The sequence below is a fragment of the Macadamia integrifolia genome, chromosome 12 (assembly GCF_013358625.1).
Source record: "Macadamia integrifolia cultivar HAES 741 chromosome 12, SCU_Mint_v3, whole genome shotgun sequence".
NCBI lineage: Eukaryota > Viridiplantae > Streptophyta > Magnoliopsida > Proteales > Proteaceae > Macadamia > Macadamia integrifolia.
This window is the reverse complement of record NC_056568.1, coordinates 28076570-28148658: the sequence shown is the minus strand read 5'-3', so window position 1 is coordinate 28148658 and position 72089 is coordinate 28076570. Positions and strand designations below refer to the sequence as shown.

Genomic DNA, 72089 nt, shown 5'->3' with positions numbered 1-72089 from the left:
CCAACACTCTTGCCCATATCATCTAAGTGGGTGAAAATCATTTTCATTCTTTAGGACAGTTGGATTCATTTTCTCCACGTGTAGCCCATCCAAGCCTCTATGGGCACTCTATGGGGGATGCACTCTATGGAGAGGATCCCAATCCGCGAAATAATTGATCCACCCTACCCTCTATTAAATGAAAAATGACATATTTGTGAAGGTTTCTTTGGGTGCTTTCATGACTAAAATAGTTTGGTTACCTTGATATATTTGTTCTTGGTAGGAAGTTATATTTTTGTTTTTTTGTTTTTTTTTTTTGTTAAAAGTTATATTGATAATTTGATACTAAGGCTCTCTTTGGTTTGATTTTTATTTGTATTTATGTGACTTATTTTTATTTTTACAAATGTTTTTTATAGCACTTATTTCTATTTATAATAAATTAGAATAAATCACAAATCACAAAGAGCAAATCACAAATTACTCTCAAGCTATTTGTGATTTGTGGCAACAAATCATTTATGTTGATTTTTGCTACCTTAACTGAGCACGTGTGCTAAACTACTCAAAATCAATAATAAATAAGTAACTTCAGTATGTTTTACACTTTTCTAATAAAAAAACCCCAAATCCTATTAACTCTCTCGCTCAAAACTCCAATCTGATGGTGAAAACTTAAACTTATTTTCTCATTGTATAATCTATTTTATAAATAGTAACCAAACGAATACTATTTGTGATCCATAATTTATTATCACAAATAATTTCTAATAGATAGCTAATAAATACAAATAGAAATCATACCAAAGAGAGCCTAACTTAGTTAGGTGAGTATGTATTTTTTTTTTTTTTTCTCTAGCTATGTTTGGAAGGCAAAGAAATAAAAGAAAAGAAAAAATTCAAAATTTGTGAGTGAGTTTGAATAGAGAAAAATCTGCTCCTCCACACCCCTCCCACCCCCTCCCACAAAAAAAAATAAAAATAAAAATCTAGGGGTTTGAACAAGAAGACAACACGATCATACTGTGCATCAGTTACAAAGTAATCTCTTTAATCACCTGCTCAAGAAGAAAAGAAAAAAAGAAAAAAAAAAAAAAACCAAATTGGGGGGAAAAAATCGGCTGAAACATATTTTAATTAAATGAAATAAAAAGACATGCAAAATTGAAGAATTAATGGACTTTCAGTAATCTCATTCCTCTCTTTAAATCGCAGCTAACCTACAGAGATGATCCCATTTCAATCTTTAAATTAGAAAACCCATAGACCCAAAAATCCATCAAATACATACAAATCTATACAAAAGCACACACCTTGGAGAGCATCTGAGGAGAAGGGGATGGATAGGGGATCACGATCGGAACCTGTCGATATTCATGGGTAGACACAACACCTCTCCATTCTCCTCCATCCAAACCCATTACTACGAAATCCAAGAGAAAAACAAACTGTAATCACTGCCAAAAAGGTAACACAAAACGCTCAGAACTTCTTATATAGTACAACATAAGATGACGACACATGGACTAAGAAATGGATCCTACGGTTGAGTGGGAATGAATACATAGAAAGATACAACACCAGACACCCAGAGAGCTGGGATTTGAAGCAAAATTATGGATCTTTTTTTGTAATAAATGGCAAAATGGTGGCGGAAATCGTCAAACTTTTTACCTAAAACCGGTTGCAACTGTTTTCTCTTTCCCATCTGTACCTCTTATCCGCACCCTGCCCTGCCATCTCCCCTCCACCATGAACACGGCAGCCCCCTTCCCCTTTTCTCTCCCTATCCCTGCTTCATCAATCGAGTCTTCCCTAGTGCCACCGTTTATTATTGGATCTACCTTAATAATCTGCATCTTCTTGTCACAGGTTTCATCACTACAGTTAGATTTCTATTTTCTATTACTGTGTTCATGCAAAGGGCTGTGATTTCTAAGTGAGAACTCTAATAAGCTCTTTGATCAATGTTTGGGCGGTTAGAACAGATGGAATATGTAGTACTAGAAAATTATGATTGGATTTTATCTTTTATTTTTTCTGAAATCTAATTTCATGAGATTCTTACTGGATTCAAGGCATAATCTCTGTGATTTTGGTAGTTTGGTCATGTTTGCAATATTTTCGAAGAACATTAATGTAGAACCCAGATGCCACTTTCTTCATCCCAACAACTTTCGGCAATGTAGAAGGTTTTTCCGTAAAGTGGTGTGAGTTGGGGAGAACCTACATGGTTCTGTGACTACTGGCTTTTCCGCCTTCGGAAGAAGCGAGCTTCATCAGCGACTCCATTGATGACATTCTCGTGCCTTGGGGTGTTGGAGAAACAGAGCGGGGAATGGGGGTGTTGTGGGTTTGCAGCGGAGAGGATATAAGACAGGAGTCGTGTGCAAGACTCAAGACGGAATGGAGAGCAAGAGAGAAGGTGGAGAGGGAGGGAAGAATCATAGCAGCAAAGGGACCATGAACTTCTCACTACAAAAGCCAAGAACCAGTAATTATTACAAATTAATTGATGGCTCAAATTAACTTTATGCTAAATGTACAGTTAATATAGAAGGGTTTGTATAGTTGTAACCTAGGTAGGTCACAAAAGGCTTCTAACCCACTTTTAGTTTCCTAAAAAGTCTTATACTGTGAAAGAAATGATTGATTGAAGAAGATTCAATAAATAATTTCATGTGTTTATATTCCCAATAAAAACTTAAAAGTTGCTGCACCATTTTTTATAACAAAGTGTTTAAAAATGGTAGAAATGTAATTTTATCCTCAAATAGACCCATCACTACGTTTGGAATCTCAAATCTCAATTCCTTGTCTCTCTAAAGTCCAACATGGGATTGACAAAAAAAAAAAAAAAAAAATTATACTAACCGTTGGGTGATTGGGTCTATTGCTTTGAGTAAGGGTGTCCATTTTCAGTTCAAGCGAGTTGGACTAATCAAGAGAAACGTGAAACGGACCTTTATGGATTTGAGTTTTTATCCAATTGGTAAAAAATTGAATTGGACCAGATCAAGAGAATCAAAACCATAAAAGACCTTATAACAACTTTAAAAAATTACTAAAAGAGAACATATTACCTACAAGAGGCCATTAAGTCAACTTAATAAAAACCGAATCGGTCTAAATTGAAATTGAACTTTGATTTCAATTTGGCCTAATACTAGATAAAATCTAGATCAAAGTGACCAAAATGGAAATGGATCAAATCAATCACAAAAGCCTTATAATCAGTCATTCTGAAACAACTTGGATAGGTATTACTATGGTCAATTTGGATCGAAATTGGTTTATTCAACCAATGATTTTAAACTCGAAATTGAGTATCAAAACAATCCCTCTAGTGATTCCAATTCTAAATTGACCATTCTAGAACTTATGGAGTTGGATAGTTCATGACCAATTCTAATCCAGATTGGCTAATACCAGAATTTTAACTCAAAATCAAAGAATAAATTGGTCCCTAATGATTCTAGTCTGGATCATATCCGAATCAATCACAAAAATGCTAGAATTGACACTAAATTCTAAAAACCAAAGCCTAATCCCAAAAATCCTAGATATGTCATTCTATAATGATCAGAATTGGGATTGATCCGAACTAGCCAAATCAACTAGGGATTTTAAACTTGGAATTGGAGATCGAACTGATCATGGTTTCAAGTATCGGTCTGGGATCGATCATATCGGTTGAGACCGATCCTCAATCCGGATCGATTATCCGGATCGTTTAAGGGGAAAATAGGTAAAAAGTAGTACCTTTTATAAAAATCAAGGGTAAAATAGACCGATACCCACCGATCCCATCCGATCTGGATCGGTATAGAATCGGCATCGACAGAGACCGATACTAATACTGTCCCCTACATCCTTGGAACTGATTCCTATAAATTTTGATCCAATTGAATCAAAATTAGATAAAAAAAAACCCTAGAATCACCCTGAAATCTTAATACCCACGATCTAGTCCTATAAACCTTATAATCGATTTTAAACACAGAATCAAAGATCAAATTAGTAGCTACCAATATCAATCCAAATCCAAATCAAATTGAAATTGACCAGAATCAATCCCAAAACCCTTAGAATCAACCTATAAAATATATTATAATTATAAAATTTCAAATGTCATCATTATAGTAGTACCAAGCCTACGATATTACTTTACGAAAAGAAGAAAAAAAGCATACAATATTGCCATTTGTCATCTTGTTGGATTTTAACTTTCTTAAAATCACTAGCATATTTAATACAATTGATTTCCTTGAAGAGAGAAAAAAAAAAAGACATGATTATAACTATCTTACCCACCTCATCTCTAATGCACAACAATAGAAATTATTGCAATATAATTGATACAGGAATTTCTAGGAAGAGGTTTTGTTTTCTAAATTTCAAAAAACAAAAATGAAGTCCATCAAAAGTTTTAAACCCTAAAACCCATAAAAGCATTGGACATGCCAAGAAAAAAGAGAGCCTTTACCTGACTCATTGGAGATGATCTTGCCAAACTTTATGTCATAAAAATCAAGAAAGGTAACAAAAAGACTCGCGAGGAGGAAGACGATCAATTGGGGCGAGAGGTTGTTTGGGTTGTTTGGGAAGAATATATTTATTTTCAAAATACCCCTCGTTTTGCCGTTTAAATCAAGGTAACAATTCAAAAAGTTGAGGTTGAATTTACTTTTTTGACCTTAAAAGCAATCACAAAATGACAAAATGAATGGGACACTGTAATTTACATTTTTAACTTTAAAAGCAATCACAAAATGACAAAATAATGGGAATACAATAATTTACTCTTTTGACCTTAAAAACAATCACAAAATGACAAAATAATGGGGACACAATAATTTAGGTTACAAGGTTTTTGTAACCGGGTAGGTTTACATTTAGACATACCCAATATAGAAAACATAGGAAAATAAGTTTGCATGACGTCAGCTCCGCTACCACCCACCCAATTATCTTAACTAGTTAATGTAAAATCAGGTTTTTTCAACGATTTTATCCTTACTATCGAGGCTGCACCAGTACTCTCTAGTAGGGGTGTCAATCGGTCGGTCTGGCTCGGTTTCGGTCTGGGTTGAGTCGGTTCGGTGTGGGAAAGTTGAAACCGAAACCGAACCAATAAGGAAATTCCTGTTTCGGTGTGGTTTGGTTTCGGTTTGTCTTCGATTTCTTAAATCGATTTGTAACCGAGTTGGTTTTGGTTTTTGGTCTAGTTTGGATTCGACTTTCCATACAAATGTATACAAAACTATGCAAATTTTGATTTTTTTTTAATGAATTTTGGAGTGTTTCGGTTTCTTACCGGTTTGGTTTCGGTTTCAATCCGGGTTTTGAGCCGGTTTCGATTTGGTTTTGGGTTCATCTGGTTTCCGGTGTGGTTCGGTTTGGTTTTGGGGTTGCAATACTCGAAACCGAACCGAACCAATAAGGCTTTGGTTTGGTTCGGTCCGTGTTGTTATCAGTTCGGTCCGGCCGATTTTACCGGTTCGGTTTAGGAATTGACACCCCTACTCTCTAGGTTAAATTGTGACGGAATATAAGACATCGTACACCAACACATGCATCCCGACACTTCCATTGCTGTACCCCTTCTTGAACGCAAGAAAAATCATCTCAGAACTGCTTTCTGGTTCAAGCTGTCTCTGATTCTAACGGTGCTGTTAGCAATCACTTACTCTGTGTTCTGCGTTCTCGTTCTCTTTAGAAGCATCGAATCGTCATGGAAGACATCGGAAGGTGTTTTTCTGGTAATCCAAGCCGCGACGCATCTAACTATTGCGATTCTAATCGCTCAGAAGAAATTCCTGGCTACTTCTCATCTAATGACCCTTCGTGTTTACTGGTTCGCGAGCTTCACCATTGTTGGATTATTCTCTGTTTCAGCTATCATTCGACTAAGCTCTGGCCAATGGAAACAGGAAAACGAGTTAAGAACGGACGATGTGTTCTTCATTGTCAATGTTCCTGTATCCGTTTTTCTTCTTCTCGTCGCCATTAGAGGATCTACAGGGATTATAATGACGGGAGAAACAGATACTGAGTTGGGAGAAGCGGATTCTGAGTTTGAGACGGATGTGAATTTGGGGGATCCTTCATTGAACGATCCAAATGTTACACTCTACGCTTCAGCTTCTAAGCTGTCCAGAGCGACATGGTTTTGGATGAATCCCTTTTTGAGTAAAGGTTACATATCCCCTCTGAAGATCGAGGATGTGCCATTGCTAGCCCCTCAACAAAGGGCGCAGAGAATGTCAGAGCTCTTCGAATCGAATTGGCCCAAACCAGAAGAACGATCTAAACACCCAGTTCGAACTGCATTACTCCGCTTCTTCTGGCCGGATCTCCTCTCCACTGGTTCCCTGGCTATCGTTCGTCTCTCCGTCATGTACGTCGGTCCAACTCTGATCCAAAAGTTCGTCGATTACACTTCAGGCGATCGAAGCTCCCTTTACGAGGGATACTATCTGATAACGATCCTTCTCCTCGCGAAATTCGTTGAAGTGCTTCCCTCTCACCATTTCAATTTCAATTCTCAGAAGACTGGAATGCTTATTCGATCCTCATTGATCACCTCTGTATACAAAAAGGGTTTGAGGCTGTCTTGCTCGGCCAGGCAAGAGCATGGAGTCGGACAGATCTGAATCACATGGCCGTCGACGCTCAGCAGCTCTCCGATATGGTGACGCAGCTCCACAATCTATGGCTGATGCCGATTCAAGTCCTCGCCGCCTTCGCCCTTCTCTTCGGTTACATGGGCGTATCTGTAGTTTTATTTGTAGGTTTCGTTCCGGTTGTGGTGTTCATCTTGTTTACAGCCAAACGGAACAACCGTTACTAGTTTAGTGTGATGATGAATCGTGACTCCAGGCTGAAAGCCACGAACGAGATGCTGAATTACATGAGAGTGATCAAATTCCAAGCTTGGGAGGAGCATTTCTATAAGAGGATCCAAGCTTTTCGTGAAGCAGAGTTTGGGTCGCTGACCAAGTTCATGTACTCCATGTATGGAAACTTGGTGGTATTGACGAGCACTCCCGCGGTGATAACGTCGCTCACGTTCGGAGCTTTGATCGCTTCGAGGGTTCAACTCGATGCAGGGAAGGTGTTCACGCTGGTCACGTTTATCAGGATCCTGCAAGAACCGATCCAAACGTTCCCTCAGTCTCTAATGAATCTATCACAGGCGACGATCTCGCTTGGAAGGTTAAGACTCTTTCATGACGAGTAAGGAACTAGTGGACGGAGAGGTGGACAGTGTGGAAAGTTGCAGCGGCGACGTCGCTATCGAGATGAAGGATGGGGCATTCGTGTGGGACGATGAGAGCAACGAAGCGTTGATACGAGATTTGAATTTGGTGATCAAGAAGGGTGAACTTGCCGCCATTGTTGGGACCGTTGGATCGGGGAAGTCTTTCCTAATCGCCGCGATTATCGGCGAGATGCGCAAAATATCGGGAACGGTACGTGCTTTTATCTTTGATTGATTTTCTGATCCGTGATCCTGCACTGGACCGGTCTGGAATCTGGATTGGTCCTGGACTAACCCAGCCAGAAATTTAGCTTGGCCAATCTGCACATCGTAGCACCATCCTGTGGTATATTGGTATTAGGGTTATTACAAGAGGGCCTGCACTAGTCGGAAATCGGAATTGACCTGTTAAAGCTAGAAATTGGACCAAACGATTGGTAAATGGTCTGGTGCCAGGCCTAGACTGATTATTATTCAGACATTCACAGAGCTTGGTTGTAGCCCGTTGTCCGGGCCAGCTTACGTGCATCTCAACTGATTCTTGGGAAGACTAGTGTAACAACCCACCGTCATGATTTCTACTTAAATCACAGATGCACAGATGGGGAATCGAACCTAAGATTATATACCTATTCACACAATTCCTAATTTACCTTAACCATCGGAGCAACCTACAAATGGATAATTGACATTAGTTATCGATTTAGGACTAACCATTTATTATCCATTTACAGTTTGACCAACTAATTTATGACTCCTACCACTCAAAGTACCTTTAGTCACATTCCCATGTGTTGGGTCTGTGCCAGAGTGCTCCACGGTTGTGGATGTGCGTTACCATTGCTATTGCACCATAAATGAGTTGGATCTGATTTACAATCTTTTTGTAACCTAATTAGCCTGTCTAAAGACTAATTATAATCCGATTGTTGAGAAATAATAATCAATCAAATATAAATTTATCCATGCCTAACATACAACAACCAATTAACTTTACGATCGAGTGCTTAGTTGGGACGAATAACTGGTATGGTACATGAGGCTCAGTAGACAGCTGGAATTTCTCGACACTAAAGTGTGATTGTCTTACTCTGAGGTTCTTAGCATTGTCTACACTCCTTGGAAAAGACACCAATAAATAATTGCATCAGCATGAATATTTTTTGTTATGATACAGTGATTGACTTCTGATTTTAAATTTTATTTTAATTTTTTTGGTAATATCATTTCTTTTCATTTATTGACAACAAAACATAAGTCAATTGACTATGTGACTTTAGAATATTTTTGAATATAAAGAAAAGACTTAAGATTTTACTAGTGGGCCCATATAGTACTTGGAATCAGGGGAGAATTCAGATATCGTCTACACTGAGGTTGTGAGCTGATAAGGTGTAGACAATTTACACTCGACATCCAATGGTTATGAGATTCGGACACTCATTGTAACAAACGTTTTTGTTTTTTATTTTTTTAAATCCAAATATTATTTGGACCCAACGAAGTTCTTAAAAATTTAAATATCATAATATACATGAACGCACTCGAAGGTCCTCTCAACCATTCACTGAAGATTAGGCATCCCAATGGGATCCTCGGAACTGTGGTTCATTTACATGCAACTCTTTGGTAGATTCCCATGTCCTATCATCATCACTCATGAGAGACTCTACTCACGCCAATGTGGGATTAAAAGGAAAATACATGGTTAGGATATGAGAGGCCTGACACAGTTTCCCCACCCTGGCCATGTACTATTGTAAACATACTCTCATCCTTAATAGAGATTTCGGATCGCAATTTCCTCTTACATGAGTTGTCATGGGGAAGTAGTTTTCTTCGGGAGCGTGATGTAGATTCTTTCCGACATTGGCAATCTTATGAACCCTCCCTCCCTATTATCATATTATGGAGACAGGTTTTTCACGACACCCAATGGGATGAATTTCTCACGCTATACTAATGACGGGATGCGAAATTATATAATCCACATGTTTTAAAATTTTTTGTGTGAAAAAATAATAGAAAAAAATCATCTGAGAAGAGAACCTACTTGGGCTTGGGTGAGTCTGACTCTGACCCATCCAAAGCCTTACCTTTGTACACCCACCCCTTCCGCAATATAGAGAATATTTTGGGCTTTACTTGCTAATACTCCCAATAATGTACTCTTGCTTCAACAGGTGAGAGTTTGTGGAACCACAGCTTATGCAGCACAGACATCCTGGATCCAGAATGGAACAATTCAAGACAATATCCTTTTTGGTTTACCAATGAACTCAGAAAGATATAGGGAAACAATCAGGATTTGTTCCTGAAAGACTTGGAAATGATGGAGTTTGGTGATCAGACTGAGATTAGAGAGCGTGGTATTAACCTTAGTGGTGGGCAGAAGCAGCGTATTCAGCTTGCCAGAGCTGTTTATCAGGATTGTGATATGTACCTTCTTGATGATGTCTTCAGTGCAGTTGATGCCCAGACTGGCTCAGAAATTTTGAAGGTGATTGACATTTTTACTTCTTCACTTGGTTGTAGTATTTATTTCTGTTTGTGTTTACTTTTGTTCATAACCTATGTTGGCACAATCTTTTACTTTTAGTTTGCTACAACTCTCTAATGATATGAATTACTGTTATTTTTTCAAAAGCATTAGATTTATGTTAGCAATGTTACCATGTTCATATGTTTATTTCTCAGACAATATCACGCGAATCCTTACGTTTGACAACTAAAATTTGGAAGTAATAGACATCATTACAGAGGCTACTGTTAGACTAGTTTCAGCTGAAAGGTTTAATTTGGAGTTTTTTTACGCAACACTTATCAACCTACCCAAGCAAACATTGTTTTAGGTACAGTAGGCATAATTCAATTTTTTCATTTATTTTTTGTTGGCTTACAGTTTACTGTGAATTGAGTAGCAACCGAAGACAACCCAATTACCATACCTAGCATCGACGCTCAAGCTACAAATGTTTAGTCCTCTTCAAAAACTTGCTGAACTCTCTCTTTAAATTCTTAATTATGGTCATAATGTTTTATTTTGCAGGAATGTGTGAGAGGAATCCTTAAAGATAAGACCATTTTGCTCGTAACCCACCAAGTTGACTTCTTGCACAATGCTAATCTAATTCTGGTAAGTTTGATATGGTCTTGTCTTGATGCTCAGTTGTCACTAGCAGTGTGATAGGTTCCCTTTTTGTTTGCCGCAGCTTCAGAGTTTACATGGTCTTTAAGAGAATGGACGTGATTCTTTCATCACCATTATATAAATAAGTCATAGAAATGATGTACATACATCAACTGACATCATTTATAATTTCTATTTGGCAAATCAGTATGATTCAAGATGGACCCTTTTGAAGGTTTCACCTTATGCATACTGATGTTTGGGAATTAAAAGTAAATTAATTTATAACAAGTGCCGATCAAGCAAGGCCATAATTATAGTACACCATCTTAGATGCTTCTCAAGGTACTGTTGGAGTACCCATTGCATGTATTTTGTGGAGTGAGTTCCAATTTGGTAATCCCCATGGGTTTGTTGTTAATAAAGTTACTCTTGTGGTTATGCTGCCAACTGCTAATGTTTTTAAACACTAATGTTAAGAAGTCTTGGTGCATTGTCGAGTCCTGCATTGCCTAATTCTACAATTATATTTCCAACAAAATTTTGGTCATTTCTTTTAATGGTGTGATCAGTCATCCTCTTATCTTATGACTTTGTCAAAGCTCAAAATTTCTGAGGAAGTTAGCTGAAATCTTTATTCATTTTTATATATTCTGATTGCAATATATGTGTTACCAACCAGGTCATGCGAGTTGGAAAGATTGTACAATCTGGGAGGTACAATGAGATTCTGGAATCTGGTACACATTTTGAAGCCCTTGTCACTGCCCATGAAACATCCATGGAACTTGTAGAAATGAGTGCAAATGGAACTGGTGAAAAATCTCAACAAACTCCGAAATCTCCTCAGGATTCTCCAAACCATGGAGAACTCAATGGTGTCAATGGTTCTGTTGAGCAGCCCAAGTCTGAGAAGGGTAGCTCCAAGCTCATTAAAGATGAGGAGAGAGAAACTGGCTTTCGGGTGTATAAGCTTTATTTCACTGAGGCGTTTGGGTGGTGGGGAGGCGCTGCTGTACTACTAATGTCCGTGGTATGGCAGGCATCTCTAATGTCAAGTGACTATTGGCTGGCATTTGAGACTTCAGAAGACAATGCAGCTTCTTTCAAACCCTCTTTGTTTCTTGAAGTCTACGTAGTGATAGCAGCAATTTCAATTGTTTTGGTGGTGATAAGATCCTACTTTGTCGCATATGTGGGGCTCAAGACAGCTCAAATTTTCTTCAAGCAGATGCTTCATAGTCTCTTACTTTCTCCAATGTCATTCTTTGATACCACTCCTTCAGGAAGAATTCTGAGTCGGGTGAGATTGTTTACCTCCAAACTTTCTGTATAAGGGTCCTCATTGTTTTTCCCACAGTTACCGCTCACTTCAGTTCCTGCGCATTTATTCTCTTATCATATGGCCTTAGCCATTGCCATTTCAACTGACATAAGTTCTCTGTTTTAACTCCTTGTGCAGGCATCAGCAGATCAGACCGATGTTGATCTTTTCCTCCCCTTCCTTTTAGGCATGACAATTGGCATGTACATTACAATGTTCGGCATCATTTTTGTTATATGCCAGTATGCTTGGCCAACTATATTCCTCATTATACCATTGGGTTGGCTGAATATCTGGTACAGGGTATGAACATCTTTGCCTCTAGTCTTGGTATCATATGACTTATCCATCATTGGTTTATCAAAGAAAGTATGGTTACCTTGGCTCTCCAAGGTGTGCATTCTATTGGCATCTTCATCGCAGATCGATGCTGCTGTGGTGTTGTCCAGCCTCTGACATGGTGACAGCTTCAGCATTGATGTGCAGAAGATGCCTTTGGCACATCATACACTTCATTATTGGAAAAATGCAATCACCACCTAGGTTTTGGCACTTTTTCCCTAAAAAATCTGTCCCATTACACTTTTAACTCATGTATGGGATTGCATTTTTCCCAATCAGTCAGGAATACTTTTGACACATTATGAGTTGAGAGGTTTATATTTATACTCTCTGCCCCATTTTGGTGCATATTGCACTCACATGCATGGGATGAGGAACACATTGGATGGATCCAGCTAGTGTACTCTTCCCCTTTTGAGGTGTTCCTGACTGATTGGCCCAAGCCCTTGAATGCTTCTAAATGGTAAGGCATTCAATCAGTTCATTCTTTCTGAGGACAACTCCTGTGTTGGATTTGCCTAGGGGGATAGTTGCCCCAAGAAGCATTGAATAAAGAAACGCCACTTTGAGCATCTTACAGCCTACTTGGCAGACTAAGTTGTAAATGAGTAGCCAATTCAGGTTCACTTTTATTTAATCCTTTATTGTTTAAGTCGCAGGGTTACTTCCTTGCAACATCTCATGAGTTGACCTGCCTTGATTCAATCACCAAAGCACCTGTTATTCATCATTTCTCAGAAACCATTGCCGGGGTTATGACAGTACGTTGCTTCAGAAAGCAGGGGAGATTTATTCAGGAGAATATTGATAAGAGTGAATAAAAATTTGCGTATGAACTTCCACAATAACGGATCAAATGAATGGTCGGGCTTCCACTTAGAATTGATTGGCAGTATCATCCTGTGCATTTCTGCCATATTTATGATCTTTTTGCCTAGCAGTATTATCAATCCAGGTAGCTGCTATCCAACATATCTTCATATTGCCATTTCCATGTGCAATCTATAGTTATCTAACTGTCTTTTGCTCACTAGAAAGGGGTTTACATGTTCTAGTATGTTTTCTTATCTAGTATCCTGTCTTCAGCATCTATTTATTATTTTTCACTGTGCTGATTGTGCATGTCATATTACTTAAAATATTCTCTCTTAGCTGATAAGATAAATTATTTGTGAACGTACCTGTTACTCGGGCATATTACTGTTTAAATTTTTTCCGATTCAACTGCAGCTGAAGTGGAAAATCTCACCATTATGGGGATTATTGTTTGTCTAGAATTATGGAACTACAAATAGCTGTTAACACAAACTGAATGATACGAGACAAAATGATTATGCTACTGTATGTACTTTTATATTGGAATTGATTATTGCAGTAAGTTTACACTGAGCGTAATTTTCTGTTTTTTGTGTTCTCACTCTGAACCACATTGCCATGTTCTTGTTGGAAATCGGGGTAACATGGTATAGTAGTAAATTAAGATACTGAAAAGTGGATGCATTAGAACTGGTTTGTGCTAAATAGTCAATGATAATAAATTACAAAAGAAGTAATTAACTAAATGTGGAATAGGCTGATGGCACTTGATCCCCAGCATTCAGCAGCTTGACCTATAGAAAGAGTGTACTGCCAAGTATTGTAGTATATAGCAAATCACTTGACCCAGGAGTAAAACAGACAAGGGCGGATTGAACAAAAATTATGTTTCTTCTGAAGAGACAAAACCTTGGGGAAAAAGCAGATGCTTTTTTTTCTTTTCACTTTCTCAAAAGACCTATCCTTAGACAAAGCCCCAACCGCAAAGGTGTATTCTCAAGAACACACCCTTACACAAATTATGGAATATCACATCATTTTTTAAAACAATTAAAAATCCAATATGTCTTCATATATGAGTGTGTCTCTGTGTTCATAATGAGGAAGTATAAGAATTCTGTGTAAACTAGGTATTTTTACAAGTATATGGTATGAATTGTTTTCCTTGCCCTTAATTATTGATCTTTTGTCATTCTGATATTGACTGCTTGTTTTTGTTTTGTAGCTTATGTGGGGTTAACTCTTTCCTATGGTATGTCTCTCAATGGTGTTCTGGTTTTGTGCCATATATATGAGTTGCTTTGTGGAAAACCGAATGGTTTCTGTCGAGAGAATAAAACAGTTCACAAACATTCCATCTGAAGCGGCATGGAAGATTGAAGATTGTCTGCCTTATCCAAACTGGCCTACCCAGGGCAATGTTGATCTCAAGGACTTGCAGGTACCTAATGTTCTCTCATGTATCTTGGTATTGCAAAATATATGGTCTAATTTTCTAGAGGTCCAGGATGTAATTCAACAAGCTGGAGTAAATTATGTGCTCATTAAAAGAAATAATCTTGATTGTTTTCCAAATGAAAGGGTTGGTCTCATCCTAATCTAAGAACTTCTCTGGTTACTGTTATGATAATAAAGTTATCAAGTATGGTATTCTCCCTTCAATGTCACTTCTCCAATCACCTGACTGTTACATAGATATATCAGGAGCCAACGTGGGATTGTAGATATCCTTGAGGCTAGATAGTTGACTAAATTTGGTTATACAGCTCAACTCACTTAAGCCTTATCCCAACTACTTGGAGAATGGGTTCCCAAATCCTGTTTTCCATACCAAGTTAAATCACAAGCACTTGGGTCTCTTCTTACTGCTTCAGATGAACTAACTTTTGGCTTCCCTTGTCATTTGAGAACCTTCAAATTGTTCATATCTTTCCTAATTGTTTTAGTTCTTGTTTATTTTTTCTATATGACCGAACCAAATCAATTGACTCCCCTCCAGCTTGTAGCTGTTAGTGTAGTGCATTTATTTCAAATCCTGTCCTTTTCTGGCCATTCCATTAGTCTGTCTTAACATTCTCATCTCAGCTGTCCCATAAACTTTCTAAGAATGTGATGGATTGGATGGCTAGGTGCCACTGTTAGGTACCCTTGTGTCATCTCAAGCAGTTTTGAGTTGTACGTCTCTGTTCTTTATTCCATCATGCATGAACTAGGGATTCTATTGCTTCATGGCTTATGTGTTAAGAGTGGAAGTAAGGAATAAGAAAATATCTCTTATATGGTCTCTTCATCTCTGTTCTTTATTCCATCATGCATGAACTATGGATTCTATTGCTTCATGGCTTATGTGTTAAGAGGGGAAGTAAGGAATAGAAAAATGTCTCTTATATGGTCTCTACCTGTCCACACCCTTGCCTCACCCCAGACCCCTTTTTAGTGGACACACAAGGTATGGAATTTGTTGGAGATACAACAGTAAACCTAAGCTGAACCTCTGTTTTTCCTTGGTGCATGTTGGATGCTCTTTGATGATATAAGTTGCATGGATATGTTGATCAACAGGTTAGATATCGACCAAACACTCCTCTGGTTCTGAAAGGCATCACTATCAGCATACAAGGAGGAGAGAAGATTGGTGTTGTTGGTCGAACTGGGAGTGGCAAGTCAACTTTGATCCAAGCTTTCTTTAGGTAGGTGGAGCCTTCAGGAGGAAAAATAATTATTGATGGGGTCGACATTTGCACACTTGGTCTTCATGATATCAGATCCCGTTTCGGAATAATTCCCCAAGAACCAGCCCTTTTTGAATGAACTGTCCGAAGCAATGTTGACCCCATTGGAAGTATTTAGATGAACAAATATGGAAGGTATATTCTAATTCTTGAATCCTGACTTATAGTTATCATGATAATTGCAACTTAAGATTGGTCAGTTCTCAAAGAAAATGAACCCAAAACATGCCAAGAAAATTGTGGGAAATTTTTTTTGCAGCAAAGATTCAAAACTAATGGTATATCAACCTGTTTGTACGGCCTGTATATTTTCATGACTTCACAATTTTGATCTTTGTCAGGGTATGTAGTATCATTTAAGATTGTGGGCTGTTTGTTTGGGATCTTTAAATTTTTGCAGAGCCTTGAGCGCTGCCAACTTAAGGAAGTTGTGGCTGCAAAACCTGAGAAACTTGATTCTCCAGGTCTCTCTCTCTCTCTCTCTCTCTCTCTCTCTCTCTCTCTCTCTCTCTCTCTCTCTCTCTCTCTCTCTCTCTCAAAATAAATATGTAAAATATTTTTAGCCTCCTTGTTGAGTCTGATTGGATCATTGTATATCTTCAATGTCTCTGGTTACTTATGTTTGATGAACTGTTTATAGTGGTCGATAATGGGGACAATTGGAGCGTGGGACAAAGGCAGCTTCTTTGTTTGGGGCGGGTAATTCTTAAGCGCAGCAAGCTTTTGTTTTTGGATGAAGCAACTGCTTCTGTTGATTCACAAACTGATGCTGTGATACAAAAGATTATCCGAGAGGATTTTGCAGCCTGCACAATTATAAGCATTGCTCACAGAATATCCAGAGTCATGGACTGTGATAGAGTGCTGGTTGTAGATGCTGGTATGTTTCTTTGCAATCTGGATTATCCATAACTTACCCTGCAAACTTTAATACATTGTGAATGTTTCCTATTTGTAGTTACTAGTTGAATTTCACAGAGAGAGTGAATGTCAAAAAATTATGACTTTTCTGGTTATAATCTAGAACCATGGTTTACTAATTATTCTAGAGAAGTTATGTGCAATAGGAAGTCAACTCAGTCGAAACAAATTACTTTTGACTAACTGATCTGCCAATAACTGATGCCATTGTCCTGAAATTGCATAGTTATGCATCAACTTGAGGGTTAACTATAGAAACGCAACCCTAAAAGCAATGTAGAAGGTAATGGGAAAACAAGAACAAACAATACACACAGATTTATGAGGTTTGGCAAGATTGAATACGTCCTTGGTGAGATGAGATTCTGCTTAACTATCAGTGGAGAATAGGGTTACATCGCTCGTTCTCACACCTCTCAGAATATTGTGTCGGGGGGTCTGCACCAGTACTCCTTAGATTAAACTACGACCAAATACAAGATATCGTACACTACCATTAACATCTGATGTTTGTTTGTTTGTTTTGGGCAGGACTAGCAAAAGAGTTTGACAAACCATATTACTTGCTTGAGAGGCCCTCCTTGTTTGGGGCATTGGTTCAAGAGTATGTAAATCATTCATCTGGTTTATAGACGATTACTGCGTTGAAATTCTTTTGAATGAAATACCAGAGGACCATTTCATGGACATCTGCTGCTCACGAGGACTTGCTTATTTACATAGAAGGGAAGGCAAGTGGCACTTGAGTCTGGTTAATATCAACTGGAGGCTCAAAAGCAAGAATCATACTCCACTCCAAAGCACACTAGCATGGGCCAGATCTTAGTAATGTGTGTATCAGTAGTATTAGCATATTTACATGAGAAGACTAGTACCTCATGTACTTTCTAATATCGGATACAGATGTGGATTGTATTCAGATTATTGATCATTCGTTTACTTTTTGATCTCTGTAATTCGAACCTTCCTATCTCAGTGAATACAATTTGTCTTAATCCATCTTTCTAAGTTGCCTAAGCTCTTTTCCTCATTCTTTAGAATCTGCCTAAACTTCAAGAACCTTTGTTAGATCAAACACCAAGAAATAAGAAAATAAATAGACAAAGATCCGCACGACATAGATTTAACGAGGTTCACACACCAGGGTGGTGTGCTACATCCTCGGGCGAAGAAGAAGAATTTTCATTGTGCAAAAGAGAGATTACACCCAAGCAGCAGCGAGAAAGCTAGCTCTGAAACCTTAGCTCCAAAACCCCCCAAAATACAATGACTTTTTCAACAAGACAACAGTACATTATACTCTAAGTCGCGGGTCGACCCATTGGGTCACAGTTGATCCGATCGAACCATACCTCGGGGGCATATGAGATCAGTGATGGGCTCCGGGCTTGGGCCTATCAGCCCAACCCCTCTGCTTCCATCACAGATCTCAGAAAACTTCTCGTTCGGGTCACCACCAAAATATGTCGAAGCAGGTCAATCTTCAAAACGGGTCAAGAATTCGAGGCAAACTTAACAACCCTCCAAATCAATAATTAATTACCTAATCAGATCGAATGATTATTTTCTAGGTAATTCCGATTTGAATCCAAATACGGATATCTCTAAATGCATACAGATGTGAATTCGAGTTCGGATTTTGGTTATCCATTTACATTCCTAATCAAAACATAGGAGGTAGATATCCAATGTTTCCTAGTTATGGATTTAGGTACCGGTATTGTATTGGTAGTCTTGTATTGATCCTATCAGTATCAATATCAATAGATGGAAAAATCTCATTTAAAAAAAAAAAAAATAGAGGGTAAAATGATCTAAAATATCATTTATGTTTTCCTGTTAAAACCTTCTGAAGGGTTATAATCCCAAGAAGTTACTGAGGTCAATAAAAATAATTAGAAAAACATGTAACTAGGAATGGCTGATTTATGAGACAAAGGTTGTTGGATTCGATGGAAATTTCATAAGTAGAAAGTTAATATTTTACCATAAACAAAGCAAATCGAAAAAAAAAATTATAAAAATAGAAATGAAAAAATATCATTTTATCCGTTCAATTTATGAATTTTTTGTACAATGAGGTTGGATCATACTTCTAATATTTAGGTTTTTTTTTTTTTTTTTTGGTGGGTCAACTTATCTAACTGCCTATTGGGATTTTAACTACAGCTATAAGAGAAAGGGATAAATGTAGGTCTTATGATACAAGGTGAAGACAGCCTACAAGATTTTAAGGCATGATCGTATACATACTTAGTTATGCATAAAAACTGTATCTTTTTTTAATTAAGAAAAGTTTTTTCTACATTTTAATGAAAATAATATAATCGTTGGAGTATAATTATTAAACTGTGCATTAAGAGATTCTTTTTTCACCATGGATGAAAGGAAACTCAATCCTTTCTTCTTCTTTTTCCACTCTTTCTTTAGCCAAACAAGCATAGCCTAAGGAGTTGATGCATATATAGATCTCAACCACCAGATCATTGAGAACTCATTCATGTGTAATCATGGGTTTTTTTTCAAAGAAAAAAAGTGTAATCACGGGTCCCACTGATTTAATGGTTCGGATCCTTTTGTTTTCCCTGATAAGAACAAAAAGAGTCGATGAATTTAGTGTCTAGTGTCATTTGATGAGCTTATCCGAGTGGTCGACCAATTTTTTTTTTTTTTTAACGTAGAGAGGTGAGTGGCAACTTGAGGAGGTCAAATCCTCTCCCGGACCATGAGTTCCTACAAAAAAATCATATTATTCAAGGGGTGTGCGTGTTAACATTCAATAAATGGTATGGAATTGTCGTAGGAGCTCTAGAAGAGAATCCGGTTTTCAACTTGGGTAATGAATGATCAACAGTTTATTAGGGAAAGAATGCTACTTGATCTTGTGGTCCTTGCACATAGACATAGAAGGGCAAAATGATAATCCTACCCTTGTGTAACATTGAAAACCCAACCTCATGCCCAAAAACAGAAGAATATACTAATTATATATTTTAGAACCAAAATTAATTAGTTTTTTCTAAAGTGACAGACAAATCTCTGAAATTTTATGAAATTTGGTATGGAATAATTGACATATGTGGAATTGGTGGTGGAAAACATGCAAATATATACATCTGAAAGGTGTGAAGATGGTCCCCAATCTTGAATGCATGGGAGAAGAGTGGTGAGTGATTGAAACTTATCGAGACTCAAAAATGCCTTCCAAAAAGAGTTGTGTATGCAATTATAGAGCATAAAGGTATAGTCATACATCGGTTATTTGCGACCTTCGATGTGTCTTAATATACTATTAGACTATATTTACCTAATGTCTTCAGATTTTAGGTTTAATCCACCAAGTAGTATTTCGTGAGATATCTCATTTTATTTGGTATGATATTAAAATAAGATTCATTTATGTCTTTCCATGTGTACTATTATCTGGGACCTAGGGGTGTCGATTTTCATGTAGAGCTGATCAGACCTACTTATTCAGCCCAAACTAAACCCTTAACAATTTGGTTTCAATTTGATCGATTGAATGGACCAACCAAAATCGAAAACTGAATAAAATCCAAAAAAAAAAAGATTAAATAATAAAAAAAAAAAATTGTTTCATTATTTTATAATGTATATGGGACAGGGTTTCCTCCAACACCCGAATACTATAGAGGGTTTTGTGTATGTGTGTGTGACAGAGAGACCTAACCCCTCCTCCCCCTCCCCCTCCCCCTCCCCCTCCCCCTCATTTTTGTCTCTTGATATCCAGAAGAATCTATACAAGAACAGCGTGTGGATGTTTTGCCCAATGTATATATATATATATATATATATATATAAAACTGAAACCAAAATAAACTAATAAAACCCAATAACGACACAATTAAATTGAATTAAACTAAAATCAAACTTCAGCTTAACGGTTTGAGTTCAATTTAATCTATAATCAATTCATCTCGAAATAAATGGATTATGTCGAACTGATTAATGCCTTAAGATTTTAGGTTGGATATTTCCACATATATGGCCAAATGAATATGCATCAATTATAAAATGAGTGGAGAAGAAGGTAAGGTGGGGTTTGGGTAGGGGACCTATTAGGTTGTCACTACAACCTAAAGCCAAATTAATCAATCCATTTTCCTTTTGTCTTTTGGCTCATTATAGAGGAATTTAGTAGCTCCACTCATTAGTCATTTAACTTATACCCTATCAAGAGTCCTTTGGCACTTGCTGTGTATTCTTCTCATTCCCTTTTAGTAGTTTAAAAGGGCTCTTTCATTCTTATTTTCATGTCTTATGCTCTCTTTTATTCTATGCTCAATTATTTAGGGTTTGGATGCCACTATTGTCATCCATGCCGTCATCTTTGTTGTTCATTCCTAAGAAAAAAAGAAAAAAAAAATCTAATCAAATCAAAGGATATGATTTTTCTCTCCCCCGTGAGACTCTTGACTATAATTGATTAGATTCTTAATTATGATGAAGAAAAACTTTGTCCTATATTTGATTAAGAGTATGTGAATGTGTATCACAAGTATTAGTCATATCAGTTGATTTGTATAAGTATCAATTATATCGATTGTGATTGATATCAATATGAGGGAGGTTAAAATGGTCCACAAAATCAAGATATCAGTATTTTAAAGGACAAAATAGTCTAATCTAACCCGATTCGACTTATCTATATTAATATCGACGAGGATCAATACGAGTATTGATACCGATGCCTAAGACTATGATCAAATGTCACTTTTTTCCCAAAATTTTTAGATAATAATATTTGGTAATGATGTGGCAACATGGATGTTTTGCCAAGTATTTTGGCCACACAATCGGTAATGTTATCTTCTAGTTTCTAGCTACTAAACATTTTAAGGTTCAAAGCTAATTTAAAAAAAAAAAATGATCATTAAAAATAGGAGAGAAGTAGGATACATGGTGGGTCATGGTTGATACAAGTTACAAAACAATAAAAATGGACATCCTAAAAAGCAACCTAGCATTATCAAAACTAGTGGAGGTCATGGAAGAAATAAGCTACAAAACTACAAAACTAGACAATTAGGAAATCCAACCCAGAATTATCAAAACTAGCTTCCTAGTAGCAAAAAGTCCATAGTCTATGAAAGTAGTTTTCCTCCTTTATTTATGTAATAGTGTACATAATGAGCTTATGACAAGAAACATTTTGGTGTCGAAAACTACTACTACCTACAATTACAAGACCTTTGTTTGATCTCCCTCTTATTTTCATCCAGAATAAATAATAAATAGATAACATATAGCAATCATTTGTATGGAAACCATGGTTCAAGGTATTGACTGATACATATAAGATATATATCGATATCATGGTACCTGATTTGATACGATAGTAATATGGATTATCAGTATTGATCAAAAAGTGATTTGTTTTTGAATTTATGAATTTACACTCGACATGGCCCCAAATCGATGGTGATTAATACGGGCACTGATACTAATACATAAAACAATGGTGCAAACTATTTGTAGAATGCCAATCTCCAAAATATTATGACCTTATGGTCTAATCACATTTGAGATATAATTTTGCATGTTGTGAGTGTATTTTCTTTTCCTAGTCTGTCTACTCATTAAACATGTGGTTTCCTTTTCTCTCTTTTTTATATTAAATTTAGGACAAAGTTTTCCTTCACTAGTGGCCAAACGATAGGACGATCCAGAGGGGACCCCTGTCTCCCCACCTCTCTCTCTCCGTATTGTTTGGGGTGATGATGGGCCATGGTAGAACGAATTACCATTCACCATGACCTTAGGAAAACTTAGTCCTTACATTTATAGAAAAATACTGTTATCTAGTTATGCCCCCTACCCAAACATAGGGAGTAGAAAAAAGACCACCTTGCCCTTGGTTGGATGCCTATGAGCCTCCTTGGTTGATCCCCGTGTTGTGCTAATGCAGAGGGCATGCGGCCAAGCAGCGACCCCCCTCACATTTTTTTATTTAATGACAAACCAACTAACCAAATATGTATTAGGTTATTTTCAATTTTTTTTTTTTTTCAAAGAGGGGGATGAGGGTTGGGCACACCACCGCTAGCTTTCCGAAGCTAGCAGCATACATTAATGGAGAGCGTGGAATGGGCTATGTAGAGGCATCATTTCATAGGGGGTGAGGAGAGAGATAGACACATTGTTTACTGCTCGAAGGCGTGCCTAGCCATTTCCCAAAAGAGAAAACTCAAATGGTTAAGTCGCAACCATCACTTCAACCCAAAAAAAAAAAAAAAATGTTGCAACCATCACTTTTCCATGCATAAAGTTTCTTTGGGATGAGTCTGACCCAGCTATCAAGGATTGGAGAACCATGGGTCACATCTGTTTCCCTAAAGGGCCATCGACTCCTCCACCATGTCGTGTGTCACTCTTTTAATGAGAGGCTGAGAGCTATTTCATTGCTGCAAGTCTTACGAGATACGTAAGTGGGCTCTTGCATCAACAATTTCAAAATAAAGGGATGTTTCCTCGAGCAAGGTTGACTTGGCTCAATTCAACTAGAGTGGCATACGATTACAGTTTTGGTGCACTTCATGAGTTGATAATGCTCGCAACTGAGATTGCTCTGTTAGGTATGCGTTCTTGGAATAGATTATGGGTCTATAATGCATTCTTAAAATCATTCTTTCTCTATTTTCTCAGTTTATAATGCATTATAGATCCATAATCTATTTCAAAAATACATATCAAATACAGCCTGATCTATGATCAATTCAGTCCGACCCTATATTGCCAGAGGTGCAAGGACAAAAAGTCAAAAGAGTGTCAAAAAAGGAGACTAAAAAAGAACTGGATCAAAATCCTCTGTTTTTTCCATCCATGTTTTTCTTTGTTTTGCTAACTGCAGAACGCGACACGTGAATAATAAGGAGACCAACGGTCAAGATTGGGTGATGATTATTACATCCGGTGCGTTGATCTTAAAGTTGTCTACGTGTTGCGTTCTGCAGGTAGCAAAACAAGGAAAAACAGGGATGAGAAAAACATAGGATTATTTTCCAAAAGAACTTTCAAATACGAAATTAATAGAAAGGTCAGAAAGATCTGTACAGTCCGTTAGTTCGTACAGTCATAAACGCATAGGAATGGGCCCGCCCATATTGGGCTGGTGAGTCGGTGACTGATTCAATTTTGCATCGGGTCGGATCTAGAACCCGCAATGGCTTCAGGGCGGGTACGGGTTTTGAAGAATTCAACCAACGGGTATACCGTATACCATGGCGTCGGAGGGAACCCACTTCCTTGATATTATAAGTTAGTTGATACTTGATATACATACCCTCTCAAATTCTTTTTCCTTTCTAAATATGAAATTTAATAAATGAAATCGAGTTTGGTTTTGGATTCACTCATTCTTATATTGAAAACGATGAAATTAAACTGCACTAATCAATTGAAAAAACCTATATAATTGTACAGACATTAAAACACCGATTTCAAGTCAACTACATACGTGTCTACCATTGAGCTAGAAACTCATACCTAGATGACGAAGGAGATGATATTTATCATCATTTTCACCTAATAATGAATGTGACAATATAGATATGAAAAATATTGATAGCAAAAAGGTTTATGTGAAAGAATGTGGCTCATTTGGTCGTGGGGGAAAAAATAATCGACCTGTCCTTCATGACATAGAAATGACATCTTTATAAATGTTTCCTTGTACGCTCCTATTGACCATCATGTATATACATAAAATGCACTCCTTCACAAGAAACACTTCCTCAAACTGATATATGATTCCTTCCTAAGATATAACCATTCGGAAAATTGGTAACAGTTATGTGGACCATATGTAAGATACAAAAGGTGATGGCAGTGGTGTCGTTTTTTCTAATAAGATAAAAGGACCATCGTCAAATTATCAATGCACGCAAGGACAAGTTAATTTGTTTACTACCCGTTACTGTATCATCAATGCTCACCAACTTTTTTGCCAAAAAAATAATGCACACCAACCTTTTTGCAAACGTAATTTATTCCACCGGCTATTTTTGGACGAAGTTTCCTTTTACTGATGGTTGAATAATAGACCAGTTCATATGTGATTCTTTCACTCTTCACTTCTCCCTCTACTGTATGTGAATGTGATCGCAATGGGCCAGAGTAAAAGGAAATCCATTCACCGTGATTTTAAGAAAATTCATTTTTTTTATGATAAATTTATTTACTTACCACCAAGTGCATAAAAAAGTGATTTGGGTACTAAGCATCCTTATAATTTTTTTACGAAGGGGGCACCCCCCCCCCCCCCCCAATTTCTAGAGCATATTTAAGAGTATGGAGACAATATGATATTGATATGAATCATTACGTATCAGTCCATATTGGACAGTTTTGCCATTGATTTTCCTACTAAAACCTTAACTTTTTTGACAGTTTTACCTCTAGTGTGTATTATTCCATCGACGCAAGATTGGAAAGTGCTACTACTGATTTAGATGTGTCCGGATTCTTTAACGGTTGGGCTCCTAGAGCGACATTTAATGATTAGAAGGATCCGACCGTGTGTCAGGATGCATGCCCAACTCCTCCCAGTCGCTGGATGCCTATCTGGGCAGCCCAGCTGTTGGAGAGGATCTGGAATCCAATATAGATTGCTTGTTGTGGCCAATCTATGTTTGATACCTCAAACCATGCTCTAGAGTCATTTCGCTGGATGTATGTATGTATACACACGTTCGACATATATTTATCATTCAACCTTTTGTAATTTGATTTTTGTTTTTGATAGATTTATTTGATAAACATGGTTTTTGGGATGAGCGAATCAGGTTCATGTACAATAACATTTCCGCATTTTCTTGATCCATGGATTTAAAATCTATTAGATGAAGGGAGATAAAGTGGATAACAAATCCACGAACCAAGAGCGTACAAGAGCATTCTTGTACATGAACCTAGTCCATTCTCGTTTTTGGGTATTAGGTGTTAGTTGGATTGAGATTGGTATTAGTATCGAATCCAATCTGATTAGGAACTGGGATCGACAAATAAATATTGTGTTAGTCATATGACATGATTTTACCCTTAAAGATACCAATTTCTAAGTGTATTTTGTCAAATATATTTTTTTGTACGTATCAGTTTCTTACAATGCATCGATTCGGTATTGATAAGATGTAACCGATCCTTGCCGATATCCTAAAACCATGATTTGTAAATTAAAATAAATAATGAAACTGCCATTCCCTCTATATTTTTTAAAATTTTTTGTATGAAAGAGAGAGAGAGAGACCTGGAGCAACAAGTTTCTCAGGTTTTGCAGCCACAATGGGAACAGCCGAGGTAGGAGAAGGAAGAGGTAGAGCTAGAGGGCAGATTCAGCGGGAAAGGAATAGGAGGTAGGGAGGGGAAGGAAGGGGAAAGAGAGAATGAGTGAAATTACAAAATAAAAATACACTAAAAAGGAGAATGAGGAATAAAATGAAGGGTAAATAAGGAAAGAGAAAAATAGTTACCACCTTTTAGTTACAAATGGATTATCCCTTAATTAAATGTTCCACTCTATAGAAAATTTTACCATTTTATTATTTTAAATCTCTTCTTTCATATTTTTCGAAGTGTCAGCATCTCTTCTTTCATTTTTTTTTTTCTTCAAAGCATCACATCCCCCTAGCATCCCCTTTCCAAACCACCTTTTAAGGGGAGATAACGATCAAAGTTTTGAGGTAGAATTTCATAATTAATTTAGGCCTTGTTTGTTTGACGGATAAAATGGATGAAAAATTTGTGAGGATGCATTTCACATTTTGTGGATTGGATTGACAAGGAAAAGAATAATTCAAAAATAAAACATGTAAATTTTAGTGGGATGAGTTTCTATGGAAAAAATAACAACTAGAGGTGAAATGGAATTCTATGGCCAAGCAAGGAAATAGAAGGAGGAGAGAGATAGATGTAAAACAACTTTTCCATGTGGTAGGACTCCGGAAGTGAGTGGAATGAAAAAAGGTTAAGTGTCATATTAGTAAATAACAATTATTGCAATAAATGACCTTGCTTGTATGGTAAATTTCCCATCACATTTAATCAAACACTCATATTTATAATAATTTGTAAAAAACAAGTATAAATTTTCCACCATTTTTTTTACTTTTTTTTTTTTTTCCATGGAACAAACATGGCATAATGTCAAAGGCATGCTCCACACTTGGGGAAATCTATCATGCAATATTAATCAGCATGTGAGAATAAATTTTATCAATGACGGGGCCACAGTATTAAAGAACGGAGAAAAAAAATACTAACAAAAGAGAGAATGTTAGTTATGTGAGAGGGTGTGGGGAAGTCCCCATTCTATTGGTGTCCCTTAATCTAATCATTATTTATTTTATTTATAATTTTTTTTTCTTTATACACTATGAGTTGAGTTCCTCTGTATGTACATTCACACACGTATATGTTAGGTGTCAACACTTGTTCCACTTCCACCTATTGCCATTCAAAGGGTGCAAATGGGTATTTATGGAAACAAAAGGGACAAGTACATCATCTAATATGTATATGCGTGCAGAAGAATTGAACTCAAACCCTATTAGCATGAAATATGAATCTCCTTATATCATAATGCATGGTCATATCAATAAAATAAGGGCTTCGTTGATTTGAATAATTGGAATTCATACTTTGTTGATTGAGAAACGCGTGGTTATTTAATCGACCATTTATCACCTAAGAATATAAAATGTTATTCTTCTTTTCAACATCGGAAAAAACATAGACTTTATAACTCAAATTTTCTTTCAAGCCATTTTGAAGGAGGACCAATAGACATCATTGAGCTTGGATAAGTGTTACGTAATATTTCGAATCTTCAATGTACAAGGGAATAATGGTGACCTTAAATTTGCGTGTGAATTTTACTATAGGTGAAGAAAAACTTCCTCCTAAACTTATGATAGTATTTAAAGGACGGTTCTATCAGTGTATTTAAAATTTGACACTTGCATCTAATTTTCTCTTATTTTTTTCATAAAAGTATTTGATGTTTTTTTTCTAATGTGAACAAATTATATCATTTCACGTGAGAACCGCAGTAAATGTTGCATTGTTTGATTTTCAACTTTTTTTAAAACCCCTCGTCTAACCATGCATTAAATAACTTTTGGAAATAAAATAATGAGGAAAGAAAGTAAGGTTATAAATATATTCACACTTTAGGGGGTGACAAACTATCAATAGAAAAATCCCTAAACTTCATCTTCATTTAGTGTATATATATCTCATGCTAACATTAGAGTTTATTTGAAGGAAGATCCTTTTAAGCATCACTATGTTTTGTATAGTGTAATGTTTCATTATTTGTCACTTGGTAATACATAAGCAAGTCCACATGATCGTGGAGACCGTGGCGGTGGATTGCTACGCCTCAAGGATTAGTCGAGATACACTTAAGCTTACACGGACACATTTAGTCCACATGATATAGGACCCTACAATCCTACATACATCAAATGCTTGAATTTTAGTATAAAATTGAGAACAAAATTTACTCGTACTCTTATTCAAAGTTTTAATCAAATTAATAAAAAATCATACACTTTATATAAATGTATAACCTAGATAAAAGAATATGATCCCTCCACCCCCCAATGAAATATGAAAATATCAATCCCAATCGGGATTTCATGAACAATTACGCTCCCATTGGCCTCGTGGCGATGATGCATGACCATGCATCAAAATCATGATTTTAAGTATCGATATTGTATTAGTGGTATCGTCTATATCGTATTAATATAGATTGAAATTGATCTCCAATCCTTGATCAAAATAAAACAATAAAACATATATTTTTTTTGAAATACAAGGTACAAAAGTGATCCATAATCACCTATCCTCAAAGATCCTGTCGATATCGATCCAATCGGTTACGAAACCGAGAACTAAATCCATGTCAGGACAGAGAAGTGAGAGAGAACTCCTCCCAGCAAAAATTAGAATTAAAATATGGAAATTGCAGTCAAAGTCAGATCACAGACACACCTCTGAGTCTCAGACCTCTCAGGCTCACACACCTCCTCACCGCCCTGGTAGGGGTAGGCAGGAGTGGCGGCTGCCTTTCTTCCACGTCTCTGTTGACAGTTCGCCTCTTTCGTCCTCAAGGTCTCGTGTACCAAGAAAAGAAAAACCCGAAAGCCCTCAGAGCTCTACAGGTAACTCACATTTAATAAATTTCTTTTCTCTGCTACAAACTTAAACTTTAGTTCTTAGCTGAAAGACTTCCTTCCTTCCTTCATCCAGTTTTTCTTCTTCTCTTCTGGTTTAGCTCAGGTTAGTGTTCTTTGATGTCTCTCCGGCTTTGATTTTGCCTTCGCTTCATGTTTGGTCATTTGGCTTTTTTATTCAGAAAAAAAAAAAAAAAAAAAAAAAAATCTTCTTCTTTTTCTTCTTCCTCACAGCGATGGCCACATCTTCTAATCCTATTTTTTATTCTGATTCTAATTTAAAGAACCAAATCTGTTATCACTTGTCAATCTTCGTCGTTTTCTATTTATTATAATAACAACAAGAAAGATTTCAATTATTTTTCCCGTGGAGATGAACAGAACTAGTCTCACTAACGTTGGTTTCGTCTTCGATTTCAGCTTATTAGGAGGAAAGGTAGGTGAGGGGAAGTCAACCATAAAGGAGGGATCTTTCCATGGCTGAGATGAAAATGTTGATTGCAGACATGGTGGATGATTCTTGGATTACGTCTCTTAACTGTACAGGCTCTGCTATTCAATCCCCAGCTGAATGGTTAAGATTCATCTTCCTATCTCCATGTCCTCAACGGAAGCTGGTATCCGGGGTCGATCTTCTTTTCTTGCTCGTCCTCTTCGCCTTTGCTGTCCAGAAGCTTTGTTCGAGGGTCCGTTCTCGTGGGCATTCCGATTCTTCCAATGAGATACCCCTTCTTGGACGGAAGAGAAGTAATCTCAGAACTACTTTCTGGTTCAGGCTGTCCCTGATTCTAACGGTGCTGTTAGCAATCGCTTACACTGTGCTTTGCATTATCGCTCTCGTTAGAAGCACCGAATCGTCATGGAAGACACCGGAAGCTGTTTTTCTGGTAATCCAAGCCGCGACACAGCTAACGATTGCGATTTTAGTAGCTCACGAGAAGAAATTTCTGGCCGCTTCTCATCCAATGACCCTTCGAGTTTACTGGGTTGCGAACTTCGCCATTGTCTGCTTGTTCTCTGTTTCAGCTATCATTCGGCTGAGCTCCGGCCTATGGAAACAGGAATCCGAGTTAAGAACGGACGATGTGTTCTTCATTGTCAATATCCCTGTATCCGCTTTTCTTCTAGTTGTCGCCATTAGAGGATCAACAGGGATTACGACGACGGGGGAAACGGATTCTGAGTTGGAGACGGATGAGAAATTGGGAGAACCTTCGTTGAGCGAACCGAATGTTAGCCTCTACGCTTCAGCTTCTTCGCTTTCTAGAGCGACATGGCTTTGGATGAATCCTTTGTTGAGTAAAGGTTACAAATCCCCTTTGAAGATTGACGATGTGCCATCGCTTGCCCCTCAACATAGGGCCCAGAGAATGTCGGAGCTCTTCGAATCGAATTGGCCCAAACCAGCCGACCGATGTAAACACCCAGTTCGAACTGCATTGCTCCGCTGCTTCTGGCCGGATCTCCTCTTCACTGCTTTCCTGGCGGTCGTTCGTCTCTCCGTCATGTATGTTGGTCCAACTCTGATCCAAAAGTTTGTCGATTTCACTTCAGGGAAGCGAAGCTCCCCTTACGAGGGATACTATCTGATAACAACCCTTCTCCTTGCGAAATTCGTCGAAGTGCTTGCCAATCACCAGCATAATTTCAACTCTCAGAGGATTGGAATGCTTATTCGATCCTCACTTATCACGTCTCTGTACAAGAAGGGTCTGAGACTATCTTGCTCGGCCAGGCAAGAGCATGGAGTCGGGCAGATCGTGAATTACATGGCCGTCGACACCCAACAACTCTCCGATATGATGATGCAGCTCCACAGTCTATGGCTCACGCCTATCCAAGTGCTTGCCGCCTTCGCCCTCCTCTTCGGTTACATGGGCGTATCCGTAATTGTAGCATTTGTAGCTCTCCTTTCGGTTCTGGTGTTCACCTTGTTTGGAACCAAACGGAACAACCGTTTCCAGTTCAATGTGATGAAGAATCGTGATTCCAGGTTGAAGGCGACGAACGAAATGCTGAATTTTATGAGAGTGATCAAGTTCCAAGCTTGGGAGGAGCACTTCAATAAGAGGATCCAAGCTTTTCGTGAAGCAGAGTTTGGGTGGCTGACCAAATTCATGTACTCCCTGTATGGAAACTTTGTGGTCATGTGGAGCACCCCCGTGGTGGTCTCGTCGCTTACGTTCGGAGCTGCAATCTTTTTTAGGGTTCCGCTCGACGCAGGGAAGGTGTTCACGCTAACCACATTTATCAGGATCTTGCAGGAACCAATCAGAACGTTCCCTCAGTCTCTAATCAATCTATCCCAGGCGATGATCTCTCTCGGGAGATTAGATTCTTTCATGACGAGTCGGGAACTAGTGGACGGAGCCGTGGACAGGGTAGAAAGTTGCAGCGGCGCCGTCGCCATCGAGTTGAAGAATGGGGCATTCGCGTGGGACGATGAGGGCAACGAAGCGTTGGTACGAGATTTGAATTTGTTGATAAAAAAGGGTGAACTTGCCGCCATTGTTGGGACCGTTGGATCGGGAAAGTCTTCCCTACTTGCCGCAATTCTCGGCGAGATGCGCAAAATCTCGGGAACGGTACGTTTTCATTCTTAATTTTCTGATCACCTGGAGTTTTACCGAATCTTTTCTCTACGCGCATGCACTGGACCTATGAGACAACTATATCAAAATGAAGCTTGGTCCAAACCGTTGCATTGGTGCAGTGAGCATCGGGTGGTTGAGAGTTTCTTGAGACACGTGTTCAGATACTCTCAATCGTCACCGCACCTCACCACACTACTTATTGCAGAGAATGTAGGCTTTGGCCCAACTAACACATTGAACTGTATCAACTTGGCAAGAGGATCTTGAAGATCTGTCTCCAATTACTGGCCCCCAAGGAGTCATCTGATGGTGAGGAAGACCTTGGGTGCATGCTTGGGTCTTTTGTTGGGTGGTCCAGTAGAGAGGAGTTCGATAGCTTCGATCCTCATCAACGATCTTTATAGGCATGTAGCATCATTTATTTATTTATTTAAATATTAGGCCCAAGAAGAGTTCAAATCATGACCTATTAATTTTAATTTTGAGGTGTTGGTTTTTGTCGCCGAGCAACGTTCTCCCGGGAAGTAACATCATCCTTTAGCATACTGATATAGTACAAGGGGAGGTGTCAATGGTAGTTAATTGGCCTCATAAGATAGGCGTGAACACATTTATATTTAGCTACTTGGTTAGAGGTTCATAATCAAGATCAAGTTAATCGGGAAATAATTGGTTTTGAACAAGGTAATTGGGCTAGTTATGCTATAAACAAACCATAAACAACTTGATCAGGCTGTAAATGGTCAGTCCTGGCCGATTATTGGTGCTGGTTGATTCTGATTGGATGTCCATCGGGTTACAATCGAGGTTTAGCTCCGAACTATCTATTTATCGATTAGCCCGGTTTCAAGCTTTAAATGATTGAATCCGGTCAGACCTATCGGTTCTTTTGACACTGATTACTGTACGGCTGGAATTCCTCGACAATCAAGCGTGTGAATGTGTGATCCTCCTTAGAGTACGCTACTGTCGGAGAGAAGAAGGAAATCGCTTCTGGGACCCACTTAAACGTTTAGATTTTAGATTTGAGATTTGAGATTTGAGATTTGAGATTTGAGATTTGAGATGATTTTGTCCAGGGAGAAAAGACCCGTGATCGTACTAGTGGGCCCGTATTCTCCTTGTGGCATATTCACATGTGTTCTCGACAGGGAGAATCTCTCGCGCCTGCGAGGAAGAATCTCTCAGTCGACAAGGGGTTTACATGCTTGAGGAGGAGATAGATGTTAATATGGATTACACATGGTTGGGATCCGAGAGGTGACACACTGCCTTTTGTGGATGAAATCGTTTCTTATAATCTAATTGGTTTGGCATGAGAGATTTCTTCCTCACCATAAAATGGGATGGGACATTTTTCATCCTACATGTGAGCAATCAATATCTATTTCAATTGTTTTATTTTTGTTAATCAAGGGGTCGGTCATGATCCCTATTTCATCCTAACCATCTAGGTAACTCACGGATGAGTCATCTATCCCACTTTTTGTCATTATAAAAGTGAGAAAAAGATATATTTAGAAGTAAAAAGAATAAGTATTGTATATTCACATGTATGACTATGTGATTGTACGAGTAATAGATCCAATGAAAAGGAATCTATGATACCATACCAATGGCGATGCAAGAAATAATATAACACATAAGATTTACATGATCAAAATATGAAAGAAAAATAAAAAAATAATAATCCATGCGAGAGGACGATGATACATTGCCAAGGCTTGTGGGAAATTTTTTTCCTTGCATTTTATGGGAAGCTTCATTCTCATACTCTCATTGAATATTTGTGTTTCTTGTCGCATATATATATATATATATTTATTTAGATATACCATCAGAAAACATGTGAATCTTTCTCCCATATTGTATTTATTGTCAATTGTGCCACAGCCGCAAACATTATAGATTCACAACGACGACACTGAAAATGGCGGCTTAACGCAAGGCAGGGTGCCCATATTTATGGCACGAGCCAAGCGTTGCCCCGCCTTCCTTTGGAGTGGTTGGGTTTACAGTTGGGCACTTGGGTTTCTCTCTTTTATTGACATCTCTTACCTGACAAGATAGCGTGGATCACCCGTGCCATGCTACATGACATGTAATTCTCCCTTTGAATGTTGGGGGAGGACTGGAGGAGGCATTAATTTATTAGGTTTCAATATTAATTACTCGGCAACCAACTTTGTGTTTTATGAAGTATGTATGACCAAGGGATTAATGGAGTAATGCCAAGAGGAAACAGACAGTGGATATAAATAGATTTTGGATGGATGCACTTCCAGTTGTTCCTATGATGTTGAGGGTTAGCCACTCAACTTGGACTTTTCTTTCTACAAGCTTGTGGAGAATTGGATCTCTTTTTGAATCAAATCTCACCAGCACAGCCCTCAATTTATGCTCCTTATCTATTACATTGGATGGCCTGTAGGGTTTGAGGGATGGGATGGTTTGAACCATTCAGTTCCACCAATAAGTGTCGGTGTTTCATGGGGAAGGTGAAAATAATAATTTCACAGTGTGGATAGCCTGACGTAGAGATTTATGGGTACTTAAACATCTTACCACCTAGGCTGTGTTTGGTAGTCATCCGAATAAATGTTTTCAGTGTTTTTTCGTTTTACGGGAACAAAAAAATAGAATCTTCTGTTTGGTGTTTGTTGATGCAGAAATCCGACCATCGACCCCTGAAGAAAAGCCTGCAAAAAAGGAGGCCGGAGGGGTGCTCCGACCAAGACGATTTGTTGCCTAAGTCAGTTTCAGTTAACCAATAATTTATTGGAGTAGTGGAGAGAGAGTGACAAACTGACCTCCTTTCCTCTTTTATAGGGTGCATGAATATAGCATGAAATACCTTATTTACCCTTATAGTTAAGTTCCTTGAGTTGTGAGGAGCCTCTTAGTATGTGGTTGAAGGCCAAGTGTCCTACATTTATTGGTGAGGTTATTATATGGTATATCAGTGTTCATAGTTCATTTTTCCCTTTTTTCGAAACGAGTTAGATAAAAAAAAATACTAGGAACGAAGAAATGTTGCAACATTGATGAGTTTCATCCCAAAACGGAATTTTGACACAAAAATAGAAAATTTTGATTTTAACACAAAAATGTTGTTTCTGGAACAGATTGGCTACCAAATGCAGCCCTAGCTTTTAAAGATAAGTTCTATCCAAATCTCCAACAAATAGTATCAAAGCTAAGATTGTGATAGGGTTAGGATGTGGCAACCCATTCTGCCTTTGAGGATAAGGTCGGGGGTTATAATCTTTCCCCTAATGTCATGGCAATAAGAGTGCAGAAACTAATAGCCTGATTGATAAAGTCTCAGCTTGCTTGGAGCCTTGGGTCATGTTTGGCCCTAAGAGTTAGTTCCAAACTGTAAAATGGGTTGGGCCTGCATGTAACATTTTTATTAGCCTGAACCAAGGTTAATGACCTTGCCCATTATTAGTCTTGGACTGTTGGGCTCATCTTTGTTCTACATGGAAGCCCATCAGTGATTGAGTTGGGCTTGGGTGAGTCTGACCCATTTGAACACTCTCAGCTGGACGGCCTGTTTCTGTGAGCAAAGGCAGTGAGGTTTCTAAAATAAACACATTTTAAGCAGAGATGCCATGAGATACATGGGTTGCATGCTAGGGTGTCAATATAGAGAATACTTTGTGCTTTACTTGCAGATTCTCCCAAATCCCAATAATGTTTCCTTACTGTGTCCTTGCTTCAACAGGTGAGAGTTTGTGGAACCACTGCTTATGTAGCACAGACTTCCTGGATCCAGAATGGAACAATTCAAGACAATATCCTTTTTGGTTTACCAATGAACTTAGAAAGATACAGGGAAACAATCAGGGTTTGTTCCTTGGAGAAAGACTTGGAAATGATGGAGTTTGGTGACCAGACTGAGATTGGAGAGCGTGGTATTAACCTTAGTGGTGGGCAGAAGCAGCGTATTCAACTTGCCAGAGCTGTTTATCAGGACTGTGATATATACCTTCTTGATGATGTCTTCAGTGCAGTTGATGCCCAGACTGGCTCAGAAATTTTCAAGGTGATTGACATTTTTTACTTCTTCACTTGGATTTATTTCAGCAATGTTACAATGTTCATATTTTTATTTCCCAGCCAACACATCATTACAGAGGCTACTGTTAGATTTTTTTTCTGTGAAGTTGGCTTCCAGGTTACTGTGAGTTGAGTAGAAGTAGCAACCGTAGCCAGCCCAATTGCCATACCTAGCTAGCATCCACACTGAAGCTACAGATGTTTAGTCCTCTTCAAAAATTAGTCGAACTCTCTTTTTAATTCTTAATTATCGCGATAATGTTTCATGTTGCAGGAATGTGTGAGAGGAACCCTTAAAGATAAGACCATCTTGCTTGTAACCCACCAAGTTGACTTCTTGCACAATGCTAATCTAATTCTGGTAAGTTTGATATGGTTTCTAGTCTTTATGCTCAATTGAAACTGACAGTGAGATGGGTTTTCTTTTTGGTTGCCGCAGCTTCAGAGTTTAAATGGTCTTCAAGAGAATGGGCCTGATACTTTTATACCATTATATAAATTAGGGGTAGAAATGATTCATTTTGTACAAAGATCAAATGACCTCATTTATACTTTCTGTTTGAAAAATCAGTATGATTCGAGATGGACCACTTTTAACATTATGCATACTGAGATTATGGGGAGTTAAAATTAAATTAATTCATATCAGGTGCTGATCAAGCACGACCATGATTATAGTACCATCTTAGATAACTCTCAAGGTACTGTTGGAGGACCCATAGCATGTATTTTTTGTGGATATGAGTTCCACAATTTAGTAATCCTCATGGGTTTGTTATTAATGAAGTTACTCTTGTGGTTTATGCTGCCAACTGCTGCTGTTTTTAAACACTTATGTTGAGAATTCTTGGTCCATTGTCGAGTCCTGCATTGCCTAATTCGACAATTATATTTTCCAACACAATTTTTCTCTTTTCTTTTAATGGTGTGATTAGTCATCTGCTTATCTAATAACTTTGTCAAAGCTCAAAATTTCTGAGGAAGTTGGCTGAAATCTTTATTCATGTTTATATATTCTGATTGTAATATATGTGTTACCAACCAGGTCATGCGAGATGGAAAGATTGTACAATCTGGGAGGTACAATGAGATTTTGGAATCTGGTACGGATTTTGAAGCCCTTGTCACTGCCCATGAAACATCCATGGAACTTGTAGAAATGAGTGCAAATGGACCTAGTGAAAACTCCCAACAAACTTCGAAATCTCCTCAAGCTTCTCCAAACCATGGAGAATCCAATGGTGTAAATGGTTCTGTTGAGCAGCCCAAGTCTGAGAAGGGAACCTCAAAGCTCATTAAAGACGAGGAGAGAGAAACCGGCCAAGTTAGCTTGCGAGTGTACAAGCTTTATTTCACTGAGGCATTTGGGTGGTGGGGAGCTGCTGCTGTACTATTAATGTCTGTGGTATGGCAGGCATCTCTAATGTCAGGTGACTATTGGCTGGCATTGGAGACTTCAGAAGATAATGCCGCTTCATTCAAACCCTCTCTGTTTCTTGAAGTCTATGCAGCGATAGCAGCAGTTTCAATTGTTTTGGTGGTGATCAGATCCTTCCTTGTCGCATATGTGGGACTCAAGACTGCTCAAATTTTCTTCAAGCAGATTCTTCATAGTCTCTTACATGCTCCAATATCTTTCTTTGATACCACTCCTTCAGGAAGAATTCTGAGTCGGGTGAGATTTTTTACCTCCAATCTTTATGTATAAGGGTCCGCGTTTTTTTACTACTCACTTCAGCGCATTTATTCCCTTATCATACGGCCTTAGCCATTTCCATTTCAACTGACATAAGTTCTCTGTTCTAAATCCTTCTGCAGGCATCAACAGATCAGACCAACGTTGATCTTTTCCTCCCCTTCTTTTTAAGCATGACAATTGCAATGTACATTACAGTTTTCAGCATCATCTTTATTACATGCCAGTTTGCTTGGCCAACAATATTCCTCATCATCCCGTTGGGTTGGCTGAATATCTGGTACAGGGTATGAACATCTTTTCCTCTAGTCTTGGACCTCTTGGTATCACATAACTCTTACCAACCGTTGGTTTATCAAAGAAAATATGGTTACCTTGGCTCTCCAAGGTGAATGCACTACTGGCATATTCACTGCAGATCAATGCTGTTGAAGTATTCTCCAGGTGCTGACATGGTGGCAGCTTCAGCATTGATGTGCAGAAGATGCCTTTGGCACATTATGTACTTCATTTTTTTCAAAAATTGCAACCGCCACCTAATCATCATGGTATGGATAGCTCTCATGCATGGGATTGCAATTTTTCCCAATCAGTGAGGAACACCTTTGGCACATTATATGACTTGAGAGGTTTATGCTTTGTACAATTTGCCCATCACGGTACACATTGCACTCATGCATGGGATGGGAACACATTGGATGGATCCAGCTGGAAGTACTCTTCCACTCTTAGGTGTTCCCGACTGATTTACCAAGCCCTTGAATGTTTCAAAATGGTAGGGCATTCAATCAGTTCAGTCTTTCTGAGGATAACTCCAGTGTTGAATTGCCTAGTGGGAATAGTCATCCCAAGCAGCATTGAATAAAGAAATGGCACTTTGACCATCTTACAGTCTACTTGGCAGACTAAGTTGTAAATGAGTAGCCAATTCAGGTTCACACTTTTATCTACTCCTTCACTGTTTGAGTTGTAGGGTTACTTCCTTGCAACATCTCGTGAGTTGACCCGCCTTGATTCAATCACCAAAGCACCTGTTATTCATCATTTCTCTGAAAGCATTGCTGGGGTTATGACGGTTCGGTGCTTCAGAAAGCAGGGAAGATTTATTCAGGAGAATATTGACAGGGTCAATAGGAATTTGCGTTTGGACTTCCACAATAATGGATCAAATGAATGGTTGGGCTTCCGCTTAGAATTGATTGGCAGTATCATTCTGTGCGTTTCTGCGATATTTATGGTCTTTTTGCCTAGCAGTATTATCAATCCAGGTAGCTGCTACCCAACATATCTTCATATTTGCATTTCCATGTGAAATCTATAGTTTTAAAACTGTACTCACTTGAAAGGGGTTTACATGTTCTAGTATGCTTCTTTACCTAGTATCCTGTCTTCAGCTTCTATTTATTTATTTATTTTTCACTGTGCTGATTGTGCATGTCATATTACTTAAAACATTCTCTCTTAGTTGATTAGATTAAATCATTTGGAACATACCTGCTACTCCGGCATATTCATGTTCAAATTTTTTCGATACAAATGCAGGTGAGGTGGAAAATCTCACCATGATGAGGATTATTGTTTATATAGAATTATGGAACTACAAATAGCTGTTAAAACAAACTGACTGACTGATACGAGACAAAATGCTTATGCTAGTGTACGTAATTTTGAATTGGAATTGATTATTTCAGTAAGTTGACACTTTGTGTATTTTATGTTTTTGTGTTCTCTCTCTAAACCACATTGCCATGATTCTTGTTAGGATTGATGTTTTCCTTCCCTTGAATATATCCTTTGACACTTGATCCCCAGCATTCGGCAGCTTGACCCGTAGAAAGAGTATACTCCAAAGTATTGTTGTTGATAGGAAACCACTTGACCCAGGAGTAGAACAAGGGGGGGGGGGACTACCCTGAATAATTATGTTGCTTCTAGAGACAAATCCTTGGGGGAAAAGCAGAGATGCTTCTTTTTTCTTCTCAAAAGACAATATCCTTAGACCAAGCGCCAACCGTGAAGGTGTATGGCCATTCTCAAGAACACAAATTATGGAATATCACAAATTTTGGAAAACACTTAAAAATCCATTATTGGCTTCAGCTATATGAGTGTGTATCTGTGTTCATAATGAGGGAAGTACAAGAATGATCTGTAAACTAGTTTTTCTTCTTAAGTATATGGTATGAAATGTTTCCTTTGCCCTTAAATATTGATCTTTTGTCATTCTGATACTGACTGCTTGTTTTTTTTTTTTTTGTAGCTTATGTGGGGTTATCTCTTTCCTATGGAATGTCTCTCAATGGTGTTCTGTTTTTCGCCATATATATGAGTTGCTTTGTGGAAAACCGAATGGTTTCTGTCGAGAGAATAAAACAGTTCACAAACATTCCATCTGAAGCGGCATGGAGGATCGAAGGTTGTCTGCCTTATCCGAACTGGCCAACCCAGGGCAATGTTGACCTCAAGGACTTGCAGGTACCTAATGCAAATTTCTCGTGTATCTTGGTATTGCATAACTTATGGTATAATTTTCTTGAGGTCCAGGATACAATTCAACAAGCTGGAGTAAATTATCTTTCATTAAAAGAAATAATCTTCATTTTTTTTTCCAAATGAAAGAGTCAATCTCATCTCTATCTGGGAACTTCTCTTGATACTGTTACAATAAAAAAGTTATAAATATGGGTTTTTCCCTTCACCTGAATTTAGCATGGTTATATCAAGAGCCAACATTGGATTGTGGATATCCTTGAGGCCAGATAGTTGACTAAATTTGGTTATCCAACTCAACTTACTTGAGCCTTATCCCAACTAATTGGAGAATGGGTACAGAAGTCCTTTTTTCCGTAAAGTTAAATCACAAGCACTTTTTGTCTTTTCTTTCTGCTTCGGATGAACTTACTTTTGGCTTCACTTGTCATTTGAGCACCTTCAACTTCAATCATGTTGTTCCTAATTTTTTTTTTTCTATATGACTTAACCAACTCAATTGACTGCTCTCCAGCTTGTAGCTGTTGGCACTGGTGCATTTATTTCTATTCCCGTCCTCTCTGGTCATTCCATTAATCCGTCCTAACATTCTCATCTCACCTGTCCCATAAAGTTGATAAGAATGTTATGGATTGGATGGATGGGTGGCATTGTTAGTTGCCCTTGTGTCATACTCATACAGTTTTGAGTTGTACCTCTCTGTTCCTTATTCCATCTTCCATGAACTATGGATGCTTCATGGCTTATGTGTTAAGACAATGCATAAGGTTAATTGCAACTAAACAAGAGGAGCAGTTAGGGATAGAAAAATGTCTCTTATATGGTCTCTACCCCATCACACCCTTGCCCCACCCCAAACCTCTTTTCAAGTGGACACAGTGTTGGATATGCCGCCAACACACTGAAGGTATAGAATTTGTTGGATATACAGCAGTAAACCTAAGCTGAACCTCTGTTTTTCCTTGGTGCATGTTTGATGCTCTTTGATCATATAAGTTGCATGGATAAATTTATCAACAGGTTAGATATCGACCAAACACTCCTCTGGTTCTGAAAGGCATCACTCTCAGCATCCAAGGAGGAGAGAAGATTGGTGTTGTTGGTCGAACTGGGAGTGGCAAGTCAACTTTGATCCAAGCTTTCTTTAGGTTGGTGGAGCCTTCAGGAGGAAAAATAATTATTGATGGGGTAGACATTTGCACACTTGGTCTTCATGATCTCAGATCCCGTTTTGGAATAATTCCCCAAGAACCTGTCCTTTTTGAAGGAACTGTCCGAAGCAATGTTGACCCTGTTGGACTGTATTCAGATGAAGAAATATGGAAGGTACATTCAAATTCCTGACTGATGGTAATCATCATAATTGCAACTTAACTTTGGTCAATTCTCAAAGAAAATGAACACACAACTTGCCAAGAAAATTGTGGGAAAAAAAAATTTGCAGCAAAGATTCAAAACTAATGATTTATCAACCTGTTTGTATAGCCTGTAGCAGACAGGTAGATATTTTCATGAGTTCTCAATTTTGATCTTTGTTAGGCTATTTAGTATCATTAGATTAAGGGCTGATCTTTTGGGATCTTTAAATTTTTGCAGAGCCTCGAACGCTGCCAACTTAAGGAAGTTGTGGCTGCAAAACCTGAGAAACTTGATGCTCCAGGTCTCTCTCTCTCTCTCTCTCTCTCTCAATACAACAGCAAGGATACATGGATCCTTGATCTCCAATCAGCTCTTTTCAAAGTCATGTGGTAGAAGGCCTAGGTTATGCATGTCTTTCCTCCCCACCTCTCTTAGGATTATTTTAGGCCTGCCCCTGGTTCTTGTAGATATTTCAATCTGAATCAATCTCTCTCTGTCTCTCTCTTTTTGTGTCAAAATAAATATGTAAAATGTTTTTAGCTTCTTTGTTGAGATTGATAATTTTATACCTTCAATGTTTCTAGTTACTTATGTTTGATGAACTGTTTATAGTGGCTGATAATGGGGACAATTGGAGTGTGGGACAAAGGCAGCTTCTTTGTTTGGGGCGTGTAATACTTAAGCGCAGCAAGCTTTTGTTTTTGGATGAAGCAACTGCTTCTGTTGATTCACAAACTGATGCTGTGATACAAAAGATTATCCGACAGGATTTTGCAGCCTGCACAATGATAAGCATTGCTCACAGAATACCCACAGTCATGGACTGTGATAGAGTGTTGGTTGTAGATGCTGGTATGTTCTTTGCAATCTGGATTATCCATAGCCTACCCTTCAAACTTTAATGCATTGTGAATGTTTCCTATTTGAAGTTACTGGTTGAATTTCACAGATACTGTCAATGTCAAAAATTGTGACTTTCCTGGTTAATCTAGAACATTGGTTTAATAACTTTTCTGGAGAAGTTATGTGCAATAGGAAGTCAGATCAGTTAGTGTTAGATCAAATACCAAGAAATACAAAAAATAAAAAAACAATAGATCCGCACGACACAGAGATTTAACGAGGTTCACACACCAGGGTGGTGTGCTACGTCCTCGGGCGAAGAAGATGTTTCATTATGCAGAAGAGAGATTACACCAAAAAAATGGCGAGAATACTCGCCCTGAAACCCTAGCTCGAAGAACCCCCAAAATACAATGACTTTCTCAACAAGCAATAGTGCATTATATATCCTCCAAGTCGCGGGTTGACCCATTGGGTCACGGTCGAACTATAGCACCCCCATACGAGATCATTGATGGACTCCGGGCTTGGGCCTATCGGCCCAACCTCTCTGCTTCCATCACATATCTCAAAAAACTTCCCATTCGGGTCGCCGCCAAAATATGTCGGAGCGGATCAGTCTTCAAAACGGGTCAAGAATTCGAGACAAACTTAACAAATCTCCACCTTGGCTTGAATTCTCCTCCAACAAATAAACAAATAGCTAAAATCTTCATCTTCTCCAATAGCCCTCCAAAGGGCTGAACTCAAACACGGCAAACACCAAGTAAGTTCAAGCAATGCTCGAACTTACCAACACACAAAGGCTTAGTCAACATATCAGCTGGATTGTCTTCAGTACCAATCTTCAACACTTGAATATTACCTTGAGCAATTATCTCTTTTATGAAATGATACCAAACATGAATGTGCTTTGTCCTCTCATGATACATCGGATCTTTAGTCAAGTGAAAAGCATTCTGGCTATCACAATGGACAACAGTCACCCCATGATCCATCCTGAGTTCTCCCAACAAACCTTTAAGCCAAATAGCTTCTTTAATTGCCTCAGTCATTCCCATATACTCTGCTTCAGTAGGAGATAATGCAACTGTAGCCTATAAAGTAGCTTTCCAACTAACCGTACTTCTTCCAAGAGTAAATACATAGCCTGTGAGTGACCTCCTCTTGTCAAGATCACCTGCATAATCTGAATCAACATAACTAGATAAACTATCACCATGCCTCCCAAACTCAAAACAAACACCAGAGGTCCCTTTCAAGTACCTAAGTATTCACTTCACTACTTCCCAATAAGCTTTACCTGGACATGTCAAATATCTGCTCACCACACTGACAGCTTGTGAAATGTCAGGACAAGTGTAAACCATAGCATACATAACGGATCCAACTGCACGAGAGTATGGAACACGTGACATGTAATCCACCTCTTCATCTGTCTTAGGTGATAGAGCAGTTGAAAGTCTAAAATGAGATGCAAGAGGAGTAGTAATAGGTTTGGCATCTTTCATGCCAAAGCGATTCAATACGTTCTCCATGTACTTCTATTGAGATAGCCACAGCTTCCCTACTTTTCTATCCCTCTTGATCTCCATACCAAGGATCTTCCTTGCTGCCCCCAAATCTTTCATCTCAAATTCAGAACTTAATTGTTCCTTCAACCTGTTGACCTCATTCCTATCTTTTGTTGCAATCAACATATCATCAACATAAAGCAACAAATATATGAATGACCAATCAGAGAGCTTTCTGAAATAAACATAACAGTCATATTGACACCTGGAGTATCCAAAACTAGCCATAATTGAATCAAACCTTTTATACCACTATCTAGGAGACTGTTTCAAACCATATAGGGACTTCTTCAACAAACATACATGGTCCTCCTTACCTTCAATAACAAACCCTTCAGGTTGATGCATATAAATCTATTCTTCTAGTTCACATGCTGTTTTCACATCAAGTTGCTCCAACTCCAAATCATGCATAGCAACTAAAGCAAGTAGGACATGAATAGAACTATGCTTAACAATAGGTGAGAAAACATCATTAAAATCAATTCCTTATACTGACTGTAGCCCTTTGCAACCAAATGTGCCTTGTACCTAGCATCTTCAACACCTGAGGCAGATTCCTTCTTCTTGAAGACCCATTTGCAATCAACAATTTTCTTCGCTGTTCTCGGCTTGACAAGCTCCCAAGTCTGATTTTTATAAAAAGATTCCATCTCCTCATTCATGGCAATCAACCATTTTATAGAATCAATTGAAGTAGCAGCTTCAGAATGTGTTGCAGGCTCACTATTTTCAATTGTATTTGCAACAGACAATGCATAAGCAACAAATTCAGCATGCCCATACTTTTGTGGTTGTCTAATATTCCTCCTTGGTCTATCATTGGCAATGTTGTATCGCTCTTCTTTTTTATTTTCTTGAGCATCATCTCCTTCAGTAAAAGTAGGCAGCTGAATTGAAGTAGATTGTGCTTTGTTTGAAGATGAACCACCAATTTCAAACTCCACCTTCTCTCTAGATTTTTCTTGACCTTCATCACAATGAACATGAGTTTCTTTCCTAGGATGCAACATAGCAGATTCATCAAAAGAAAAAAATTTCTGCTAATAAGAAATTTTGGAGACTTTGGATCTAGACACCACAACTTGTATCCTTTCACTCCAGATCCATACCCAAAAAAAATGCATTTCTTAGCCCTAGGTTCCAACTTCCCTTCATTTACATGTGCATAAGCAGGACATCCAAACACTTTTAAATTTAAGTAGTCTGTAAGTTTACCTGACCAAACTTCTTCTGGAGTCTTGCACTCAATAGTTGTGCAAGGGGATCGATTCACCAACAAGGTTGCTATGTTAACTGTTTCTGCCCAAAACTCCTTACCCAATCCTGCATTTGATAACATACACCTCGCCTTCTCTAACAAGGTTCTATTCATACGCTCTGCCACTCCATTTTGCTGGGGTGTTTTAACAACTGTATGGTGTCTTGCAATACCTTCATTTTTGCAGAACTCATTAAAGTCACCTTCACAAAACTCTAGGCCATTATCGGTTCTCAACCTTTTAATTTGTTTCCCGGTCTGCTTCTCAAACAAATTCTTTTACTGTTTGAAAGTGACAAATACTTCATTTTTGTGCTTCAAGAAATAGACCCAAACCTTCCTAGAGAAATCATCAATGAAAGTAAGTACCTTGCACCAGCCCCCGTTGAAGCAACCCTGGAGGGCCCCCATAGGTCTGAATGAATGTAGTCCAAAGTTCTCTTTGTCCTGTGAATAATAATACTGAAACTGACTCTTTTCTGCTTCCCAAACACACAATGCTCATAGAACTCCATTGCTCCTATACTCTGACCACACAACAAGTCCCTTTTACTTAATGATGTCATCCCTCTTTCACTGGCCTAACCTCATATGCCATAAATTTATGACATCTGATTCAGACATAGATGATGAAGCTGCTGCAACAGACCCAGTGACTGTAGTACCCTGCAACACATACAAACTGCCAACCTTGATTCCTTTCATCAACAAGATAACACCCTTGCTGATCTTCATGACTCCACCTTCAGCTGTATACTTGCACCCATTTGAATCAAGAGTGCCTAAACTAATGAGATTCTTCTTCAAATCAGGGACATGTCTGACATTAAACAAGGTTCTGACAATGCCATCATACATCTTGATATTGATCGTTTCCATTCCAATTGTCTTACAATAAGCATTATTTCCTATCAAAACAACTCCATCTCGAACTGATTCATATGTGGAGAACTATTCACGGTTAGGACACATATGTTAGGAACAACCAGAGTCAATAATCCATTCATCCTGTGATTTAACTGTCATTAGTCACCAAAAGCATATCAGACTCACTCTCATCTTCAACAATACTAGTTTCTGTAGAATCATCTATTTTCTCTCGATTTTGAGCACCACCACCTGCTTTCTGCTTATTTAAAAGCTTATAGTATTTAGATTTAATATGCCCATTTTTCTTACAGTAATTGTAGGTCAAATTCTTGTGCTTAGATTTTGATCTAGCCTTCTTTTTGTCACCATCTGAACCCCTTTCATTCATTCTCCCTCTAGCTACCAAATCAGCTCCATTAGATTTATTGGTAGACGTCAACTCATCATCAATCTTCTGCTTGCTTTGCATATTCGTTTTGACATCCTCAATAGAGATTGTCTCTCTACCATAAATCATGGTATCTCTAAAATGCTTATAAGATAGAGGCAGAGAACATAACATTAATAGAACCAAATCTTCATCGTCTATTTTAACATCTATCATTTTCAAATCAGTAACAATAGAATCAAACTCAGATATGTGGGATTTAATAGAAGTACCTTCACCCATATGAAGGATATACAGTTGTTGCTTCAATCTCAACCTATTGGTAAGGGATTGAGATTCTCTAACTTCACCCATAACTCTGCAGCCGTTTTCTCTGAGAGAACTTCCTGTAGAACATCTTTCGAAAGACACAACTGAATAACTGAAATGGGCTTTAGCATCCAAATCGTTCCAATCATCATCGGACATAGTTGCAGGTTTCTTCGCCTTGCCAAATAGGGTTTTCTTCAAACCTTGCTGCGTGAGAGCAGCCATCATTCGAACCTGCCATAAACTAAAATTGATGTTGCCGTCAAACCTATCAATATCGTATTTCGTTGAAGTCATGGATCGAAGTAAACCAAAGCTCTGATACTAGTTTGTTAGATCAAACACCAAGAAATACAAAAAATAAAGAGACAATAGATTCGCACGACACAGAGATTTAATGAGATTCACACACTAGGGTGGTGTGCTACGTCCTTGGGTGAAGAAGAAGATGTTTCACTATGCAGAAGAGATTACACCCAAGCAGCGGCGAGAATACTCGCCCTGAAACCTTAGCTCGAAAAACCCCCAAAATAAAATGACTTTCTCAACAAGCAACGGTACATTATATATACTCCAAGTCAGGGGTCGACCCATCGGGTTGCGGTCAATCCGGTAGAACCATAGCACCCCCATACGAGATCAGTGATGGGCTCCGGGCTTGGGCCGATCTGCTTCTATCACAGATCTCATAAAACTTCTCATTCAGGTCGCCACCAAAATATGCCGGAGCGGATCAATCTTCAAAACGGGTCAAGAATTCGAGACAAACTTAACAATTAGATCTATTAATTTCTGCAAAAATTTTAGCTTTGTTGATGAGATTATTGGATATTAACAGATGGGGCTCAATTTTTGAACTTATAGTCACTTAAAATTTAAATCACACGCCTTTATTAGGATATGATTTTATTCCTATCTTGTTCAATACTAGATTGTCTTTTACATTACATTTAAGCTCCTTGGCCTGAACATTTTCATGTCTCTTCTCTGAAGGATGCATTACATTGCTTTTTCGGCAGGGCTTTGGGTTCTCTTTTTACTTCGAAAAATAGCTTGTCCGTTACTGCCCGATACCTCCTCTTTCAATTATCAAAACAAATTACTCTTGCTGTTCCTGCCGCTGATGCTTGCCAAATCATCATCAGCACTATAGTGCCATCATCCATGATTCATGCAGTTAATTGTTGCTTTTTTGGATTTGAAACCTTTCCAGTGCTAGTTACTATCTCTTCCTTGGTTTTCCCAATGAAAATGACTCCTCTCTCCTTTTTCTTGTTCATTTTGAGGGATTTCATTGTTCAGATGTGCTTGCTTGAAGGCCTAAAGCTGAGCCCATATTTTATCCAGTCTATTTAAGGTGTTCAGAAGTTCTTTTCCCTTATTGTTCTAGTTTTGATCTGTTCTGACCTCTTTTTGGACTCAAGTAGATTCTCTCTGGCTGATTTGATTTTGGATCGGTTGGGATACTTTTGAACCTTTAATCTTTAATTGGCCCATCATAGTGTAGCAGAACTAGGGTCCTTGGGGATATTTTACCAGCCCATGTAAAGCCAGTTTCTTTTTGTTCTCCCTGTATTGCCTTGTTTACTTGTGTCATCCTTTTCATTTGAATATTTGGAGTTTCTTAGTCATTTTGTTGACCTCTTTACCAGCATATAATCCTCTTATATTTTCTTAAATAATTGTTGCAATGTTGAGGGTCATAAGCAAACATATTAACTTTAATACCATACCAGAAGCAAAGGATTTTGATTTCCCTTATTATATGTTAGAATTAGAATTGGATTTTGGTTCTTTATTGTGTTAACATTTGATGTTTGTTTGTTTGTTTGTTTGTTTGATTGATTGTTTTGGGCAGGACTAGCAAAAGAGTTTGACAAACCATCTTGCTTGCTTGAGAGGCCCTCTCTGTTTGGGGCATTGGTTCAGGAGTATGCCAACCGTTCATCTGGTTTATAGAGGATGACTGCTAAAGGTAGAAGTTCCGTGCCCATCCCAGTGATCTCAGTGATTAGTAATTGCATAACTGATGAACACAAATTCAACTACCAGGCAGTAGAATTTCCATACGCCACCCCTCCCCCAATCTTCTCTTTCGAAGTATCACAGAAATCATCCACAATTTATTCATATTGATATTGATAATTTCTACTTTCGGGGCTTTGGCCTTTTCACAATAGGATCTTTTATTGTGTTGGAACCATTATGATAGATTTGTTAAAACAGGTAGACATGGAATTCCCAGAGTCAAATTCTTTTGAATGAAATACTAGAGGACCATTTCGTGGACAACTGCTATTCATGATGACTTGCTCATTGCACGGAAGCGAGGCTGGTTAATATCAATTGAAGGTTCAAAAGCAAGGATCATACTCCAGATCACACTAGCTTGAGCCTGAACTTAGTTATAGGTCTATCAGCAGTATTAGCATATACATGAGAGGACTAGTGCCCGATGTACTTACTACTTAGGGTTCACCCCTTGGTCAGAGGGTTTCATGAAGGAAGACAACCACTGTGCTAGCACTCCATCAATTAGTCTGTTACGCCAAATTACTGCAACCATCACTAGATCCCCACATTTCCTTTAGAAAATAATATGTAAGACTTGCCTTTGTAAGTGTATTCTCTGTGGGGTAGGATTGATTAGTCTGTATCTTTTAACTTCAATAGTGAAAAGTTGATTTTTGTTTCTTAGATAACTGTATTACATTGTGAATCGCAAATTAATTCACTGAGATCCATATTGTCATCAGATTGACCATGATTAAGTAGATGATATGGTGATATAATCTCATGTTGCAGGAATCCACTGGAAAAAGAGAAGCTTTTTTGACATTCTCCCTGAGAGAAGTGGGTTCTTTGTGGAGCATCTCTTTTGTTCACAATGAAACATTCTAAATTTATACATCAATATATAGTAAGTGAGTCATCAATGATTGGTAATACCAAGACTCATAATGTCTGACTACAATGATAAGGATCTCTTCGATTTAGGGTCTGACATACCGAAAATCAGTTCTCCAATAAGTGATCACCAATTGGCAAGAAATCAACCCTAGAGGTACATGTCAAGCCTGGAAGACAATTGGCCTAAAGCTATAGGAAAACTATTGAGGTACATAATCGTGCGGCGTGCCATGCACATCAAGATATTACTCAACCTTCTACAAGGGCCACGCCGTTTAGTTACGAAACAGTACCTTGACACACCATCAGCCTCTCCAACGTGAATTATGGTCTACAATAACATGTCATACCACCAATCTTGCCTACATGAACGTCCACATAACCAATGTGACATCAAGACTATGCGACCCCAGGCCACTCCATTCTAAATATGCAAAAGTACCGTAAAGTTCAACTCTCTTCATTAAGCCTACAACTCTTTTATTTCCAAATTGTTATAGTTGTTTACCCAGAAATCTAATTTAGGTATCCGAGAGTCCCCATCAGAGTCCATTCCAATCACCTCCCCTTGCTCTGTTTCTCTGACTCTTTGTGTGCTGGTTATCCTTCAGATTTTCATGACAACAAGGACCAATTGTAAATCACCAATGAAAATTTTATTCCTCAAACAATTGGCAATAGTCCATTCAAAAAATTATCATTGATCTAGTTCAATGTACACATGAATGTACACTGACACTTATATCACAAAATCAACATTTTTGAGAACACACAATATAATTACCATATGAACAAATCATGAACAATTTCTAGATGAAGACATAGGACAACCAAAAACCTGCTAATATCATGCAATCTTAAAACATAAATAAACATGTTTTTTAGTCTTTTCGACGGACACAATCACACGCAAGTAATGGTGTCCAATTTAGAATTGAAACAAAAACTGGCTGGTTAAAATTGAACGAATTGAACCTAAGCATATCGATTCAGTTTTGGTTTAAAAACCTGGAATTTTTCATGGTTCGATTTGGTTTATGATTAATGATAAACCAACCGAATTAGCCATTTTTCAAACGGATAATTCATATTTTCATTGTTTTATTCAATGAGAATGATTAATTCTACTCCTTTTTAAAAATTTTGATAGATTATAATCCTAACAAATAAAGAGTTTTTTCCCTTGGTCAAGATATGAAAAATTGGCTCAAACATCTAAAATAGGGTCCATCCAAATACAAGCCGGTTCAAAATCTATTATAAAAGAATGAAGTCCGGACTGAAATCAAACTAAGTTGATTCAGTTCCGGTTTGAAAGTTGGGACTTGTTCTACTTTGAACCGAATCGAAAAACCAAAACTGAACCAATTGACAACCTTTAACGCGAGGGATCTTGTGTGCAAAAGATGAAACGATGGACCGCGTACGTTATTTATCCAAATGTCAAGGACCTGCAGTGCAATTTATAAAAAAAAAATAATAATAAATAAATAAATAAAAACTACGTGAGTACGAGTTCGTACATCGATTTGGTGCAAACTTGGAGTTCGAGAGAACGAACGAACGAAATAAACTGAATTTCATTTCCCCATATTATTTGAGGGGGGGCGCGGGAACGCTTTGATAGACGATTCCATTTCCTTTCTCATTGCCGTTAATCCATCTTCGATTCTTCAATTTAACTGCATTTTCAGGTTTCAATTCCCATTTCCCAGCGAAGTTCTCTGGTTTACAGTCCTGCCCTAGCTCAATTTAAGGAGTAACAGTCATCTATCATCTTCTGATCTGCTGAAATCTCACCCGGAAAACCCTAGTTCATCCCCTGCAATTATTTTTGTTTCCAGGGTTTCATAGCTAGGTACGCTTCGTTGACTGTTAATTCATAGGTGGATTTGTAATCCAGGGCTGTTTGATCGTAGATGGACTCGTATTCCAGGCATGTTAGTGTACTTGCCAGAGCTTCGAGCTTCCATGGGTGCCCTAGCCATCAATCGTAATAGTGGAGATCGTTGGTTCAGCTTCAGTTATGCTTACTCGCCTTTTAACTTTAAGAATTCCGACTCTCGACCTGACCTTCACTCCTTTAAGAAACCCAGATTTTCGCATATGCCTACCAGTACAGAGCGGCAGCTATCTTCGCTGAATATAGCATCTAGAATCTCTCTGTACCCGGAGGAGATTCGGCCTTTGCCTAGAGAAGTTCACGCTCCTTGCCGGAAAACCAGCTTTGGTCGCCCACCCAGGTTGGTCAGTCGAGTTGGAAACAATCAAGGTTCGATTTACGTGATGGGGAATTGTCTAGCTCCTCGCCGATACGATGAAGCAAAAACTTCTGCATCTGACCCTTCACGGCACTTGAGACGGGACAAGGCACCAGTGATTGATGTGGAGGCGGCGTGCTCCAAGGATGTAATTGCAGATCACTCGAGCATAGACGAAATTGAAGTATTGGACGATGAGCGACAAGTCCGCTCTGTAGTTTCGGATTGGAAGTCTCATGAGACCAATGCTGATGTCTTTCTGCGGGGTGCTCATGTAAAGTTTCCGGCTTATGGTCAGCAACTGTCTTCTTCTGCAGTATCTAAGCTGACTCAGGTGGACGAAGCGGGGAAGATGATGGCGGCTCTGTCTATCAGTCCCGGAGAAGAGGAGCTTGGCATGCTTCCTCACAAAAAATTGCACAAGTCTACAGAGAGACGGAATTCGAAATTGGACATGTTAAATTTTGAGATCAATTATAATCAGTTAAAGTTGTCACTCCTCCCGAAGCGCCAGGCAAAGAAACCCGCGGAGGTAAAAAAAAAAAAAAAAAAAAAAAAATCTCTGCCACGGCTTTTACCCTTAATTTGATCCCAGTCCATTTCTCTTGTTTTCCCTAACATCTGTATCATTGTTTCCAGGGTCTACCCCGAGAACCTTTTGTTCCTCTTACGCCTGAGGAAGAGATTGAAGTCTCTCGTGCTTTATCGGCTTCTGATAGGTAAAACAAATTGGCAGTTGTTGTATTTGTCATCCCTTCTAGTGGGCGAAAGTAGTTAATGTATTTGGTCTTTCACTGCACAGGCGGAAGGTCTTGGTCACACATGGAAATTCTAATATCGAAATCACAGGACAAATCTTGCAGTGCTTGAGCCCGGGTGCCTGGCTGAATGATGAGGTGGTTTCCTTGTTTAATATGCCCAATCTTAGAGAGTTTTTTGTGTGAGCACACGCTTATGCATGATTGAGTTTACTATATGTTACATAAGCTAATTTGACTAAGGGTTCGAGCTGCAATGTGCTAGACATTGATAAATTTTGACATTGTTTTCTTGCTTTGCATGTTATTGATTCTTTAATAGGTCATAAATGTCTATCTTGAACTACTGAAGGAGAGAGAAAAAAGAGAACCAACAAACTTTCTGAAGTGCCATTTTTTCAACACATTCTTCTATAAGAAGGTTGGTTAATTGCTCTAATTACCTTCTCCAACATTGGAGATATATATTTTAATTGGTGGCTTTAATTTTTCCTTAGCGCTCATTTAATGCTCCATAGTCCATATGATTTTCTATTGATCAACCTGCATTCGTTTCAATATCATTACTCAATAACTATTCTCCATTCGTGGTCAGTGAATATCTTTTTCCCCTTCTTTGTTCAAAATTAAAATCCAAAATCTAACATCGTTGTTGCTACACTTCTGATGCTTTTCTTAATGTTATTCCTTTTTTTTTTTTTTTTTTTTTTGGGTCATTTAATCTGGTTACAATTGATAAAGTTTGTGGCATTGATATTTTATTCTCTTCTATTTATTGTTCTGTTTTCTAGTTGATTAGTGGGAGCAGTGGTTATGACTTTAAAGCTGTGGGGAGATGGACTACTATGAGGAAGATAGGGTACGGCCTTGTCGAGTGTGACAAAGTAAAGTTATTCTCCTTTTAAGCATCTCTCTCTCTCTCTCTCTCTCTCTCTCTCTCTCTCTCTCACACACACACACACACACACACACACACACACACACACACATACTCTCACACAAACACAGGTAACTGTTTAACTTATTAATATGGACTAGGTGCTCATATTTATGTTGTTGTTATGAAAATCCTTGCAGATATTTGTTCCTATCCACAGAGAGGCACACTGGTGCTTGGCTGTTATCAACAAAAAGGATGAAAAATTCCAGTATCTTGATTCACTTAAAGGCAAGGATTTCCAAGTGCTAAAAATACTGGTATGTTTGATGGGTGCATTTTATTCAAGAAAATATGTTGTATGCTGTTAGAGATGTACACATGGAATTGAAAAAAATGTGCTGCTCAACCTAGGTGGCCAGGTTGTCAGTAATTTGTCTTGGTTGTCCAGTTGCTCCTATGCAAAGATATGGTTTGCAAGTAAGAGTATAATGTTTTGGGTTATGTATGTGTCCATGCCTTGGGGCCAGTGCATGTTCCTGATTTGACCTGGTGTAATAGTCCTAGAAACCGGTGTATTAATTTTCATCGGGCATGTTATGAATCTGCTCGTTTAAGATGGGTGCACAAACGGATGAAAAGTAAGAGACTGCAGTAGTCAACATTTGTAGTTAGTATATGTTTTATTTGGTTTCTTTTTATCACTAATGTTCAGATTTGGTCAATGAAGAAATAAAGGATGATGTTGCACAAAGAATTATAATAGGGTGGACGAAGTGGAGAGGTGCTTTTGAAGTGTTGTGTGATCTACATATTCCTCAAAATTCAAAGGAAAATTTGTAGGACAATTATGACCAGCACTGATGTATAGAGCTGAGTGTTGGGCGGTGTAGAAACAAAATATAAACAAACACAGTGTAGCTAAAATGATGATGTTGAGATGGATGAATGGTAATACTAGAAAAGATAAAATAAGGAATGAACAAATTAGATCTAATTTAGGAGTAGTTCCGATACGTGATAAGTTGCGAGAAAATCATTTGAGGTGACATAGACATGTGCAACGGAGGCCTTTGAATGCTCCATTACGAAGGGGTGATTTATTCAAATTGAAAGAGCTAAAAGAGCCAGGGGTAGGCTTAAAATGACCCTAAGAGAAGTGGTGAGGGAAGGCATGTATAGCTTTGGATTGAGCTGAATGGAGAAAAACGATTGATGTAGAAGTTGGGATAAGGCTGAGTTGAGTTGAGTTGAGTTGAGTTGAGTTGTTTATTCAGATCTGGTCAGTCCTACATTATATTACAGCTTATGATTTTTGAGACGTACCCAGTGCACGAGGCTCTTGCCACTATAGGGTCCGTTTATCATAAAAATATATTCTCCATATCATTAATTACAAAATTTGGCCTAGTAGAGCACTTATTTTGTGGAAGCTAGTTGTAAAATAGTCTTTAAACTTAGGATATAAGTTTCCTTATTGAAAATTGTGGATGACTTTTTGGGAGAATGTTTTGTTGTTTTATTAGATGTTGTATCCCCAAGTCTTGCTTTCTTTACCAACAATTTTCCAAAGTAGCTGAACATATCTTGATTAATTTCACTTTCACCCGTCAGATGTGGTCTCACATTTTTGTTCTACTCGGGTTGTAATTGTTGTAACCAAAGTAATAGGTTGCATGCTCATAGCTCAGTGATACTCATTAGTTCATGGTATATGAGGGGATTTAGGTTAAGGGGAAGAAGTTCATGAAACTCATTTTCTGTTTTTCTTTTTTCCCCTCTTTCCAAATCTTTTGGAGGAGGAACCGATTAATCTTTGAGGGCCACATCATGCATGGTGTGAGGGTGATGGATGATTACCTTATCCTTTCCTGTCAACATCAACAAGCTTCCTGTGATTGGCTCAGGCTATATATGGATGGATGCTCGATAGGAAATCCTGGGCCCTTTTATTGTGATGGGGGCTTTGTAGAATTTCGAAAGTAACGATGATTCACTTTATTAAATAGGGCTATGATGGACTCGTGATTTCAAAGTTGTGTAGTGGAAGGTGACTATTGGCTAGTTATTGGATGGATGTGTTTGATCGGTGACTATCCTTGGAGGCTTTATCATTATATGATATGGGCTATGATGCCAGCTTTTTCTGTTGAATAATTACTTCTCATGGAATGGAAGCCACATTCATTCAATGACTGGGTCGATTCTTTTCCAAAAGCGGGCTTTTGAGGAAATCCATGTATAAGGAAGTTGCATTACATAGGTAGGTGTCTAGTTGGCGGAGGCTTACTTTATGGATCTACACTTGTCTTTTCTGTTGATCATTAATGAAAGAAAGGCATCACCGTTGCCAATTAATTATGTCTATTCTCCCCCACTCCACTCACCACCCCCCCCCCCAAAAAAAAAAAAAAAAAAAAAAGAAGGGAAAGCATGCTTATCAGTGGTACCAATAAAATCAAATGGCTATTCATCTCCAGGAGTAAATTTCATGCACCATATATTGCTCGTTGAAAAGAGAACTATCTAGATGATTGGCACCTCTAATTTCTTGATGCGAAGGAAAGTTAGTGGGTGCAACAAATTCTCTTTCCACAATTGAACTATATTTGCTACGGTTGAATAGGACTTGGTTACATTCCAATATGTTGGCTAAGCCATATTCCATCATGTGATTCAACTGAATTGCTCTCCATTATGTTGACTAAGGAATATTTTATGCTTTCATTCTAATCCATGATTGGGATTCTTCCTCGAACAACAACCATGGCTTATTGTGAGTGAAGTCTTATTAATGATCCTTGTAGCTCTAAGATAAATTCCTCCTACAGATTCATGTTTGTACACCTTTTGCCATGTAACCGAGTGATATCTACGGGCGGGCTTCATCCCTATACTCCTATAGTCTCCATTTGGTTGGAAGGGGAGTGAAGGAAAGGGAAATGGGATTAAATCAAAACAAAAATGGTAACTTTTATAATCATTTCCTACAATGATTCTCTAACTAACCTCGGTCTTCTAAATCTAGTTATTGGATTTTACTGTACTTTTGCAACCAAATTCCTTGGACTTGAAAAAGAAAATACAAAATTTGGTGAGAGCTTAAGTTAGTTACACAATCATAATTACAGGAGTTTCTGTTTTCTTTTTTAAGCTTACATTCCCTTCCCTTTACTTGCTACCAGGCGGAGCCATGGGAAATGGAGCTGTATTTTTCTCCTTTTTTTCCACTATAAGCATTATTAGTCTCAAATATGAATGGAAGTATTTGTAGGAAGACTGATTCGAGCTGTGGATGTTTATCCACCCAAAATGATATTTTATTGTTATTTATCCAAGGGTGGAAAAAGAAGAAAAAAAAAACCTTAATTGTTTTAACCACAGATGCTTACCAAAGGACTCTTAATACTTTTTCTGTTTATTGAAATAGTGTCTGGGGAAGGTGTTGAAACGCAACCCTAAAACGATGCAGAAAAGAATGGGAAAATAAGAACAAGCAATCAGACAATGCACATAGATTTACGAGGTTCGGCAAGATACGTTCTTGGTGAGATGAGATCCTGCTTCAATATCAATGGAGAATAGGGTTACAACGCTCGTCCTCACACCTCACACAGCTTGCTTACAGAGAAAGAAAACCTTGCTACAAATATATAATGAAACCCTATATAGGAAATCTGCATAAATACCCATATCAGCCCACTTTTGCCACAAATGGAAATAGAAGGTAGTATTAAATATTGGAAGGAGTGAACTAGCAACTTTAATTTTAGTGGGAATGTCTATAAAATCAAATTCCTGACATATAAATAGATTTTTTGCTTATCCCCTTGTTGGAAACCTCTGTGGGCCCCATGCCTCCCCCCCCCCCCCTCCCAAACAACCAGGGGAGAAATAGCCAGATGTTTCTCATCGTCCATTTGATAGTTTTTGACTTGATCTACTCCTAGAGTTGGATGGGTTTTCCGCAATTACTAGGAACGTTCCACTGTTTAGTCAAGACTATATAACCAAGTCATTGGTTTCACTGATTCTGAGAGATTAGACGTTACTTATTGGGCTCTAAGTAAATGAACATTTAGGACTTATATTCCAGGCAATTGCATTTCACTATGTTATTTATTGGTAAACTTTGAACTTGTAGTTAATCAGCTTTGACTATGCTTGTCTGTTAACTGCATTGCATGCTACATTATTTATCTTGATTTTGTGCCAGGCAAGATACTTTGTAGATGAGGTGAAGGACAAGAGTGGAGAAGACATTGATGTTAGCTCCTGGAAGCATGAATGTGTTGATGGCCTTCCTAAACAGCAGAATTGGCAAGTATTCCACCACCTCATAAGTGAATGTTGTTTTTGTTTTGGATATAAGTTTTAATTTATCACTGATAACTAATGCCCTACTTCTAGAACAGATGAGATATTATTTCTGTTCTGATGAGGAAATTGAGGAATCGATTCTGTGGAAGTTGGGGGGTGGGGGTGAAAAACAAATTCAGGCATCCAAAAAAGAAATGTTCATTTTTATTTTTGGTCTTTGATGAATAAAGCCGTCTCTGATTTTTTTTTTAGGGAATTGTTACCTTAAAGTATATTTCCATGCATGCAATTATTTTACTTGATGCTTCTTTCTTGAATCAGCTGGGCTGTTGCCAGATTGTGACAGCCAGGACTTGACATGTCTAATGACTTTGGCCTGTGTCCTTTACTTGCATTGGGTTTTACTCATTTGCTGCTTCCTTATGGCTCCATTTGGTTGCAAGGGAGAATTAAAGGGAATGGAAGTGAAATTTTCATACTTAAAAAGAAATTTGTGTAGTCATTACTCGATGTGACCATATCACTAAATCTAAATCATTCCATATTTGGTTATTAAATTTCACTTTACTTTGCATCCAAAACCCTTTGCTATAAAATGTAAAATGTATCATTACTACATATGGAAAAAAAATTAGTTTATACGATCACATGGGATCACATGGGATGATGATTACAATAGTTTCTTTCTTAAGTATGAAAATTTCACTTCCCTTCCCTTTAAATCTCCCTTACAACCAATCATAGCCTATGTGCCTTTTGTGAATTTTCTAGCTTGGTTGTTACATCCAAGGTTCTAAATCTTGGTTTCAAGGATGGTTTCGACCCTGGGCAAAACCGTGATATGCCAGGTTTCAACCAAAACCTGGTATTTTTCTGGGTCAAACTTGAAACCTAGTTTCCTTACTAAGAGTTGAAACCGTCGAAACCTAAGGGGCTGGTTGGACCGAGTTTCGGACAAAACTACCAAAACTGTTGAAATATGGTCAAAACCTGGTACAAACCAGTATCAACTTTAGGTTTCATCTCGGTACCTGTTGAAACCAAGATATCTCGGCTACAATTGCAAGTTCCTTTTGGCCGAGATTTAGTTCCATGGTTACATCCATAATTGACTGTTCTTATTGACTATGTGAAGAATATGATCCCCAAGATTAGAGATGAGTAGGGGAGTAAGTTGTCACCTTTTTGGGTATGAGCAGTGGCCAAATTTCACTGAATCAGTGACCTGACAACAAATCCCAATCTAGCAAATAGTATCAGGTATAAGGAAGCCTCAAGAAAAGAGGAATTGAGAACGTTGCCCTCAAATACAGTGCAGTCTACTTTCTTGAACTGTTGCTCTGATCAGATTAACATAAAGACCTGTTCTCTAGACATTTTGGGAGTGGCATCCCAGTGTACTGTTGAAAATTTAACTGTGAACTGATTCCTTTTGGGGAGGCAAGGGATGTCAAATTCATTATCATTGAGCATTTTCTTCTGTTTTTATGTTTTTTCTATTGAGTTTATTTCTATCTTTCACCATGATATCAGAAATTTTCATCTACTTAACAGGTCAGACTGTGGCATGTTCATGATCAAATATGCAGACTTCTACAGTAGAGGTCTAGGGCTCTGTTTCGATCAGGTAATTTGCTTTTAATTTATATTGTTGCAGCTTTTTTCTTTAACAAGGTTTTTTAAAATATTCACATTAATATTCTCTTGTATGAAATATCTACTCTTATTCAAACTACTCAGAAGCACTTCCATAAAATGGTAGGAATTATGCATAATCGTGCTGTAAGAGTTAAAATTTGTATATCAGCCTTCTTGCTCAAGGTAGTTTGGAAATTCTAACATCCAAAATTGAAGATGAACTTCACATTGTTAAGTAAAATTCTCTAATCACACCTGTAATTGAAAAACACATTGTATTATTCTCATTAGTGATACCCATCATTAGTGACACCCATCTATGTTGCACCTAGAGAATGGTCCATACAGATAATCATAGCCATGCATGATTATATCTGTTATTTGGTTCCATTTACATGGTTCACTATTTGCTAAATGGTTTATGAATCTTGGAGAGCACTTGTGACACTTTGGTAGTCATATTTTTGTTAATTGTTTTTCTATATTAGACTTGTGGAACACATTGTTTGCCATTAGAACTGTGTATCACAGTATCAATGGGCACCATGTACCCATGAATGAGACCTTATAGGCACAAGTAACCTTTGTTTAATGATGTTTAATCTTCCTATGGATATACGCAACAGGGTCAGGTTGGGCCACGCTTTTGAGAACCCCAGCCCAACCCTGAGTCCCCTTAGCTGGGCCCAGGCCTGGCCTCAGCTCAGGGCATAAAAAATCCCTGATTGGTCCTGGCCATGGAGGGGGAAGGGGATGCAAGGGCTGGGCTGGGCTCAACCCAAGGCCTCAACCCTGACCTGGCCCCGCCCTGAGTCAGGGCCAGAAATTCCCAGCCCTGAGGGCGGCCTGGGTATCTCAGCCCATGCCCTTTTTGGGCTTAGGGCGGGTTTGGGCCAACAGGGCCAAACTTGCACCCATAGATATACCTTTTGTTTTAGTGCTACACTGGTGTACCTGGTTGTACAAGAAGAGCTAATTGGTGGAGTAGTGAAATTCTTTTTGGCCTGGCATTTGGTCTGGGAAATCTCCTAGATCAGTCCCACAGATTTTTAAAGATCATTTATGGGTGCAACACATGAATTTTTTGTCATGCAGAAGGGAATTAAAGTCTAGTGGCCAGACCTGCCAGTCTAGAAAATATTCTGTTGGCCCCATGAAATATGAAGAAGTACTACTGCCCAAAGGAGGTTTGAAGGCTGTGAAAGTTAACTTTCTGGATGTATTCCTTAAAAAATGATGGTATCATGATCGATCAATACAATTGCCACCCATGAAGGATGCTATCATCCCCAATCATATGGTTAAATTCTTTTCCCTCAATATACCATGCCCAGATATGCTTCCTTGTGAAGCATGAACATAAAATGACAAATTACGAATACAAAATAATTTCATTAACTGCAAATTGATTTGCCAGGCAATAGTTTTCCGTTGAAACAAATGGTTTGTGAATTTCGTTTAGTCATTTAATGGTCCAAGATAGCATCAAAAGAGCTCAAAACTTAATACCTGAATGACAGAAGAGTAAGCATGCACTCTGATGATCAAACGTGAATTCCATCTTTCCATTTGTTAAGCTGAATCCATCTATGCCTTCCTTTTTTTTTTTGTAGAAACACATACCTTATTTCCGGCAGAGGACTGCAAAGGAGATTCTGAGGTTGAAAGCTGAGTGAACTGTAAGGAACTTATCTGTTTGATTAGGCTGCAGTTAGTAGAGAAATTGATCAATGGGAAAGGTTGTTGAAAGATATGAAACTGGTGTGGCCTCCCGTGAACGTGGAGACCCTTGAATAGTTGCCATGCAGCTCAAGCATATTCACTCTTCTGGGTGGACAAACTGGCTGACACTGACGATACTTTATTTTCTTGCATGGGAGGAAATGGAATTGCTTGCCTGTATATAATATATATGTCTGAGCATGAGTTTTTTGGGGCTGGGTTACTATTTGCGTTCTGTTCCCTTGGGGTCACTCAGCCCCTCCCCGTACCCTTATCACCTTTTCTCTTTTAGCCTTTTTTCGCCCCTTTTTTCTTATAGCCATTTCTTTCTTGGAATTTAGTTGTCAGTCCACAATTGTAATAATAAATGATGCCTTCTGAGGAAGTTCAAAGAAGGGTTGAAGTGGTCTTACATATTGTCACTTCTGTATGCATATGATTTTATTTTGGATCTTTGACAGCCAAGTGGAGAGACAGGTTAATCCTGTATTCTACAAATACTGACAGTTCAGATAAGTTTACTGCATAGGTTGATGTAGTTGTGAGTCATCGAAAGGTATTTAGATTGTTCATCTGATTTGATGGTGTGAGATTATTTCCTCAAATTTTTATGAACATCTCATTTATGAGCAACTTAATTCTGGGTTTCTTGCAGCCAATTATAGTAACTAAAGCAGGTACCTCTAGAGCCACCTAGTGCGTATTGTATTTTCCTATTCATGGTTGATTAGTATATGCTTTGCCTGCCCCAAAAACAACCCTATTAATCGTCTCCCGACAGAATCATCCATGTTTGAACCCGTCATTCTTGTTGCTTTATTGCATCTGTCTGTCCGTTTTGCTTTCACTATTTCTGTGTGGATCTTGAGACTTGGTATGGGCAAGAACTCTTGATAAGCTGAGAGGAGAACAGGAATAATTTAATCAAACCCATTAAACCACTGGTTCTTGCTGGTCAAGATATGGTCTGATTCATAGGACTGCACATTCCCTCTTCTGAGTAAAGTGGAGAAGCCACCAATTGAATTTGGAACCTACAGCCTATGACGGTTGCCCCCTCTTATGTTGCTTTAGATTGAGAAAACTATTAACACTGTACAATGTCTGGGTCTCTACCTAAGTTGGTATTTTATTAGAGAAACCCACTCTAGATGGATACTTGCTAACCGAACCTGGAGAAACCCCATGAATCAAATGCCTGTTTATGTACATGATCTTTTGTGGCACTAATGAAGGATCATTATCTTATATGAATTTCTCGTTCAAAACACGTTCTTTTTTTAAATGAGGGTAAATCCAGGATCGGTATCAGTTGAGATTGATCCCGAGTTTTTAAACCTTGATATGACAACCCTTGAAAACTTTTTACCTCCATTTGATTTCTCGAGGATGGAGGGCTATTTCTAAATTGTATTCAGCTGTCTCTACACGTTAGGCATGATTTTAGGAGTTTGTTGGTGTCTTAAATATGGAAAACCAGAAGATCACCTAATCGGTTAGGGGTATTCTCATCTTCATTATTTTGATCTTCTTATTGATGTAGCTCCTCTCCCCCTTGATCGATTTGGGATCAGGATTTTAAAAATTGAATTGGTTCTGCACGACCCAAATCCAGATTGGACCAAACCTGCACGTAGAGTTTTGGGCTTATTTCTTGATTGTGGATGTCTAGTATTAGATGTAGCAGTTATTTCATGTATGATTTCGTTTTCTTTCCATTTTCTGGTAAGAAATGACCTATGATACACGCAATAGAGAGGGTCTTCCGAGCTAAAGAATCTACTGTTGAGTTGGATTCCTTAGAAACAACGAAGTTACAATTTGCCAAGCGAGTAGTGAAGTATAAAATGTTCGAGACTATACCCTGAGAAAAGAGCAGAGTGGCTTTGGATGAGTTTAGAAGATAGGAAATCAGTTCCTTGCCGCCTGACTGCTAGAATGTGGTCCACTCCACATAAAAATACCATCCCAACAAACTAGAACGAATAGCCATAGCCTCACCCTCACCCTCACCCTTCAGAATGCTCCCATTACTCTGGAACTCCAAGAAAGACAGCAGGGCAATAACTATGATCTCAGAAATCCGGCTCCTACCATCTCTTTCCTTATCCAATCTCCATGACACATCAGAATTTAGCTTAGGTGCCGTTTGATAACACTTCCTATTCCTGGAGAGTGTTCTTTTACAGAAGTGTTCTTTTTCGATTCCATGCTGTGAAGACACTCTGGGGGAATAGAAACAGCGTTTGGTAAAACTATTTCAGAAATGGCTTTAGAACAGGAAAAGAACAGAAACAGCGTTTGACAAACACTTCTATTCCTGGAGAGTACAATAATGAAAATTCACTTTTGAACAATGAAATCAATAATTACAAACATGCTATTATGGTCAAATTTAACTTAAATAAGGAAATAATTTGTTTATGAAATTATCTTTTAAAATACTATTACTTAAAGGAAATAATAAAATATAAACATAAAGAGTTTCCACATTTATCTTAATAAGAAAACAAAAGTCTACTATTCAAGTTTATAGGAATTACAAAATAAAAATCATAGCTGCAAATAGGTGTCTTGAAATTTTATTACATAAACAATCAAATCAGGGGGTAACCCTTATCTACTGCCATCTGATTTGCAATTTGTATCCTTAGCTCATTCATCTGTCTTCCTTGTACACGTTGACTGCCCTGATGAATTGTAGTAGAAGTACTCGCAATATCACCATCTTCTTGTGACCCGTGAGCGTTGACTACCCTGACTCTCTCTTCATTAGGATCATAGTAGTCATCTTCCCCATATTGTTGAAAAAGTGCATCTGCTATTTGTTCAGATTTAATATAGTTATGAAGTCCACAACAAGCTATCACAATATAACTTTGGTAACTAAGTGAGAAGTGAGGCATGTTTTTTAAAATAGGGAATCTTGATTTTAAAATCCCAAAACAACGCTCAATATGATTCCTTAAAGAAGAACGGCGTGGGGGTCGTTTCATTTCATGCATAATTGCAGTAACTTGGGTAGCAAATGAACGCTCCATGGCCGTTTCAAGTTCCACATAGTTTGTTTGAAGGAGAAAAAATGCAAGTCATTCTCCCAATAGCTTCTTTTTTTTTTTTTTTTTTCTTTCTGCTTCTGTTTTTTTTTTTTTTATTTAATTTAATTTAATGAAACTAACTTTGACCTATACAATTCTCCCGATAGTTTTTCCATGTTAAAAGGGGGGGAAAAATAAAAATCTCACTCTTGCAAGAAACTATGAAATACGTTACCTGATTGGACGATCGAATTTTGCCATGTTAACTGCTGCGCATATGCTCATGAGTCCTGACTAATTTCTTTTCTCATTCAATTTCTTCTGTGGTGTCTCTGAACTTGTAATTCTTTAAAAATCATAAAGAAACAAACATAGCAAGCTTAATCTGAAATAACAGATTTGATTACACAATCTCCCTGACCACAACCTGGATTTTCCTGCCAAACTGAGCATTTTAAGCATCGAAGGCTACCTGTTGGCTCTCTGGTCACCAAATTCACTCCAAGATCGTTCGTTCCTTCCCTCAACTGCGTCAAGGGAACAGAAACGGCTGACATAAACGCTTGGCTCCAAGTTACAGTGAGATCTCCACAAGGACGGAACCAATAAAGACATTAATGAAATATTTTTACAAGGCAATAAGATACATGAAATAAGGGGTTAAAAAGCGCCGAATGGTGATACCATTGACAGGTAGAAATTAAAGGCAGCTGTGAAGTGGTTGGCATGAGTTGGGGTCCCAGAAAAACAACTTAACGAGGGACCTTCTTCCTACTAAGTATTTCCTGTTCTTTTAGACGATGTTGGAACCTTGCAAGGCGGGCTTGAAGGCTAACCAGTCCTGCTGCCTTCCGTGCCAACACAAAGCTCAACTGGGTCACATAGTTGTCTATCAGGCTACCTGGTTGATCCACTTCTGCCAATAGTTTCATCTCCTGATATGCAAAAAAAAATTGGAAAAATTAAAATATGCAAATGAAAGTAGAGAATACCCCTCAAGCTTCAGTTCCACAAATCAAAAACTAAAAGAAAGAAACTCAACAACTCTTCATTATAGAGCAATCAGCAAACATACTTCAATCAAGTATAAGGAAAAATACCAGCCCAGTAGGAATTTAGAATGTTTTCACATCCATAAATAGATGATATATTTAAGATAGAATTTTGGACTTACTTCACGGACAATCTCCATAGTATCTTCAATTTCTTTTCTATGAGCAGCAATCAAAGCCTCTTCTTCCTGTACCAGTGAAAACAATAGTGTTTCAAAGTCTTGCAAACACTAACTTCCCATGCCAGATTTGACGGAGAGAGAGAGAGACAGGTATGAACTTGTACCTCAAGTATTGCATTGATATCTCCATCTTGGCGGCTTGGTTCTGGTCCGTGCTGTCTTGAACCAGTACTGTTTAGATTAGAATCATATGTATGTTGTGGTTTGTAAGTGGGCAAGTCAGATCCCCCACCATCCTTTTTGGTCCCGTTTCCCTGTTTCTCTGATTTTTCTTCCCTAAAAGCTTTCCTCCGAGGTGGAGATACCTTTTGCACTTTCTCCTCCAGCATGTCATTTGAGTTTTGGGCAGATAAATATGATTTCTGGCTAGTAGAACCACCAAAAGCAGATCTGGTGTTGGTCCTCTCCCTTTCTAAGGAGCCTGACACCACCCCAGATTCCCCCCTTCCACTTGAGGGATAATTTGATGGCAAACTAGGCAAACTAGATGGTTGTCTCTCAAAATCAGAACCAGAATTGTAGGAGAAGTTTTCTTTCTCTGGAATCCTTTTAGCCATATCCACCATTTTCATTTCTTGTGTCTGGCTATAAACATCCTCCGACTCAACAGCAACAGCCAAAGATGATGCTGATGAAGACTCCTTACTCGCTGGCAGTAAGAAGCTGCACCCTGATCCTTCTTTGCATTCCCACTCTTAGAAAGACTTTTAACTCTGTTTACACAACAATTAACATCATTAAAATAAAAAAGTGAATGATAACTCCACTGCTGCATGGTATTTGAATAGTTCACATTCAACAGTAATTACCTGTCCGCATATCGCAATGTATTGAGAGTATGCTCACAGGAACCTGCATTCGGAGAAATGCAGGAGATCATAACAGTCCTAGAATTACCAACAAAGGAATCACGGAGCACCTCAGTGAGTTTACTCCCACGAAATGGGATATGAATCTGATCGTTATCAAGAGCACGGATACACTCCTTGAGGGCCAAAAGGCTTTTGTTAATTTCTGCTCCCTCAATCCTGCAAAGGGAAAAACAAACGGTTGAAATTAAAATCACAGAACAAAAATAAGAGAAGCCTGGACACAACATTCAATCAGTGAATAATACAGGTAGGATCCACTGTCTGAGGAATCCCACAAGGAGATCACATACAACAGGAAACTGATGAACTTTGCAACACTTTCATGATTTTTTCCCCTGTGATGATAGTTCATTATATTTTTTTACCAAAAGAAAAAAAAAAGACAGTTCATTATTTCTAAATCTTGACAGAACCATCCAATTGCGCAACATGCACAAGTGAGCCATTTGTGCCAGCATGCCACTGATGGATGTTCTAGAGATCTATGTAACAGCTACTTCCAATTTTGCAGTTTATAACAGCAATGCATAAAGAAGTGTGCTCCAGTTAAGACAGTTTGCTCAAATAGCTTTTTAAGGAACAGACACAAGTAACTACGCTGGAAACAATGTGAAACCTAGGGACTTGAAGAAAAACGGTGCTAACCATCTCGACATGTCATAATCTTTCTTGCAAGAAACTAAACGCAGGAACCCTGCTGTTTGTAATGGACACTGGATTTAACAGAGAAAAACATTACCTTGTTTGTCTGTCATTGTCAGTGGTGTCAGCACCTCGTTCACTACCAGCAAGGTCAATAAAAGATATCTTCCCAATAACTTTCCCAACCTTGGACTCATCAACATCGTTCAGCCTTTTGGATCCATTTATCTCACGGTGCTTCTTAATGGCAAGTTGTAAAATAGCATGTGATCTTGAAGATTCCTCATTCGCACCAGTAGATCCTGTACTTCTTGCTGCATTTCCTCTCTCAATGTATTCCTTAACAATTTGAACATCCGAGACCTCAAATTCCTGCAGTCCAACAATGCAAACTTGTTGCCGGCCATCTTCTCTCATGCAAAGTTTCCTGTTTAACAAGATTTAAAGCTCTCAGATATTCATTGATATCAGACCCATTTCCCAGGGAAGGGTCTGATTCCAATTATTTCTCAATAAACAGAGGAGCGGTAATCAGACAGGAGCATTCAAAGACACAAGCCAAAAAAAGAATCAATCAAGCAATAGCAAAAAAAAATTGACCTTCTCTCACTGAGCAGATCAAAGAGTTTCCCTCCATATATCTCAAAATAGCTAAGCCACAACTTAAATCTCTGATTACGGTATGCTGGCTGATGCAACAATCTAACAATGTCTTCTGCTGCTCTCAAAGGCAGAGGTTGCATGGTGAACGTCTTGCCACTACCTGAAAATTAAGTACATGTACTTTAATTAGTGTTATAGGAATTCAAAACTCAGCCAGCTTCCAGAAGAAAAAAAAAATCAACCTACGTACAATAACTAACTGGAAGAATTTATTTGTTCATTTGTAAGTTGTAAATAAGAGAACTAACGATGATAACAATGAAACAGTTCTGTAAAATATGATCACAACAATTTATAACTGAGAAGAATGATAAACCTTCATATGATAAGATGACTATAAACCTGGGAAGAAAGCCAAAAGAAAAGCAAAGGAGCATGCATAGATTAAAATCTAACAATTTTTTGCCTTAAACAAAATAATAATGGCTGAAAACAACATTTTACATGTTCTGTAACTTTCAAACAGAATGCAAGCCAATTCATTTTTCCAACAATAATCTGGCCCTTTACTCATGCAAGGTGAGACAGCAGGGTGCAATATTGAGAAAGCCTGAATATCTACAGACCTGTCTGCCCGTATGCAAAGCATGTTGCTTTCGTTCTCTGGAATATGGTAGGAATAATCGGCTCTACAGTCACACGATACACCTGTCCATAAAGTGCAAAGGTTGGTGATCAAATCTTTTGTTCTTCAATAAAAGTAACATTACAGGCTCTAGTTTACACTAAGCACGTAATGACTGATTTAAGAATATTTACCCTAAACAATAAATGCCTGCCGCCAAACAGAACTGTTTAAATAGGCAACATCAAAGAGAATAAATAGAAAACCAAAAACAATGGCTAGTTTTCCTAAAGATACATCAACTTTAAACTTAAACTCAGGTAACAAGATTGTTACCTCGTCATTGGTAACTTGTTCATCTAGAACAGCATCAAAACAAAATTCATGCTTCTCCACGTATGCAGTCAAGTCCACCTTCCATCACAGCAAAACAAATTAGTCCTTTTACATCAAGCGAGAAGAAGCCGCACTTTCCATCAAGCATAATGCAATGGATTGCATCATCAAGTTATACATGTAATAGCAACCGAGCAATGTTCAAACCTTCAGCTTTGGCTCGTGAACGGTTAAGTATGCATTATCAAATACTGTTACAATATCATCCTCCTTCCTCGAAAGCTCCTTCTTGTTTAAAGGTCTTTTCCGCACCTGAGACAAATATCAAAAAATTAACATGAGAACAATAATATATATCAAGAAAACGCTCTCTTGCGTATATCTGTGAATCATGCAATTAATGTACCAAAAATGGTACAAGCACAAAGCTTCAATAGCTGGCCATGATAAAAGAAAATATTCCCTCATTTGTGTGAGATGAAAAGATGATCTCTCTTTCCCCTTTTATTTGGTAAAGAAAATAATTTATGCATAAGCACAAGGTTTGGAAATGTGGCAATTTTACCATGTGGCTTTCTTCCCACGTGGGGAGAGAAATGGATCATATAGTCAACAAAAGCAGTAGAACAATAACTTCATTAAATATCATATTGCGACCTAGTGGTCGCAGGTTCACGTCGGGGAACAGCCTCTTGTGCGAAGCAAGGATAAGGCTGCATACATTATGACCCTCCCCAGACCCCACAGTGGTGGGAGCCTCATGCACTAGGTACGCCCTTTTTTTATTGAAAATAAATGTCAAAACACAAACAAGAAGGCCGTCTAGCGTAAAGTGATGAAACTATTAACCACACAATGTTTATGCATCTGGTCACAGAAGAGTAGGAGATGCATAAGCCGCACTCTTGAATTGAGGTCAAAAGAACTAAATAATTGAGCTAGAAATAATAAAATCATCAGACAATTTCAGGTACAAATATTGAACCAACATACCACAACTTTAATCTTTGCCACATTGCTATCCTTTGTGCTGACCTCTTTTTCGTTTGTTGGTAGTCTAGTTGAGGCATCTATTTCCACTCTTTGTTGCCTACTATTCGTTGCATCAAAGTCATCATCAAACCCCTTTACTACAGCGGGCATGAAAGGCGAAGGCTCAAAGGATTCTGACAATACATGCTGCTAACAGGATAACCACAACATTATCAACAGAAAATATAGAAGGAGAAACAGAGCATACCTCATAACTTCTCTCAACTCAAATTTTAGTTTCTAACAACCAGCGCCCCCCCCCCCGAAAAAAAAAAAAAAAAAAAAAGGCAATTTTCTTTTAAACACAGTTATTAAAAGACACTATGTCATTTTCCCATGCATAGTTGTCATGGCACCAAGCTGAGCCACAGTGGTAGCCAGCCGTCCTGACGTGTGGCCATACATACACATATAAATATACATTCATAAAGTAGGACTATAAAGGTTGAAATATAGAACATAAGGGCTTAAAAAGTGAGACTATGGAAATGTACAAGGGTAGACATGAGAAATGATTGAAATTTATAACATGTAGATGGTATTAATCATCAAGTTTTGGGTCTGAATGCCTTGGCACATAAGGTGATCTGCTGCCTTGGATCTCAAGGAGCACCCTGTTCCCTGGGCAACACCGTGACAGCTATGTTAGTACACTAAGCAAGTTAGAACCTATCATGAGCATTAGATCAGAGATAAAATAACTAAAAAAGGAACCGACAAAAACTCTCACAACAATGATTCTACAAAGACCATCATCTACGAAGGTAAGATAACATGGAAAATCAGCACATTTATTATATTCATTTTTTATTTAATTTTGGAGTTTTATATTCATAATCCTACTACTGTTCACAGTTCCTCTAATCCCCTTCAACTATACTGAATTAAGTGCAGTGTCCAACTCATTGGAATTGGTGACATGGGTCTTGTTTCGCCATTCCAACTCCAACACCTGGTTTGCCTCCATAAAAGGTCTTTGAAGCCATATTCTTATGTATCTAGAATAAATAAAATTTCACCAACACTCGCACATTCTTTCCCCACAACATAAAGAAATCACATAAAAATGATTACCGAAACATTCTTTCCATGTGATGTGTCAAAAACATAAGTATACTGTTGTGGCCTTCTACAAGCATGATAGAGGTCAGTCCTTTAATTCCAATCAACTGAGGCAGCTCCATCATTATCTGCAACCTCCTAGAAGTGCAAGCCCAATCCCAAAGATAGGAACCAATTCACATATATGAGGAGTACGTCTAGCTAGGTCCTCAAACAGTCATTAGATTTTTTCTTTCCACTGCCCAATCATATAGAAAAAGAAGAATAACATCCTAACCAATTTATTTAGGGGTGTCCCTACGCTCACAACTGCCTGTCTATAATTCTCTATTTTGGACTTTGGAGCCACCATAGGACCTAGCATTCTAGCAGACAAAACCTTCCTATCCTCCCCTTCTAAAGCTACATTAACTTCAGAGGAATTTCCATTGCTTTCCACTCCCAACCTTATGGAGTTTATCCCTACAAATGGCTAGTGAATAAGTAACATCATCTCAACAAGATCCTTTTCACTGTATCACTGATCAACCTGACAGAAACCCGGCCAACATGCCTCAAGGCTTGAAAGTTCTAAACAAACCAGAAACATTATGGCAAATTGAAAACTTTGACCTACCAACACTCGAATCTCTTTAGTCCGTGTCAGCTGGTTTGTCTCCTACCTGCTGTAGTAAAACCATATCTCAATTTCTTCCAATACTAGCTCCCAAACACCATAAACTACCAGACAAACATACCTTCAAGAATAGGACCTTGTATCATTTGCACCTATTCTGACCATCCAGATACAGTACCATTACTTTATCACTTCCTCTGACACCCCACCCATATGACAATTAACATCTACGCATAAAAGAGTCAACTGAACCATCTCTAGCATATCTGTGCTCCTCCATACCCCCTCTCTCTAGACTGTAGGCCAATTTCCATTTCCAGTCTTAACATGGCACAATGTGTTTTAAAGCCTTGAGGAACAGGCCAATGAAAAGAGTAACACACATACACAAGCAGCTGGTGGCCAAACAATTGATTTTCAGAACTCAAATCACCCTAAAAAGAAACAGGATTCTCCGCCACCTAGTATAGTAATTATTTTTTAAGGGACCTTAGTATAGTAAATTATTGTCTGACACTTGCAATTGGAGGTACCTTTAAAGTCCTACCCCACAATTATTGAAGTTGAATGAAATTCTAGTTTTATGCCACTGTGTGAAACAGTGAGAGAAGAGATTCCTAGGTTAGTGAGAGACTAACCAAGGCCATAGGTGAGATGCCCTGGTTATATCCCCACCCCTACTTAATTCCTACTTTCTATTTTAGTACTCTGCAATACCATCATCTGAGAAGTACCGAAAAGCTGTTTCTCTGCTACTATTGTTGTTGCTGATCGTTAGAAGGTTGTTCTAGTGGTTCACCATCAGAAGTTGATTTTGAAGACTCAATACAACTTGCAGCACTGGTTCTCCAGATTTTGGGAGGGTAATACCCTTCATATTCTTCTCCGTCGCTGGTGGTTTCAGCTGATCCTATGGCTGGTTTTGGATGTAGTCTATCAGTTTCTATTTTTTAGCTTTACTTACTATTTTGGATCTCACTACAAATCTCTTGATCTAGCCATTAATTGTGGCTGGGATTTTGAACTGTCAACCCTCACCAAGTCTACTACCCTCGATAGCACTAATTTCCCCATCCAAGTAGTAGTGACTTGCTAATTCTGGACCAAAATTTATTTATTTTAATTTCTAACACCTATTCTGACCTGCTGACAATAGTGAGTGCCCTGTTATTCTGTAACTGGTTGTTTTCTCAGTAATATTCTGACCTGTGGTTGCCTTTAATATTAAAGGCTTTGTTATTTGTGTGTTGATTGGGTTTGCTACCTATTGGTCTGTTGTTGGGTTAACATATTGTTAACAGTACTTGTGATCCTACTGCTGGACAGGATACTAGTGGTCCTATTGTGGACTGGTTCTTAGTTGTGACTTGTCTTACATTAACAACC

At 38.2% G+C, this 72089-nt stretch overlaps 3 protein-coding genes and 1 pseudogene across 6 annotated transcripts in view; 3 read left to right on the top strand and 1 right to left on the bottom strand.

The window, feature by feature from the left end:
- The first annotated feature begins 5555 nt into the window (after positions 1 to 5555).
- On the top strand, positions 5556 to 17488 carry LOC122056909 (annotated as a pseudogene).
- Positions 17489 to 28429: 10941 nt separating this feature from the next.
- On the top strand, positions 28430 to 48912 carry LOC122057901 (ABC transporter C family member 14-like). 4 transcript variants are annotated; one of them, XM_042620262.1, is made up of 13 exons: positions 28430 to 28699; positions 29132 to 31296; positions 35033 to 35353; positions 35642 to 35728; positions 36413 to 37042; positions 37186 to 37350; positions 38037 to 38331; positions 39324 to 39538; positions 40574 to 40879; positions 41150 to 41213; positions 41525 to 41764; positions 48016 to 48132; positions 48388 to 48912. In XM_042620262.1, the coding sequence occupies exons 2-12, from the start codon at positions 29188 to 29190 to the stop codon at positions 48114 to 48116; spliced, it is 4533 nt and encodes a 1510-aa protein (XP_042476196.1). In that variant the 5' UTR covers positions 28430 to 28699; positions 29132 to 29187; the 3' UTR covers positions 48117 to 48132; positions 48388 to 48912. The 4 variants fall into 4 exon arrangements, with proteins under 4 accessions (XP_042476196.1, XP_042476193.1, XP_042476195.1 ...); XM_042620259.1 differs by having other exon boundaries at positions 28431 to 28699; positions 48384 to 48912; XM_042620261.1 differs by lacking the exon at positions 28430 to 28699 and adding an exon at positions 28752 to 28817 and having other exon boundaries at positions 48384 to 48912.
- A 1676-nt stretch (positions 48913 to 50588) lies between these two features.
- Positions 50589 to 61220, top strand: LOC122058066 (ubiquitin-like-specific protease ESD4). The gene is made up of 9 exons (XM_042620494.1): positions 50589 to 51860; positions 51968 to 52047; positions 52131 to 52224; positions 52409 to 52507; positions 52878 to 52970; positions 53164 to 53283; positions 57180 to 57283; positions 58838 to 58910; positions 60535 to 61220. The coding sequence occupies exons 1-9, from the start codon at positions 51006 to 51008 to the stop codon at positions 60595 to 60597; spliced, it is 1581 nt and encodes a 526-aa protein (XP_042476428.1). The 5' UTR covers positions 50589 to 51005; the 3' UTR covers positions 60598 to 61220.
- A 2745-nt stretch (positions 61221 to 63965) lies between these two features.
- The window catches only part of LOC122057840 (kinesin-like protein KIN-13A), a 9931-nt gene continuing 1807 nt past the window's right edge, over positions 63966 to 72089 (bottom strand). Inside the window, 11 exon segments of the mRNA XM_042620156.1 lie at positions 63966 to 64616; positions 64856 to 64921; positions 65020 to 65570; positions 65573 to 65628; positions 65725 to 65943; positions 66527 to 66856; positions 67030 to 67192; positions 67659 to 67740; positions 67994 to 68071; positions 68201 to 68305; positions 68987 to 69172. Of these exon segments, the coding sequence (XP_042476090.1) occupies positions 64434 to 64616; positions 64856 to 64921; positions 65020 to 65570; positions 65573 to 65628; positions 65725 to 65943; positions 66527 to 66856; positions 67030 to 67192; positions 67659 to 67740; positions 67994 to 68071; positions 68201 to 68305; positions 68987 to 69172 (2019 nt within the window). The 3' untranslated portion in view covers positions 63966 to 64433.

What these genes read in the sequence shown, in the direction of transcription:
- LOC122058066 (XM_042620494.1), top strand. Translation starts at nt 51,006, where the DNA reads ATGTTAGTGTACTTGCCAGAGCTTCGAGCTTCCATGGGTGCCCTAGCC. An exon ending in ACACATTCTTCTATAAGAAG is followed by an intron (nt 52,508 to 52,877) that starts GTTGGTTAATTG and finishes TCTGTTTTCTAG; the next exon opens with TTGATTAGTGGGAGCAGTGG. An exon ending in GCCTTGTCGAGTGTGACAAA is followed by an intron (nt 52,971 to 53,163) that starts GTAAAGTTATTC and finishes AAATCCTTGCAG; the next exon opens with ATATTTGTTCCTATCCACAG.
- LOC122057901 (XM_042620262.1), top strand. Translation starts at nt 29,188, where the DNA reads ATGGCTGAGATGAAAATGTTGATTGCAGACATGGTGGATGATTCTTGG. An exon ending in TTGACCTCAAGGACTTGCAG is followed by an intron (nt 39,539 to 40,573) that starts GTACCTAATGCA and finishes ATTTATCAACAG; the next exon opens with GTTAGATATCGACCAAACAC. An exon ending in CAGATGAAGAAATATGGAAG is followed by an intron (nt 40,880 to 41,149) that starts GTACATTCAAAT and finishes AAATTTTTGCAG; the next exon opens with AGCCTCGAACGCTGCCAACT.